Source organism: Coenobita brevimanus, chromosome 4 (genome assembly GCF_032717465.1).
Source record: "Coenobita brevimanus isolate Jiangsu-jjx chromosome 4, ASM3271746v2, whole genome shotgun sequence".
In the NCBI taxonomy this organism is placed as follows: Eukaryota; Metazoa; Arthropoda; class Malacostraca; order Decapoda; family Coenobitidae; genus Coenobita; species Coenobita brevimanus.
In genome coordinates, this window is record NC_136957.1 from 10,265,662 (window position 1) to 10,337,750 (window position 72,089).

General features: G+C 41.2%; 2 pseudogenes; one reads left to right on the plus strand and one right to left on the minus strand.

Moving 5' to 3' along the window:
* Positions 1–25,710: 25,710 nt before the first annotated feature.
* LOC145397037 (5S ribosomal RNA) lies at positions 25,711–25,828 on the minus strand (annotated as a pseudogene).
* A 12,023-nt stretch (positions 25,829–37,851) lies between these two features.
* Positions 37,852–37,970, plus strand: LOC145397112 (5S ribosomal RNA; annotated as a pseudogene).
* The last annotated feature ends 34,119 nt before the right edge of the window (positions 37,971–72,089 follow it).

The following is a 72,089-nucleotide window of genomic DNA, read 5'->3' on the forward strand; positions in this document are numbered from 1 at the left end:
GTGAGAAGTGCATGATTCGAGATTCGGCACCCCTTTTTAACGTGGCATCGTCCAGATTGACTTAATGGGAAAGGAGGTCAGGATAACGATGATATATAAGTATATATATATATATCTATATCTATCTATATATATATATATATATATATATATATATATATCTATATCTATATCTATCTATCTATCTATATACATATGTATATTTATTTATTTATATCTATATCTATATTGTATATATATCTATATATCTATATGTATATATATACAATGCATATCTATATCTATCTATTTATCTATCTATCTAATCTAATCTATCTAATCTACCTATCTATCTATCTATGTATCTATCTCTATCTAGCTATATATCATTATATACTCAATATACTGTATATCACGGAGAGCGGTAGCCACTCCGCAAGTAGGATAGCGCAGGTCCAAAAAGCGTTCTGTACGTAGGGAATAAGAACACTTACGCGAAAATGGTCGCAAAGCCTACAGTATTTCTAAGATTATGAACTAAGAAACTTTCGCTGTTCAAGTGCAAAACTAATCGCGACGCCTTGTTAACCTTCGTAAGAGTCGCAAAATCGAACCAAAAAAATATCGATTTTGTTCTTTCTTTCTTTCTTCTTCATCAGTCATAACTCTAAACCAAAAAGACGTACAGAAGAGTACTATACACCATCATGCTGCTCCTCAAGTGTATCTGTTTCTTTTTATAATTAGAAAAGCATTAAGGTTATTGTTCACGAGTTACGGCCAGTTAATATATATATATATATATATATATATATATATATATATATATATATATATATATATATATATATTAATATTAGCCATACATCCGGATGTATGCAGCATTATGCCTTTTATATTGCTTCTGTATGCTGTACCGGAAAAGTGAAAACTTACAAAAAAAAATTAGTAAGTATACTTTTTCGAAGTGACTGGGCATTAAGTGGGATAATGGCATTTACCCGTTGGCTGCGTAGGTTTTCTCTCAGGTGAGTAAACTCGTTATTGGGAAGCCACACTGAAATACTCAAGCTCCAGCATCGCTGTGAAAAGAACTACAAGTCCTTTGCTGCTTTGGGTTTGTGTCTGCTGAATAAAATCGTCGGAAGTGACAAAAAATAAAATATAGTTCGATAATCGTAGTCAGTGGGTTAAAAATATACTACAGTGATACTGTATGTGGGGGCGCTCACCATCCACTCACTCGATGTAGTGCTGCCCTCGGGTGTCTGCCCTTTCTTCTCCTCCATCCTTCTTTCCTTCCATCCTCTCTTGTTTTTCTTTCCTTCATTCTTTCCTCGTCCTTCTGCCTACGGGTGACTTTACACTCCGTCTTCTGTCTTTCTTTCCTCTACTTCTGCCTATGGGTGACTATACAATGAGTGACAAGCCAAATGGTTTCCTGTACACCAGGAAACCATTTACTAAGCTGGGTGGTAACCATATAACCAGATACTGACGCCTGGTGGTTTAGTGGGTAATTGTTGCGCTCCAATCGGATTGAGCCGGTAAAGGTTTATATCCAAGGGAGGTTGGGGTTTATTGCTCACGTAATGCCACTCAGGGATGAGTAAGGTTGGTCACTCTCATCTTAGGTGTCAGGACTAACATTTCCTAGACCCGGGCTCCAACATTCCTCATGGGGCAACGTAGGATTTTTGGATGAAGATGATGATGAATAATGATGATACTGTGGTGCTTCCTGCCACTTTTGTCGATATCGTTATCTGATCAGGATATTGGTTATTTGGCAGGTTATCGGATTTATAAATCAGTTTCTCCTGCACGTGAGATTCATAATTAGCTTACTGTAGATGTCTACTGCATTTAAGTTCAGAGATCAGTTTACTTTATTCCAATTATTTTTGCTTAAACATCTATTAAGTGAGCATCTTTTCTTATTATCTTCTGATTATTTTATTCACGCTAACTGAGGCCTCTTAATATAAAACAGAGACAGTCTCCTTAAATTCTTTTTGTCTGATGATGTGTATTTAGTTTGGTTTTGCTTACTGTACGTCCATTCATGTAGTTGAATAACCAGCTTCGCACTATATCACTTCATGACAGCGATGTATACACTCAGACGCTCAGAAACACGACCGATACAAAATTTCGACTTTCTTAGGTGTTGTTCTTATTAGATACCCATTTTCTACCTGTACTTTGCCAACACGGATAAGGGTTAATTCTGGCTATCACTTTCCCGGCAAGATGGCCGACTTCTACCTTGAACCTACAGTAATATGAGCTGTATCAGTTACAGGTACTCCCACACGATTTATGGTCTCCGTTATGAGACCATACTAAATATACAGTGGTAAGTTTTCTTCCCCAACCAAACACGTGTCAAACTGGGCGCTATTCCTTCATTTTTTCATCGTTTCATTTTAATAGTGGCACACTTGTTCCTTCAGCAAAGACTCCCAGGCTTCATTATTTTTTTCTTTTTTGTTCTTTAAAGGGTTAATGGGATCAAAGCTCAAACCATACAACACGTTCCTGAAATACATGAAATATGACAACACGAATCCGTAGAATTCACTAGCATTTAAGAGGATTTTTTTTTCAGTGCTTGAGATTTTTTTTTTTTTCATTTTATATGTAGACAATCTTGCATTGCCTTGAGAACGATGGCAATCTTTAAATAATATTTTAGCACAATCATTATGAAAAGTTGTGCTAATCTGTGTAACTTAAAGTATCTCAATCACTAATGCTTTTGCTATTTGTTACCCGTTTTACCACCTTCCTTATGCTAAGTTTACTATTCTTCTCCTTCTTCTTCTTATTATTATTATCATTATCATTATTTTTGCTGTTGTTGTTGTTGTTCTTATTGTCGTTTTTGTTGTTATTGTTCTTGTTGTTATTGTTATTATTGTTCTTGTTATTGTTGCCATTATTGTTATTGTTGTTGTTTTATTGTTGTTGTTATTGTTCTTGTTATTGTTGTACTTGCTATTGTTATTGATATTGTAAGTATTATTGTTTTTAGTGTTATTGTTGCTATTGTTGTTTTTGTTATTGTTATTGCTGTTATTGTTTTGTTGTTACTGTTGCTGTTGTTACTGTATTTAAAATTGTTGTTAATCTTGTTGTTTATTATTGCTATTATTATTATTATTATTATTATTATCATTATTATTATTATTATTATTGTTGTTATTGTCATTGTTATTGTTGTTACTGTTATTTTTATTGTTGTTACTGTTGTTGTTATTGTCAATATTGTTATTGTTGTTGTTACTGTTGTTTTTATTGTTGTTACTGTTGTTATTGTTACTGGTATTATTGTTTTTGTTATTACCTCCCCTGGACGGAGTCTGTGAGGTATTGTTTTTGATCGAGTTTCTTTGTTTCAATGTTTCTTTCTTAGTAACATTACGGAAAAACGGCTGAATGGAATTTCATGGAACTTTCAGAATATGCAGACACTGGTCCCAAAAGAATTTTATTAAATTTTGGAAGAAAAAGGCCAAAATCAAGGTCACGGATTCTCGGAAGGGTATAGCTGGAAACTGGTTGAAGAAAGAGCTGTTTACTATCAACACCATAAAGGAATTCCAATATGGGGTTTAATCTGGCACCAAAACTTTTGACCTTGAATGACCTTGAAAGGTCAGACTCAAGGTCACGGATATTCAAGGAGCTGTAACTCGAAACTGGTTGCAGATAGGTAGATACCATTATCAAAATACAGGAAGCCCCAAATGGGCTTTTAATTGATACCATGACCTTTGACCTCAAGGGACCTTGAAAGTTCAAATTCAAGATCATGATTATTCAGGGGGCTACATCTCGAAACTGGGTGAAGATTGATATTTACTATTATTGACATACTGGAAGCCCCAGATGGGCTTCTGCCTTAAGTGACCTTGAATGGCCAAACTCAGGGTCACGGATAATCAGGAGGCTATAACTCGAAATTGGTTGAAGCTAGAGATATTTACTATTATCAGGCTGTAGGAAGTCTCATATGGGATTTCATTTGGGACCATGACCTTTGATCTTGAGTGATCTTGAAAGGTCAAATGCAAGTGCACAGATTCTCAGAGGGCCATAACTTGAAAACAGCTGAAAATAAAATAACTGCCTTCAGGAGAGGTCTGTTGTGCCTGACACCATTTGTTGTTGTTATTGTTGTTATTGTTGATACTGTTGTTACTGTGACGGTATATTTCAAAAAGTGAATGGCGACTCATTGGCCATGTCAGTGGTGGTAGCACAAGATGACGCCACACTCCCATATACCACCCACTGGCCGATAATATCCACCCGCTATATAGCAGCAAGGTATAATCTGGCTCTATTTAGAGCAGGCCATTGTTTAAGTTTTCTATGGCATAGGAATTCTCGTAGAGTATCTTATGCTCAGTAGAATCGTCTGGAGCATTCTGTTCTACCAACGCACTGGTGGTGGGTGGTGGCGACCATCATCCACTGACGTGATGTAGTGTTGCCTACGTCTTCCACACCTTTATCATTCTTATTCTGTATCTGTCCTCCTCTCTTCTTACATCTCCCTTTCCATCCTGTCTCCTTTTATTATCGTTCTGATCACTTCAGGTGTCTCTACATTGAGTAACATGCCTAATGGTGTCCTACTGTATAACCAAGAAAACAATTCCCAACGTAGGGTGGTAATCATATAACGAAATAACTGGGTGATGAGCCTGTTATGATGCCCCTCCTAACTGGGTGGAGAGATGCAAAAGTTACATCCATGCAGGAACGAAACCTCCAAGCTTTTCCCGGCGCCTCAGTGTGGCGACATGCTGTCAATCGCAAGGGAATATCGGCTCATTGCACCGGACGATCCTGCAGAGGAGGTTGCTTGTCTATGATTGCTGGGTTTGCTCAGTAAGATCAATAATAATCATCGCAGTGAGCGTTTTATATATACTGATTCTCTATTTACCTTTCTAATGAAGAAAATCGTATGAAAATAATGATAAAAATGGCAAATTCTAGTTGCTCAAGCGAAACTACTGCTTTCACAACAATCTCTTCTCCTGGCAGGGGATCTGACTGGCCCGTGTTTGTATTAAATTTACTAATTTGTTTGATGTGTAAAATTTTACAGAAAGCTATGGGATGCTAAATCACATTAGATCCACATTATAAAATTAAATGGCTTTTTAATTCTAAATTGCTACAGCTAACTTTCTGTGAATTAGTTCATGTTCATTAAAAAAGTATCAAGGTTTAGTAATGCAGGACCACGATATGACGATACCTAAAATTTTTTTACATCCTTCTTTACAAGAACAATATTACTAATGATAAAAAAAAGGGGGGGTTAAAAATATTATCTCTTTCTTCGTAATATAAACTAAGTTTTATCTCATTCAAAGAAAAGCTAGCTCAATGCCCGTAGAAGTAGCAAGAAACCATTTTAAAGAATTCACTGACCACACAAATACAGTGTGTGGAATATGGTGAGGTTTAATGGGTCCAGACATACGGTAGGTGAGAATTCTTCCTGAGCGGACCATCTTTTTAAAAGGTGATGCTTTTCTTAATTGCCAATGCTGAGAAATGATGAACTTTATAAGGCAGAGTGCACTGATTTCCCAACATTTAACATGAAAAAGCAACAAATGTTGAAATAGACAGCCATATATACATGAACGGGAAAACACACACACACACACACACACACAAGTAAGTAAGTAAGTAAGTAAATAAATATTTATTGACCACAATATCCAGTTACACATACAAGATTTCAAGCAACAATAAACCTTAACATGATAAACAGTACATCAGATATTAGCAAACAATTATGGTCCACAAAACAAGCGAAGTATTAAAGGGTTCTTCAGTGCATCTATATAGCCTTAATGAAAGATGGAAATTATTACACTTTTGATTATTAACGTAACTACAATTTGACCAATCATGTTTTTTATGAGAAAAAATTTCCCAGTGATATATCATGGTTTGAATAAGAGCATACAAAATGAATTAAACACACTTTAAATAATATGGGTTAACATTGTAGTACACACTAGCCAAAACAGGAAAGGACTTTATACACTATCTCCTCAATAGGAAACTGAGCATCATCACCAATGATTTGACTCCAGGAAGTAAAGTTATATATTTTACGTATGTGCTGAGTCAGTGGACACACCTCCAGTACATGCAATTCTGTTTGCACAGCACCATATGGGCAGAGCCGCTCTGCTACCGGGAGACGTCCCCGTCCACGCCGATTCCAATGGCCCATCTCAATCGCCAGATTATGACTGATTACCCGCAGCCAACTAAATGCCATTCTGTGTACCTCACTAGTTTTACCACGGCATTTATAGATCTCGTGAACTGTTAAGGTAGGATTCAACACATTATAAATCAGCTTTCTAGAAGATGTAGAGTTAGAAATTGATTGCTTTAAAAATTCAATGCCGACTTTAACATCATCAACAGAATTATTAAACAAACTCTTAATGTGTTTACTTGTTGGTGTGTTAGCCGCCATGGTCACCATGGCGGCTTGCACCCACGGGTCATCGGGCATACCGCGCCTCTTCCCCCACAGTTGCTGGAAAAGCTTCCTCTGCCATGCTAGTACTAAAGATTTCAGTGGCGAGCACCCGAGTTCCACGTAACAAACGTCCGTGCACGCCGTCATACGACCTTCCAACAGCTGTTTAATACCCCAGTTATATAATTTTTCCATTAGCCTCAAGTTCCCATTGAACCAGGACTCACAGCCATATAGCCTAGGATGGTTGACATTAACCCCCCCTATCCCGATGTTTTCTGGGCAGTGGTACGCCCCAGTCCCGACATTTTTGGACTTTTTTTCTGGGGGCTCAAACATCCGCTTTTGGTGAGAAACATCGATAATTCATTGAGAAATCGCTCACCTGAGGTTTAAAATACTCGATCCAGGTAGGAGTACCTCCTTACCTTACAGGGTTTTCTATCAGGCTGGCTGCAAAGAAAACGAGTTCTATGGGAGGATAACTATTCCACACCACTCATAAACGGTATTTATTTATTTATTTGGTACGAATTTATATGTAGTACGAGAGTATATTGGTTTTCAAACGGTAATATAGGCATTATAAGCATTGTTTCACTCACTAACTCATCACCATTCCTGACCTTTTTTTGCCACATTACCTGATCATCATTTCTGACTGTTTCTTCCTCTAATGTTTGTCCTGCACATTGTCATCGATTGGGGAATCACTCTGGCCCTGAATTTCGTACTGTGGCATGACATGGCTTTACTGGCCAGGTCACTGATAACAGGTGAATTGCTGAGAAAAGGGCATGCAGGGGGGGGAGGAGGTCATGCTGGGTAAGGCATTGTCCTTGCCTGGCATCTTGTAGAGGAAGGTGTCCCGTGTATACGTGCCAAAAATCACTCGCGAAAATTGAAAATTGTGCAAATTAAATTGAAAATTGTGCAAATTAGGGACCTTGCAATGTTGCCGCGTTAATTTACGTCTCCGGGATACGAGTGCACATTATGTGAGGACGTGAATTCACGTCTCTGGGATGGGCCGGGTTAAGGCTGCTTCAAACATTTTCTTTTTAACATAAAATGGTATGTCTATATTCTTTTCCAAAATTGACACAAATTTCAGAATGCAGCACATTTTTGCTTGTGCGTGGGCGGTAATGGCGGACGATAGGGTCCCCTCGCTTGTGAACAGACTGCCCAGATACACATACCTGTCACACCATTGCATGACCATCTCACCAACGTAAAATGGCTCACGACCGCCCACTGACACATGGACTGCAAAGAACTTGGTCTTAATATTATTCACAACCATGCCATTATTTACACAGAACTGATTAAGAAATTTAAGTTTATGTTCCATCCCACTTCACATTGTCGAGAGAAGAACAGTATCGTCCATAAGGACAAGGAGATGAAGCCACTGTAAAAAACCATCTGGCCCACAATTGGACTTTATCAACTTGATCATGCTGTTTACAAAAATGATAAACAATAAACAAGATGTTGGGGACCCCTGTCTGACGCCGATCCTGGATGTTAAGATGGCAGTCCCAATAATGCTCAAAGTAATAAGCCACCAGCGCCACTAACATTTGCGACCCCCACCCCAGCTCACATAACATGCGAAACAATTTGGCGCGAGGGACCCGGTCGTATGCTATTGAAAAATCGACAAAGCAAACAAATAATTTATGCTTTCTCCTGTGGGCCAAATCAGTTAACAGTCTAAGTGCCACAACATGTTCAATGCAGCCCCGGCCCTCCTGACTCCTTGCCTGTTCCTGATACGGAACAAACCACATACTTAACCTAGTTGATAGCACCATGTCATACAGCTTTGCCAAACAATTTATAATATTTATACCACGGTAATTCTTGGGTAATGATCTGTTACCTTTCTTAAATATCGTAACCATATGGCCAACTGCCAGTATGTGGGATAAAAGCCAGAGGAAAAGACTGCAGTAAACAACACTAATATAAAGTGTATCCACTGGTCTGGTAAAAACTTTATAATTCCTGGGCTTATCCCATCAGGCCCACACCCTTTATCTTGCTTTAACCGCATCAAATTCTATGTCATCATCAAGAACTGGTATGGTTACATTTATATTAAACTCAGCAGGTACCATAGGTTCAGCATCATGTGGGTTATATACCTCCTCAAAAAAGGTTTACATACTGTGTGTGTGTGTGTGTGTGTGTGTGTGTGTGTGTGTGTGTGTCACCCTACCACCACCACAGGAACCACTTTGTTGTGGAAGGGAGCTTACATATCCTATAAATTTGGTGGGGCCTACCGGTGGGTGGGAGGGGGTTGGGAATTCTCCCCAGTGAGGGATCAGATTAAATGTTCCCAGGCCCACTGCCTTGTGTAGTACTATTGAATGAGATAAGGCTATGTAAGTACACCCCGAATGAAAAGTCAGTGAGTGGAGTCCCACAGGCGGAGTTCCATACACACAGCTCCTGGTAGACCCCTCCAATTTTGATCAGAAGGTCGTCATGAATCTTCATGTCATCATCACAAACTGAGAAGGACCATGTCATGTGGTGGTAAGGACTACACACTAGGGTGGATCGTTTTTTGAGGGATTTTAACTTTCTTTTTTTCAGAAAGTGAACATGGGGAGTGTTATTTCTTTGGGAACTGGCTTAAAAAGCACTCCTATGAAATTTCAAAAATATTGTTCAATATTTTGAGGTGCCCCAAAGCATTAGTATTTTCATTTCATACCAAAATGTTGCATTTTCTTCACATTTTTACCTATACGTTCCAAATGGTTTTGTTAACTGCATGTGGGTAGAATACTTGTTTGCTCATTGGTTCATAAACAATGCATATGATATTTCAATGTGTTTGTCATTTTTTTAGGGGCCCCAAAATAGTTATGAGGGGAAATTTCACAAACAAATAACTTTATTTAGTTTTTTTCTGTAATATGGTATATGATATACAACAGCCTTTTGCTTACTCTAATTTCAAGTAATCATAAGACATTAAAGTTTGTTGCTGCTCTGATTCTAGCTCTTATTTGCAATTTAGCTGTCTTAGTAAATTTCAATTAATGAGAAATTAGAGTAACTCAGAACTCACCACGTGGAGGTAGCTGTTATGGAGTTCCACCCTAGCCCAACCCAACCACCCTACCTTATGAAGGCTATTTACTTTGGTATATACTATTTTTTTTTTTTGTCAAAATATGGCATGCGTTTGCGTGAAGTCAGTCGGGACCTGATCCAGCCATCTCTGCTCTCAGGGTCACAAACTGCCAAAGATGCCTCTGTCACAAGTTTAATGACTCATTCAACTGCTTGGGTATGATTTGGGAATTTTTCATGTTCATAGAATTTTCCTGTCCTGATGTCAGTAATGTCAGCATCTGAAAGGTGCATTGTCATGGGAGGTTCTGTTAGTTTGGTACTTTGCCAGTCAATCATTTCTGTATAATCTTGAGAGTGAAATTTGAGTGTTGGAATTATGAACTGCCATACAACACCTTCTCGGACATCCTTTCTGGCTTTTAGGATACGCCGCCATCCAAGCTTACGCAATACCTCCTCATCTTGAATCATTGCAAGCAACAGGTTCTCTGGGTGTGCAAAGTAGGCATTCCGCTATTGATGATAATATACCATTTTTTACAAGTTGTTGGGGCACCTGAAGTATTTTATATTTTAGATAAATTTTCTTTTTAGGGCATATATACACCAAAAGGCACACAGTAAACATTACCAGTAATATGTATAAGGCTTCTAAAAATATATATCATATACATCAAATACTAATTTCTGATTAAGATACTCTTGACTTGGGGCACCTGTTAATATTTTCTGATTGTCATGAGATTTTGCATACTTAATATTGGCATCATTACGCAAAATAATAGCATACCCCACTCTGAAGTTTCACATTTTATCTTTTTTGATCCACCCTACTGCACACCCTCACAGTCATACCAAATCCAGCCATTTCACAAGCCCATTGCTATGCTCAATGCCCAATTCCTCCTTTCACCAAAATCATTAGCCCTGCAGCGACACTACAGGTTGACGGCTACAGGTCATTGATGCGGCTGGAAGTCGCTAGCTTGAGTCCTGCACATAGGCTGCACTGGACCGGTGGTTGCTGGCATGATGGCATAAAAGCAGGTGATTTTCGGCAGCATCCAGTGTGGCAAATCAGCCGGAAACGGACGCCCATCTGCGTATCCCAGATGGGGAGGGGTTTAAAAAAGGCAACCTAAGAATTTGCTGCTCTGCACCATCTGGGTAGATAACCACGTTTGTCAAGGCATCCCACACTATGTTGAAAAACCAAAAGAATTCCTTTGACTCTTTCTACCTGCAATATACGAACCTTGTTTGATGCTGACCGAGACACACGACCACGCCATAGGACTGTCCTTATTGCCCACGAACTGAAAAGATTTAAAACTGACTCTGCTGCCTTCTCTGAGACTCGCCTCCCAAAAGAGGACAACTTAACAGAAGTAGGAAGAATGTACACAGAATTCCTGAGGGGATTCCCAGACAATGTAAGAGGAAACAGTGATACTGCCTGTGCTGTCAGATGCAACCTAATACAGAAGATCCTAGAATCACCTGTGGGTATATAAGAGAGGCTGATGTCCTGGCATTTACCACTCTCCAAAGGCTAATATGTTACACTCATCGTTGCCTATGCCCCAGTGCTTGACTCTGGGGACACTGTCAGAGTTTCTTCTATGACTCTGAATGCTACCATTCTCTCAGAACCACATAATGTCAAACTCATTCTGATTGGAGCCTTTCATGTTAGAGTAGAAAATGATGATAATCTTTGGCACGGCATTATAGACTGCCATGGTGTTGGTAACAATAACATCAATGGCCTTAGAGTGTTTCCCTTATGCTTGAAGCACAGTCTGATCATTACCAGTTCCTTTTTCAATTTAAGAATAAACACAGGACCACATAGATGTGCTCATAATCTAGACACAGGCACTTAACTGTCCATGTCATAGTATGGCGGCGAGACTGAAGAAAAGTCCTTTAACCTGAGCAACTAGTCATATACTCACAAATGTGCCATAAACCATCCTCCAAGAAACTGAACTGTAGGATTTTAAAGGATGCGGCAACTTACGAGTATAATCCCTTCCACATCATTATTACAGACAAGCTCTCTCAATGCCCACCATTGACCCAAACAACAATGCAACAAACCTAGCTGCGGAGTGGCTGAACTTTAAGACACTGATTCAAGGTACTGTAGAAGAAATCCTAGGCCTCTCCACTCGCCGCCATAACGAATGGTGTAACGGATATGCTGACAGCATATGAAGTCTCTTCAGAAAGTATCTGACCTTATGCTCCAAAAAATAAATAGCTAACCTGTTGATCCAAGACATTAACTCCCCTGAAAGAAGGCGCCTTCTGACTTGACGCATGGTTGTCCTGTATTCATTCCACTCCCTGAAACATTTTTCTAAGTCGTTCCTCAACGCATTCGTCACAATATCTTCTCTCGTCTCAAGTCGGGAATCCTGCAGTGGAGTTTTGAACTTGGGGAATAACCAAAAGTTGCACAGAACCATGTCAGGTAAGTAGGGAGCCTGCTGGACCTGCAAGTGTTGTGCTTGGCCAAAACTTCCTGAATCAGTTGAGAAGAATGGGCAGGGGCATTATCATGGTGCAGCTTCCAACTTGTTGCTTCCCAAAGGTCTGGTCTCTACTGCCAAGCTGCATCATGAAGAGGACGGATAATGTTTAGGTAATAATGTTTGCTGACAGTGTGACCTTCTGGTGTATATTCGTGATGCCCATCACCACGGTAGTCAAAAAAGGAGCTGTAAACATGCCACTGCATTTCACCTTGCTGCAGACTTGTGATTCTTTTGGCTGAAGTGACCCTGCATGCATCGACTGGTATGATTGTGCTTTGGTTTCTGGGTCGTACCCGTACACCCAAGTCATATCTCCAGTGATAAGAGTCTTCAGAAAGTCTGGATCGTGATTTGCTTATTCCAACATGTCTTGAACAAAGTTCATCCGAGAAAAGAGATCATGATGAATGGGACGAAGCCCCTGCGGGAGATACCAAAAACCAATTTTGACTGAATAGAAGCTACTGCCTGAAGGCAGTAGAAAGAATGCTGGGTAATGTGTATCAAGTCAGTAGGGGTCTACTCTGATGGGGATTAGTGTTCAAGCTCAACAGGCTAGCTCTTTATTTTTTTAGAGCCCATGGTCGGATACTTTCTGAATAGATCTCGTAAATGACTTTCTTGTAATAAAAAAATGGAGCACATACGAACTACTTGGCCCATCCACGCTCCTTAACCTTAAAAACATAAATTCCAGAATCTATGAAGTGAAACTCCCCCCAAAATTGCTTGACATGGTGAACAAATGGTGGACTGAGCAAGCAAAAGAGTTACAAAGATTGGCTGATATTAATGACCAACATGAGTTCTGAAAATCCATAAAAAACGAACACAACATAGCTTCTATTCAGTCAACCGAAACAGAATTCCTGAGAAAGACAATACAGGCAAGAAGTCTTAGAAAGGTGAGCACAACACTTAAATACCTTAGTGAATCAAAGAAACCCGGTGGAACACAGTGCCCATGTTATCATCTCAAATGCTCCTCGGGCAGCAGATCATGATGTACCACCTATATTTACAGAAACTATTCAGGCCATATGATCCCTTAAAAAAAATTGCATAAGCCCTGATGGCATACCATCCGAACTAATCAAAGAGGGTGGCCAGTTACTCCACCAGTACCTCCAAGATCTCCTACTGGATACCTAGAACAGTAAGCAGATTCTATCTGAATGGCTTTCTTATGATAATGCAACCATCTACAGGAAGAAAGGGGACTACTCAAATTGTGACAGCAGCAGATGTATTTTCTTCCTTAAGAATGTTTGCAAAGTACTACCCAAGATAATTTTATCCAGACTGACAAAACATCTGACTGAGTCAACACTTCTTGAAACACTGTGGATTATAGAAGGACCAAAACGCCAGTGATATGATTTTTCTTGCCCAGGAGGTACAAGAGAAATGTCAAGAGCAGCATCGTGACTTATATAGTACATTCATTAGTCTAGCAAAAGCAATTGACACTGTTAAAATTTAGAGTTACAGACAAATTTCTCTTCATCGTGACGAGCCTGCATGACAGCATGAATGCTCGTGTGTCCATAGGTGGAAGAAAATACGAACCCTTCAATGCGGACGTGGGAGTAAAGCAAGGATGTGTACTGGCTGCTGTCACTTTCAACATCTGTCTCACTGTAGTCACCCTTTTAAGTAACCAACAAATGTTCCCTGATGTTGGAATAAATATCAGTTCTGTCTAGACAGTAACATAGATAAATTATGATGTCTTCAAGCACAATCAAAGACTGAAATGGCTCATTCCCATCATCTCCAACATATACTATACAGTGGGGTTACGAACAGATGTCAGTAAAACAAAAATACTTTAATCAAGAAACAACATCAGGGCCACTTTCATTTCAGATAAATGGCGAATATGTAAATCTAGTGCAAAATTTTTCCTACCTTAGAAGTGTGCTCACAGAAAAACATAACATTGATCCAGAAGCCCTTTTGCGAATCAACCACGCCTCAGCCTCTTATGGACATCTCAGATCCAGACTCTTTGAAAACATCAACTTGAGAATTGAGACGAAGGTATAAGTATTTATGGCTGTATACCTCTTCATCCTCATATACGGAGCTGAATCGTGGACTACCTACCAGCATCACAACAAACGGTTTCAGTCATTTCATATCTAGTGCTTGCAGTGCATCCTAGGACTCATGGGAAGATAAAGTCCCTCACTTCCAATTTCTGCAGAGTGTAAAGCCAACCAGCATGAAAATCACCGTGGCTAAAAGGAAGCTAAAATGAGTTAGACACGTGTTCCACATACCTACAGTAAGCACCGCCTTCCCCACCAGGTTCTCCCTGCAGCACGTCGCAACCCAAGGGACAGAGGGAGAGATATAAAGATCATATTAGGACAACTCAGAAGAAATGCAACCCAAGGGACAGAGGGAGGGATATAAGTACCATATTAGGACAACTCTGAATAAATGCAGCATCATACTACAAGATCCTGAAACAAATGCCTCGGAATAAAAACAATGGGGAGTCCTCTGCAGAGACCGAACCATTCATCTGGAAGAAGCTCAGAACCTGACCAGAGAAGAGCGTGCACAACAGAGGCTCAACCAAAGCAGACTTCTTCCAGCAAACCCGGGCTTCACAAGCCGACTGAGTGACAAGGTTTGTAGATCAAGGATTGGTATGCACAGTGATAAAGTTGGCAACAAAGTGAGAAACACACCATCCTTCTGGGTATAGGAGGTGTCGTCTTTTGTGGCAGGAGAGCTTTAAAAAAGTCACACACACACACACACACACACACACACACACACACACTTAAACCTGTCCTTCTACTAAAGTAGACGACGGCTACTATACTCAATATGTTTCTCAGTTTTAAGTGCCAACATAATATGTGACTGTGCAAACCAATTCTGGATCTGCAAATTTTGTCACACAGTTGGCATGTCAAGTCTGGGTTTGCTGGGAGAACTCTTTTTTGAATGTGCCTCCATTGCCTACGCTCTTCTCTGGCCAGTTTCCAAGCTTCTTCTAGATGGATGGTTCCTTCACTGGAGAAGGATCGTCAATGATTTCTGTCAGAGGCACTGGTTTCAAGATCTTTTGGTATGATTTTGCATTAATTCAGGGTTGTCCTTGTGTGATCTTTATGTCTCTTCCTCTGTCCACCTTGGTTGCGACGTACTGCAAGGAGTCGGCTAGAACCTGGCGGGGAAGGTGGTGCTCAGGCATGCAAAACACGTGTCTGACCCATCTGAGCGGTTTTTTAGCCTGGTTAACTTTGCTCGGTGGTGAATTTGTGAGTGAGGGACTTTATCCTAACATCAGAGTCCTCGGATGCACCGTAAGCATTGGATGTTAAAAGACTCAAGTTGCTTGATGTGACGCTGCTAAGTGGTCAAGGATTCAGCACCGTATAATAGGGTGAAGAGGCGTTCAGCTGCATAAACCGATACCTTTATCTCGGTTCGCAAGTTAGTGTTCAGAAAAAACTTTGGATATGAGATGCCCAAAAGAGGCTGAGGCGTGACTGATTCATGTAAGGACCTCTGCACCATTGTTAAGTTTATCCGTGAGCACACTTCCAAGGTAGGTAAAATTCCCCACCTGTTTTACATTTTCGCTGTTTGACTGAAATGCAAGCGGCTCCGGTGCCTCAATGAACGGAGAAAGGGTAAACGGTAGTCTATAAGACTTGTATTTAGAAGATGATAAGCATTAATAGATACTCACTAATGTGTCATAATTAACATTACGATGTGTAACATTAGTGCAATAAGGTTGTTTCTAGCAAAGATATATATATATATATATATATATATATATATATATATATATATATATATATATATATATATATATATATATATAGTCCATAGGAATGTCGGACCACCAACAACCCGTGGCCTGGACATACACAGCCTCTAGCTAAGAATGGCAGTACACATGATGTATATCAACGCACCTTTTTCAGCTCAGAAAATACAAAAATTTCATGATACTGCAGTATAACCAACGTGAGCTAGTTATTTGACGTCATGGAAACTACCCATGGAAAGATACCACACACAAACACACACACACACACACACACACACACACACACACACACACAGACATCCACTCCGGTCAGTATATACTGGCTGGGAAAATGGAGAAGTAGTCAGAGAAGGGGAGAAGAGGTTGGAGAGAGCGGCGAGAGAAGTCAGAAGTAGGAGTCATAGGGTAGTTAGGAAGGTTGCCGTCACGTTACGTTACTCTCTTTCATCACATCTCGACATAACTGTGTACCATAAAACTCCATAACCCAACAGTGACTATAACTCACCTCACTGACGATAAAAAAATACACAGAGGGGGAAAGTGAGACAGAGAGAGACCTACATTTTTACTCTGCCCAACACCTCACCATTTTACTGGCAACAGCCCACGTTACTCTCCACTGGTGATACAGGGACAGCCGTAAAGCTACAATACATCTACGGTCTCTCTCTAACTTCGAAGGTAACCTTATCAACACCGGTGGCAACGAACTATACATCGCCACACGACTTTATCTACACTGGTTTTCACCTATCAATCTGATTACCTAAATACCTCCCTGCTTAAAATAATACAACAGACACTAGTGGCAGACGATTACTCTACATCTACAGTATCTTTCTCCATCTTATCAAACCCCTAGGCTACGTTTACTGATATTGGTGGCATGCAGTAAAGAAGATTGAAGTGTGGCGGTAAAAAAGAAGGGTAGGGGAGCGCAGTGATAGTTCGGCCAGGAGGATGGTTCGGCCACTGGCCTTCCTGAATAATGTAGGGGACCTAGATCATTGAGATTTCACATGAAGTTGCGTGATCTTGCCGACAAATGGCACATGTGTTTTTGTTTTGGTTGGCCGGGAAACAGCAACATCAGGTTAGATTTTATGATTTTTCATGACCCCTATGTACTTTTTCGGTGACCCAACGTAAGCAGTAGCTCCATTAATACTTCAGAGTTGTTATCCATATATAGTGCAAATATCGTTTATTGTCTATAGGTGACGTGAGAGTAGATAACACTCGAACAGCTTATGAACTCTGGGTTTCGGGACGCCATGTGTACATCTTTACACATGGGGGATGATTCGGCCACTTGAAGTGAGGGATGGTTCGGCAGGGTTGCCAGGTGGCCGAACCATCTCTCATAATTATCTAATGATTTATTTTCTTTATTTAACAATTTTTTTCTATCTATCTATCTATCTATATACCTAGGCTGCTTCCCCCAAGGAAAGGGAGGTAGCCGAGACAGGACGACACATTCCCCATTTACTCATCCATTCAAACACATTCATTCGCATCTTAGCCCCAAAGGGAAGAACGGACTGATCCTCACCGCACCACACCGCACAAGGGTCAACTGCGCAATGCAATCAGTGACATCTGCAGCAGGGCCCGACAGCAGAGCTGGTTTACCCCTGCCACATCATAACAGACTCATCCCCTTACCTTTTTTCTATAAAATTACATATTCTCTCTCTCTCTCTCTCTCTCTCTCTCTCTCTCTCTCTACTTTCCCTCAGAAATTGATGAAGCTTCTGTTTCAAGAAACGCTATAATTGGAGTATTACCTGAACCAGTTTCACAAAGCACTAAGCGAAGGCAAAGGTATTACAACTTTGGATTTTTGTTTCACTGGATTTAAAATGCGTTAAGAGTAAACAGCATGTAAGAGAAGTAGCTTTCATTTGACTCGGATATTTTCTTTCACAAAATTATAGTTTTATTTTATCTGAAATAGTCAAGAGTAGAGCCATTTAATTTCATTATAAGGAGATTGTTTGTTCCTTGTTTCATTAAAAGGAGATTGTTTAGGTAAAAATAAATCCAATAAATCATGTCAGCACAGATGAAAATTTGATTCTTAATTTTCCTACTGTATTTAATTCTTTAATTGAGCCCCAGAGGCAAGTGGCCAAATCATCCCACATGGTGGCCGAACCATCCAACGCCAGTGGCCGAATCATCCACACCAAGAGGGATGGTTCGGCCATTTTGGAGACCTTAAGAGTTTTGATTACTGCCAAGAAATGACGTAAGTTTAAGAACTGACAATAGCACACAAAAGAGCCAAAAGATGTGGCTTCCTCTTGGAATAAGCAGATTTTAAGAATTTCTTAAACTTTATTTATTATGATTTTTTTTCGAAAAAGTGGCCGAATCATCACCGCCCTCCCCTACAAATGCAATGAAGCGGTAAAAGGAAATAGAACAAAGGTAAACAACAGTGGTAAACAACAGCGATGAAAAGAAGAGAAGAAGCATTCTCAGATATGTTCAACTGCTCTATTACCAAGAAACAATGCACATCTACAAGCAACACTCATCAGTCAAACTACTTATCTTTGATGCAACTGTATGATTTAAACTGTACTATTTACACGACTTTAAACAAGTGCAAGTAACCAGTAACAAGTAACAAAGAACAAGCTCTGCAAGACAACTCTGCAAGCCTACAAGTTAATCAGAACAAGAAAGAAGCAATAAAATAGTAAGAAGGAAAAGGTAAGGAAGTGAAGTAAATGAATAAGGAAAGCAAAGGGAAGGAGTAGGAAGCAACATATGTTGACCTGCAGTTTTAACGTGACAAGCTGGCTTAGCACAACACCAGCCGACTGCCGACCTTTCACCGCTGTTCCCCACAACCAACTCCAACACCTACACCACGAAGGGAGGCAGTGTTGACCAAGCGATGCTGACATGAGCTAGGTCGACAATCATGAACATCGTCTCCCTTCAGCCACACCTTACATCACCTCTGTATCTTCACTGCTCTTTACTGAGTTGGAATTTATTCTTTCCAAGGTTGGTACTGCACTACCAAACCCCAAATTATACATACATTATATATATATATATATATATATATATATATATATATTGTGTGTGTGTGTGTGTGTGTGTGTGTGTGGATGTGATAGGATGCGTCAGGAGAAACATTGAGGTGGTTTGGCCATGTGGAGAGATGGAGAGTGAGAGACCAGTGGCGGATTAAGGGGGGGGCTGACTGGGCTGCATCCAGGGGCCCCCAGTATTTGGGGGGTCCCCAATTCCTACAGTTTGTCAACAGAAAATCTGATACAAAAGGTCACCTAAGGGGAATGCATGATTGAGGGCCCTCCAGGGGGGCCCCTTCCCAATCCCCCATAACAAACCTTCCCTCAGGTATTCCCCCACGGCTACATTAACAATATATTTAGGTTTTCATTATATAAAGTATTAAAAATAACAATAGGCCTACATACAACTTAATTGGACTGGTGCATAAAAATAAAATAGTTACCGGTTCAATTACGTTTGGGCTGTGGTTTTCTTTCATGACTTCGTTATTTTATGCAGATATTTTATACAGATATTCAGGATAATTTCTCCTTATTTATTGAGTTATATTATGTTTAGTACATAATAATTACTATAGTATCTGTGAGACCTAGAAGAGAGAATCAGAATATTTTTATTTATAAAGTATAATTTTATACCTACTCAAATGCTGAAGTCTTTGTTGACATGACACTCCGGTGCTCGTGTGTAGTAGAGGGAATCCAAGACCGTCCTAGGCGGCCAAAATAACAACATTTAGACGTAAGTTTCTCTATTTGATATTTTCATTACTTCTTTTATAAAATGGAGGGTATTATTTTACAAGTGGACAATATGCATTTTTGGAATTTTAGCACCATTATCGTATAGTATAGTCCCTAAGGATCACAAATAACCCCCATTACCCCATTCGGAAATTGATTATTACTCCCCTAAGATAGGTTAGGTATGTTGGGTTTGGTTTGGTTAGTTTTATTGTGTTCGGTGAGGGGCATTTCCGACAAAAATGAAGGTCAGAAACACTAGAATCGCATCAAAAACTGCCAGAAAAATATATTGCACTACCTCGGGGGTGTATTGTCCACTTGTAAAAATTTACCAAATGGAGTACCTCAAGCATTATTGTGAACTCTACTAAACGCACATCGGAAAGACAGAACAAAGGTGCAATGCTTCTGCAAGCCTACCTGCCACTTAGCAGCTGTGCAGCATGTTACTGTACAGAGAAAAGAGAAAATTACTCTATCACTATTCTTCACTATGGTGCTATCGATAGGAAGTTCCGGTTTAGGTTTTGTGTTCTATTTACTTAGTTTGTTTTTACTAAAGATAATTATCGAGTAGGCCTAATGCCTGACGATTTTTCCCATCAATTTTTATCGTGTTCTTCGAGCTATGAAACACGGAAAGATAAGGTAATTGTAAAAACATATACCGGTAGTACCTAGTTTGGTATTATTAGGTTCATTTTAATAGGCTAAGTAAACCTAATTACCTCCGCCAACGACATTGGAGGGGTTATGTTTTCACCCGTGTTGGTTTGTTTGTTTGTTTGTCTGTCTGTGAACAAAATTACTCAAAAACGCGTGGGCCGATTCTTACGAAAGTTTGCATATAGACTGGACATGGCCTTCTGAACAAATGATTAGATTTTGGTGAAGATCGGGTCAAAGGTCAAGGTCGTGGACGCGAAAAGGTCATACCCCACAATTTCGTACTCAAAAATACTTGACGGATTTCAATGAAATTTTGCGGTAGGCTTTGATATTGTCCAGGGAAGAGGTGATTTGATTTTTGTGAAGATCGGGTCAAAGGTCAAGGTCACAGAAACGAAAAGATCAAAACATTTTTGGCCATAATTTCCTTTCTAATAATGATAAAGACGTGGGACCAACGAAATTTTGTAGTATTAAGCAAGGCCTTTCGGATGTGTGCTGTCAAATTTGTCAGATGTTTTATTTCTTTGTTTTTCTTTGTAAGATTGTTACCAACATGACTCAAAAAGTACTTGATGGAAGGGCCCCCACCTGAAGTTTAGCCAGGGGCCCCATGCACTCTTAATCCGCTCCTGTGAGAGACTGACGAGGAGAGTGTATGTGAGTGAGGTGGAGGGGGAGAGAGGGAGGGGAAGGCCAAGGATGAGATGGAGGGATTAGAGGTATATGAGAGAGGGGGGTATGAATTGGGAGCAAGGCAGTGAAATGGCGGGGGACAGGGTGACATGGAGGCGATTTGTGTGTGGCCACCCCGTATAAGGGATTAAAGCGTCTGGCAATATATATATATATATATATATATATATATATATATATATATATATATATATATATATATATATATATATATATATATATATATCCACCTATCATCCAATCCTACATTGCCCCATGAAGAGCGTAGGAGCCCGGGGCTAGGCCAGTTACTCCTGACATTTAAGATGAGAGTGATCAGCCTCCCTCTACCCCTGAGTGGCATTGCGTGAACAATAACTCCACCCAACCCTTGAATAACCTTCGCCGGCTTAATCTGATTGGAGCTCCGCAATCACCCGGTAAAGCACCAGGCGCCATCATTTGGTTATATGGTTACCACTCAGCGTAGTAAATGGATTCCTGGTGTAAAGCAAACCATTTGGCTTGTCACTCAATGTACAGTAGAGTCACCCATAGGCAAAAAGAACAAGAAAGAATGAAAGAAAGACAAAAGAGGGAATGTAAAGCCACCCCTAAACAGAAGGACGAGGAAAGAATGAAGTAAAGAAAGACAGGAGAGGAAGGAAGGAAAGGAGGGAGGAAAGGAAAGGGAAGACACTCGAAAGCAGCACTGCATTGAGTAAGTGGATGGTGAGTGCACCCACCTATCTCTCTCTCTCTCTCTCATCTCTCTCTCTCTCACACACACACACACACACACACAAGTATATATATATATATATATATATATATATATATATATATATATATATATATATATATATATATATATATATATATATATATATATATATATATATATATATATATATATATATATATATATATATATATATATATATATATATATATATATATATATATATATATATATATATATATATATATATATATATATATATATATATATATATATATATATATATATATATATATATATATATATATATATATCATCATCATCATCATCAGCCGTTTGAGTATCCATTGCAGGACCGGCCTATCCCGACCGAAGTCTGGACGATACAGCCAATGTATCTCTGCCAAGTGGCTTAGGCTGTCTGGTAGAGATTGTATGTATGGTGAGAAGTGCTTGTAAGTGTAATTGTAGTGTTGTAGTGGCTTTGGATGTGTGCATAGTCTGTGAACCAAGTGTAATCAGCCCGCGCAAGCCGACTCGGTGCAAGCACACTTTATAGTAGGCGACACTGGTTCAGCCACAGCACCCCTTGTGTCCGCCAATTAAGTACGTGGCCGGGTGAACATTCCCAAAGTTTATTATCCTGGCAGGGCGCGAACCCTGGTTCACCCGTGTACAAAACACACACTCTACCACTGTACCACAGAGGCTCATATATATATATATTGACCCATACTACCGGCATTGTATTATATATATATATATAAATATATATATATATATATATATATATATATATATATATATATATATATATATATATATATATGGGCCTTTTGACCCATACTACCGGCATTGTAATAAGAAAGATCAAAACAAGAAATGCAGCCGTACTGCAGTGACAAGGCCAACGTCAGATGAAGGATACCTGAAGAGGATGCAGATTCACAACCAGTGCTAGAGTGGCTGCAGAGGAGTGCAGTACGACCATCTTGGGAGAAGGCTTTCAGGTTCAGCCCTGTGAGCAAGAGCTACTGGAGTCAGTGGGACCTTCATCATTTGAACAACAGACTACTGGAGCATCAATGGGAGATACCCGATGGCCTTAGCAAGTATTGGTAACTGGTAGTTCGAAAGAAAATGAGGTCCGAGAACTTGGATGAGTCCCATAACCAGATGGCCTCAGAAAGTATTGGTAACTGGTAGTTCCAAAGAAAATGAGGTCTGAGAACTTGGATGAGTCCCATAACCAGATCATTAGTGGGCATGTGGGAATAAAGAAAACTCTAAGTCTGCTCCGACAGAGGTTCTACTGGACTAGCATGTAAGATTTTGAAATGTGGTGTCGGGCCTGTGATGTATGCTGTGCCAAAAAGGGACCCAAGATTCATGGTTGCACCTCTCTTCAGCTGTACTAGGTGGGTATACAGATAGAAAGAGTGGCGGTGGACATTGCTGGCCCTCCACCACTCGCTGAATGAGGAAATTGGTATATATAGGTTGCCATGGACTACTTCAGAAAGTGGCCAGAAGTCTACGTCATCTCCGATTAAGAGGCTGCAGCTGTTGCTCAGGTGTAGGTTGACCAGTTCTATTTTCATATTGGGATGCCACAAGAACTATATTCAGATCAGGGTAGAAACTTTAGTCTGCTGTACTCTGTGAGTGCTTCAGGTTACTGGGGATCAAGAAGACCAGGTCGACCCCACTAAGGCCACAGTCAGATGAAATGGTGGAGAAATTCAATTGGACCCTGGGACAAGAATTGGCCAATTACTGCATAAAGGGACAAATGGAATGGGACAAGAGATGTCCAGCATTGCTGATGGTATGTCAGTCAGCATCCCACAAGTCTACTGGCAACACCCCTGCAAAACTGATGTTAGGCAATGAGTTACGTTTGCCTGTTGACTTGTTACTCGAAAGACAATCTGGTGAAGAGCTGCCTACAGACACCTCCAGCTACACGAAGCATCTTCAGGAAAGGCTGGGTGAGGTACAGCATCATGTGCGAGAAGTTCTAAAGTTTTCAGGTGAAGTGATGAAGTGCAAGTTTGATGCCACGGCAAGTGAGGTGAGTTTCAATGATAGTGACAAAGTTTGGTTATACAATCCTCAGCAGAAGAAGGGACAATCACCAAAGCGGACTGGGATGGCCCTTACACTATGTTGAACCGCCTATCAGATGTAACGTACCGGATTTGGGGAGGCAGGAAGTCTCGCCCAAAGATGGTACATGTGAATCATCTGTGGCAGTACCATGGGCCAGGACAGTACAACTGTGACATCTCCAGGAATTGTGCTTTCCTGCAGCTGAGGATGTTGAGGAGGACCAAGGAACTTAAGTACAAGAGGATGGTGACAGTTTTCAAAGATAAGAAGTGGATCAGGAAGAGGATCAATACATTCCAGGAAGAGTGGACTTTAAGAGGGAGCAGGGATGTCGTCGGAAGTGGCATAGGAGGAGACATGATAAGTTGAAGGATTTATTTTGTGTATAAGTAAATGTTTAGTTTGGATTATTATGTCTGTATACATTGTGTAGTTTTGTCAGGACGACAGAGGACTTGGGAAGGGGTAGTGTTGAGAAGTGGGATTTGCAGGTTAGGTAGGATTGGAAGGTTCTCAGTACTTATAGTATTTTTCAGTTACATGTCAGAGTTGCCAGTTACCCTTCTGTTTATGGGCACAGGTATTGTGTAAGTTGTACATTAAATTTTATGCTCTTTTACTCAGTAATGTTCTCATATATGTGATTGTTAAATTATGTAATTTTATTTCAGTTTGAATGCTAAACCATTTACAGAAAACTCTGGCATGTTTTCGATGTCTTCTATTTGGTAAGTGGTGTTGTTACGGGTAGGTACCAGCATGCCCTAGAAGATTGGAGAAGGGAAGGTCATTTAACCTGCCGACTGCCAGAGCTGTACAGGTACGGCCGTGCCTACGTATGTGGACAGTGCCGGAGCCATACCTGTAAGGTCTGCTATTGCGATCAGCGTCAACATGCAAATTTTCAGATCTTGCGGGAGATGACTGGCATGGACATGCATGCACCCTTCTCACATCTGTATCCACTTCCTATATCATCTGTATACCCAAAAAGATTGTCCTTGGCTTGAAGATCATAGTTACCGATGAAAAAAAACAAAATGGGTGTTGGCTGTGGCTAGTAATGTCTATGGGCCTTACTCTGAAGTTTTCAGCTGCCTGCTTATGGAGAATTGACCTCAAAATCGGCCTAAATGGCTTCTGTGAGTACTTTTATGGTTGTTCTCAATGTTTTCTCATCATTTCTAACCAATCTAGCAAAAAAAAAAAAAAAGCTGAAAATTGGCCGGCACCACGACTCCATGAGGGTCCAAAGTCTGTCAGCACACAGCAGGTTAAGAAGGTGGAAAAGCCTAGGATTGTCAGTTTCATTTGAATTGAATTTGAGTTTAGTTCAGTGTCAGTGCAGATTGTATAGCTCAGGTACTTGTGAAAACGGTGAAGTGAACTTGGCAAGCATTAAGTGTAATTATCTGTAAAATATAGACAGCAAACTTAAGAAGCCAGTGTAAATTTAGGATGCCTGAACTGATTTCATTGTTGCACACCGAAAGGCTGACCACAAGAAGAGCAACTCACTGGGAAACGTCCTTCAAACACTGAACTACTGCTGGTGGAGCCTGTGGCAGTGTGGGATGAGGATGTAACATTACATATATATATATATATATATATATATATATATATATATTTCATTTCATTCATTGCCAGACGCCATGTATCCCAAACGGGGTGACCAAGGACTTAGGGTTAATTGTTTTACAGGGAGGGGCACTAATCCTCCACCAACCCCACTTGACACGTAGGGATGCCAACAGCATCTGGTGTTCCCAGGCGGTCACCCATCCAAGTACTAACCAGACCCAACGTTGCTTAACTTCGCTGATCGGACGGGAAGCGGTGTACTCAACGTGGTATTGTATTATATATATATATATATATATATATATATATATATATATATATATATATATATATATATAATATGTGATTGATTAAAAGAATGAGTAGAATACATTATGTTTTCAAATCCACAAAATTTATTGAGAGACGAAACAGGATTATCAGTGCCTAATAGTCAAGCATAAGTGACAGAAAATGATCACTAAAACACAAATAACCAAACACAATCAGAGACACAGGAACAAACCAAAAACCGACCTCAAGAAACAAAAAACACACCAGATGGAGAAGATAACGAACTACAAAGAGATGAAATTTACACTGAAGTAAACATTGATGATAATTGGTCAGTGTTTTCAGATGTAAAATGTGATATTTATAAAATTTGCACACGCTTGTTATAATCTTGACAACTTATATCAAAGAGTATTATTGTCAGCAAAAACATAAAAATTCCTTATAAATGACAACTGTAAGGAAAACTCAGTAAAGATGGCTAACGCAGATAGAGCAAGCAGCAGTGCAGTACCTTCTCCACAAAATTCCTATAATAATACAGTGCCAGTGTATGTATTTCATGAGGATAATACTATAAAAAAAAATTCTGGTACCAATAAAGACAGAATCGAGATATAAATGGTGACAGATGAATGTCAGCAATATTTTTTAGAAGAAACATTTCAGACAAGTAGGAAAAAATAGCTGTGTTTTCAGCTAGAATAAGTCAGGGACATTGCCTAGCTGGCAATTCGCTCAAGTCAGACAAACTGTTGAGAGCTCTAACATCTGAGGAATTTAAGACATAATTTCTCACGAATTCTGAAGGCAGGAATTATCTTGGTGGTATGGCCCCAGAATCACATAAAACTGTTGACCTACTAAGGCAAACACACTTCAGCTCAGATCTAGCTGAAATAACAGTAGATGTTTCCTTTATTAGAACCCTGTTAGCTGGCTTAGAAAACTCATATTAGGTCACAGATAATGGTAGTATAACACCAATGCATGTCATTGACTTCTCTGGGTATTCAGCAGCTCTATGTAAATTTCCAGAAAGAGTTTTCAAAATCACAAAAACAGTACCATATAATCTAGGCATGTGCTTACTTGATTTCATTTATGAGGTGGAATTGAACTGCAGCAAAGCCGGTGTGACTGACATCACAGGCCAATAAGAGAGCGAAGAAAGTACTAGAGTTTGTTGCAAGGATAAATAAATGAAGTCCAGGCAAGGACCAAAGACAATCTCGACGGGTGTACAAACAAACAGACAGTCAAGTTAGCTCAAGGGCTCATTTCCGCACACTGGACAACAGGCTGGCACAAAAGCTAGGCCATAGTCCAAGTAGATATCAGCCAATTGAAAAACTAAAAATGGCAAATCACTTTGTAAGTGAAACTCGAGAGATATACTATGTTATTATTGTGCAAATCCAGGTCACAAAAAACCTGAGTGTGACATCAAGAACAAAGGAAACAAGGAAAAGGCAAAATGATTTCAACCCTTCTGTAGGAAACACAAATGTTCTGGTCACTGGACCACAGACTGTAAAACAGTAGAAAAATTAGTATCCGTCGTATAGTCCGGGGAAAGTCATACCAGCACAGCATACAGTAACACATAACACAACCAAATAAACAAATAGTAAACATAGGACGTGTTTTGGTTTCTGCTGTCTGGGAAGATGAAGAGATTTCGTCATTCTGTTATTCAGGCTCACCAGTGTATTTAATGCAAGATAAGTTAGAAAGAATTTTTAGGAATAGAAGAAAAGTGACATTTATGGAAGATTCTGACTTAGATTATAGACTGTGGATGAAACAGAAATACCAGTAACTGATATTATGAGTTAGACATCAAATTCACAGAGACCACATCGTTCACTGCTACCTGCTACATAGTTAAATAATTATCAATTAGAGCAAATATGCTTCTTGGCTTGAATACAATGAGGACACAAAATATAATACTGCCACATTTCAATGGAATTAGCTTCGATAGTGAGTTCAAAAAGGAAATTTCATCTCCAGATACTACACCCAACAATTGTAGAAAAACTAAAGTTGCAAAAGCAGTTTAATACGACGCAAAAAAGATAGTCTGACTTACCATCTTCCATACAAAACTGGTGCCTAGACCAGCCCTCACCCACTGCCACTCCTCTCTCGTGATCAAGATCACAACTCAATCATGACTCAATCACCCAGCTAGCATTAATTATAATATAACTATACCACGAAAATCTTTTATGAAAGTCGCAATTAAGAGTAAACTGAGAAATTGTACTGTCATTGTATTAGAAGAGACAATTAGAATAAATGGCCTTTTAATAGAAAGCGCTCTATGTCGGATAAATGACAGGGGTGAAACTAAACAATTTTTATCTAACACCATGAATGGAGATGTGAAGATTAACCCGCTGAATCCCGACAAATTTTTCACCAATGACCCCCCCCTCCCCATCACGGGCAGATTTTCGAAAAGTTTTGTTTTGGCTAAAACCTCAGTTTTTTATGAGAAACATCGAAAATTCAAAAAGTGCCCGGTTGAATTTAGAAATACGGTACAGGTAACAGCACCTTCACCTTGGTACTGTGTTCTCTCAGGCCAGGCTCCAGAGAAAACGTTTTCTATGGGAAGGGTAGGGAGGGGTAACTATTCCAAACCATTCAAAGTTGCTTAGATATTTAATTATTTGATACGAATTTATATGTAGTACAAGAGTATATTGGTTTTCCGATAATAATATAGGCAATATAAGCATTGTTCACTCACCAAACACATCAACATATGGCACCTTCTTTTACGACATTACCGCCTCATCATTTCTGCTTCTTTCTTCTTCTAGCTTGTTTCTTCCTGTGTCCTCCACCTCAGGAATCACTTTCGCCTTGAATTTTGTCATTGGAGACACAGTGGTGCCACATGTCTTTACTGCCCAGGTCACTGCTAACAGGCGAGTTGCCGAGATAATGGCTTGCGGGGGAGGAGGGGGTTCAGGTGGGGTCAGACATTATCCCCACCTGGCACTGGGTAGAGGAAGGTCTCCCACATATGCCTACCAAAAATCACCCATGAAACTTGAAAAATGTGCAAATGACGGACTTCGCAATTGCAAAACGTATGGATACATTGTTGGGTGTCACTGCGACAAAACGTGGCAACGTATCCAAACCTCGTCAGGACACCTCAGGTTAACCCTCTCAGGCACCATAAGTTTTCAATAAGTTTTGGTTCCGCGCACAGAACCTAAACCTTGCTCAGGCTGGCTCCGCCCTTTCAGAAAGGAAAAAAATTCTATGGCCCAATTTACCATTGGAAAGTGCTTATATTGTTATAAATTGCCTCCCATCATCTTCGCCGATGTTTATACTATCAAATAAGAAAAAAAACATAAAACATGAATAAATGTAAAGAAATGAAGCCAGAATAAACCTTATTTAGGTAAAAACTAGCTTCTCTTAACTTCCCAACATCACCGTGAAAATTTTTTCCCTTGAAGCGCAGTTGCAGAGGACATGTCTGTATGGAGAATTTCACGATCTTTCAAAAGAGATGGGTTTCGAGTTGATCAATCAAAGTCATTTTCGAGTAAATTGGACAAAAAAACTATGAAAAAAAAACTAAAAATGTGTGATTAGATTATTATTTTGAATGTTATTAGTGACACTGTAACAAACGCATATGTATATTCTATCTAGTTTTGTAGCCCAAAGGTTAAGGAAGCCCACGATATAATTCATAGTGTTATAACCCTTATTATTATTGAGAAAATAATTTTTGAGAAGTTACGATGGGTTGCGCGCGGTAACAGCACCTACGCTCCAGCCCGTATGCTGAGTATGTTCGTCTTTCATAACTTTTCCCCAAATAATTATTTGCACACATAGGTTACTTTGCTTTACAAAAGTATGCATAAGAAAACATCAGCTTGATCATGCTTTCTTCAGATTGTTGATGCGACCTACACTTTATGAGTAAAATGACCGAGAGAATAGCAATGTAATGCACCACATTTTCCCCTATGAGAAATATATAGTTAGCACACAATTTATACCTTACAATACAATAGTATAAAAACTAGACAAATAAGCTGGTTACTCAAGTCCTCTAACAGCGCTGTAGTGTTTCTTGAGAGGAGAAGGAGTTGCAGAGAGGAGGACAGGTACAATCACAGCCTGTGTGTGTGTGTGTGTGTGTGTGTGTGTGTGTGTGTGTGTGTGTGTGTGTGTGTGTGTGTGTTTGTGTGTGTGTGTGTGTGTGTGTGTGTGTGTTTTTGTGTGTGTGTGTGTGTGTGTGTGTGTGTGTGTGTGTGTATGTGTGTGAGTATTTGTGATGTGTGTCTGTGTGTGTGTGTGTGTGTGTGTGTGTCTGTGTGTGTGTGTGTGTGTGTGTGTGTGTGTCTGTGTGTGTGTGTGTCTGTCTGTGTGTGTGTGTGTCTGTGCATGTGTGTGTGTGTGTGTGTGTGTGTGTGTGTGTGTGTGTGTGTGTGTGCGTGTATGTGTGTATGTGTGTGCTTGTCATGTGATTTACTGTTGTATGCAATCATCAGTATGATACTGATGAAAGCACAGTCCTGTGCAGAGTGGCACATCGCAGACAGGACATATATAGCTGGTGTCCCTCCTCCTTTTTCTCACATAGCACAAGACATGCTGCAGCCTTTTCCTGTCGGGGATTCTCTCCAGGGTGTGGTGCAGTGTTGTGTTCAAGTGTGTCCTATCAATGATATAGCGACAGCACTTGGGCGGTGGTGCTCCTCCATCTTCTCGCTTCCGTAATCCTGCTGGAGGTGCAGCGGCAGGAGCAGGCTAACTTCTGACGGGCCAGCTAGTGCAGGAGGTGGAGCGGTTGTGGCAGTAACTGGCCGAGTTACTCGTGATGGACCAGTTACTGCAGGAAGTGGAGCGATGGTTGCAGGAGGTGGAGTGATTGTTGCAGGAGGTGGAGTGATGGTTGCAGGAGGTGGAGTGATGGTTGCAGGAGGTGGAGCGATTGTTGCAGGTCGAGTGGAGCCTGCAGTTGAGGGACTGGTTGCTACAGGTACAGTGTTGCAGGTCGAGCGGCGGCTACAGTTGATGTAGTGGTTGTTGCAGGTACAGGTGGTCGTCGTCACGAGGGAAGGTCAGGGACATGGTGAAGGGCATGACCCGATGCTCTCCACTCCTCCCCCCGGAATGCCAGGAGTTTGTGTCATATGTGCTCCTGGAATTCCAGGAAAGTCATAGGCCTTGTGGTGTTCTTTTTATACAGGGTGTAGGCATTGAACAGGACCATGTGGATAAAATAAAAAGTTAGTTTCTTGGTCCACTTGACTGTCCTCCTTTGGGCAGGGTAGTATTGGATCATCTGATTGAAATGATCCACCCCACCCATGTGCCTGTTATAAACCTCCTCCACGATGGGGTTGTTCACTGTTTTCAGAACGAGGTGGAATCTCCTGTCTGGACCCTTGACCTTCCCATGCACCTGCTTAGGGACGGTGGTGTCGTCGTGGAAAGTGGACACCATACTTACAATACGTTTGCCCTTCCACAGAAACACCATTACATTGCCCTTGTGACTAGCTTCCATTCAATCATCAGGAAGGCATTGAGCACTGCTGATGTCCTGCAGCTACCTTGTTGCTCCCCTTGCCACTCGTACTGTACCACAAACATACACTCCCTCTGTGAAGAGGTGTTCGCACAGTGATACAAAGTTGTAATCATTGTCCATATACAATTTGCATCATTTGCCCTTCAAAGGTTCAGTAAGGCCCCACACTGTGTTCTCTAGAGACTTCTCCCCCGTGTATACTTCAGAGTTCCAAATGTAACCACTCCTTGTCTCAGTCAAGATGTATAGAGTTATGGCATACTTTTGGGGCTACATAGGGTTATATACATGGAAGGAGAGTCACCCCTTCCAAGCCAGAGGTCCCTCACCCAGGTTAAGATGTTTGCCCAGGATGTAAACCTCCTTGAACCTCTGAAGGAGATACTGCATCACTGTGCGAATCCTTATTAGCCGGTCTTGATTTTCCTTGGGTATGGCGAGACTACTGAGAGCATGAACGTGCCTCAGGATGGCCCTGAAGTGCTTCCCACTCATATCCCGTCGAAATATGGGGTATTCTTGAACCTCTGTTGAATGCCAATAGTGTCTTATGGTTGGCAGTTCACAAATCCCCATAAGAAAGTATAATCCAAGGAAGTGGGCTATTTCCTCTTTGTTGCAGAGGTACCAAACATCTAATGCAGTCCCCAGGAACCTGGCATAGTTGTTGTTTTTGACTGTCAGGTAGAGCAACAACTCCCTGGTAAAATAAAGAAAGTATTGGAGTGGTGGTGTTTGTGCTGTCACTCTCAAACCTTGGGTTTCAGTGATGGGGCCAGCATTAGGTGTGAATGACCCAGAACTCCAAGCTTCCTCCTGTCGGTCTTCTCCCGGGGAAATGCTTGGCTGTGCACGTGCGTGGAGCACAGGAACCCGAGACAGACGTCTACCTCTCAGCCGCCCACCACTACCTCTTCTAAGCCCACGCCGCCCTCGTCTTTGTGGTGGGGAGGGAGATGGTGATGATGATTGTGTTGATGATAGCAGGGTGGATGAAGGTTCAGGTGATTGTGGTGATGGAGATGGTTGTGGTGATGGTTGTGATGAAGTTGGTTGTGGTGGTGATGGTTCTGGTGATGGTGGTGGTGGTGCTGATGATGATGATGATGCTTGCTTATATTCCGGGGGAATGAAGTCTGAAGGGGACAGTGACTTTGCTGATTTTGCAGGGGAAGATGATATGGAAATATCCTGGATGGGTGGTAAGATGCAGGCAAATTGGAGTGATGTGAGGGCGTAGGGTGACTGTGGGGGCAATGAGGTCAATGTTTGTGGTGGAGGGGGGTGGAAGAGAGGTGGCAATAATACGGCTCAGTCTCCAAGGGCCGGGTGGTCCCAGTGGTGGCAGGCGTGACACCAGTGGTGGCAGGACTGGTGGCAGTGATGGTAGTGGTCATAGGAGTGATGGTAGTGGCCATAGGAGAGATGGCAGTGGCGACAGTTGTCATAAGAGTGATGGCAGTGGTGACAGGAGTAGTTACACCAGTGGTGGTAGTGGTGAAAGGAGTGGTGGTAGTGATGGTGCTACTACTGTCTGTGCTAATTGCCATGGCCTTGACTGTGGCTTTGCGCTTATCTCCCTTGGTGTCAGATTTAGCCCTTGCTTTCCTCCTCCTCAGTCTCTCCTCCTCACAAGAATCACTTTCTGAGTCACTTTCACTGTTTTCTTCACTCTCACTTCCACTAAACAAGTATTTCATGCACTCTTTCTCTGATGAGCCCTTGTGAGGCATTGTTGATTTAGTGTAAAATAGGAGGGGAATGGTAAAACTCGGTTAAGGATTTTTCACATCTGGCTTTCTCTGAAAATATATAAAAAACACTTATAAACCTTCTTCACAAGCACACTGCACTATATATAACACATTATCACTATAATACACGTAAGGTACGGACAGTGTGGTAATAGGTATTGCGGGTTTAAATGGCCGGCCACATGCTGAGACACCCTACAAGGCTGACTGCTGGGAGAACAATGAGCTAAAAGTAGGCCACTTGCCCCTCCAATAAGCTCCCAGGTGTTGCCATATATTTCCCCTAGACCTGGCTACCCTGACCTTTGACCCAGCAAAATCTGACGCAAATTCATCCACAGGAAAAGTTTCTACGATCATTTATAGTGAGTTTGTGTCATGTTGCATCATTGGTTACTCTTCAGATTGCAAGGAGTATGACTCACATTCAGTCATTGTGCACGAAAGGGTTAAGAAAGGAATTTGAATATGCAACTTAGAAAAATGCCCTGCTCCTATACATGAAGTGACAGTAGCTCAAGTTCAAGCAAAGTAAACTCGTCAGACTGAGAGTGCGTGAAAGAGCACTTGATTTGCTCAGAGAATTCTAATGTTGAAAATGTTCTACAAGGTTTACTACAGAAACATCAACAGACTGTCACATTACCTCATGAAAAATTAGGCTGTACTAATCTAAAAATAACTCCATATTAACCCGTACCCACTAGCGATGTAGATCTATGTCCCCTTCAAAAATGCCAGTGACGTAGGTCTACATCCTGTAACACTGAGAAGTCACTGCAACCAACCAAAGTAAAATGGAATGTAATATCGTATCTCGCTCACTTCAGACATTTCTCCACTATGCTTACTTCACTGATTTAGGAGCACAGGAAGTGAGTGAGCATTCACAGGCTCATAGCTGCCCTGATCTCTCTGTAACCTTGAAGATTTCAGAGGTCGAATGGAGTAGACTGTAGCACCAGTCGAGCAGGGCAGTACTCCCGAGGTGGATGGAAAGCTGATGACAGGGAGTGCTGGAGCTCCCGTTTCATCAGCCCTCAGGACTAGTTCCTGACCATCCCCCTTTGCTGAACTTTTTCAGTGTCTCAGTTACACAGAGAGTAGGCCAGCATGCTCTCCAGTACAAATTTCTCTAACTATCTACACCAAACTAAATGCACAGTACACACTACACTTCCTTTTCCAAAAGTCAAAAATTATGGTGTCTCTTCACCAAGCCTCGGAGTCCCCAGGGGGGGGGGAACATAAATGCCCCTGTCATCTGCCCCTCTCCTGGTGACGACTCGAGGTGCCTGGAACCACTGTCTGACTCTCTTCTTCTTCATTTCTGCAACATTCGCGGCCTTTCCTCTAACTTTCGCTCTGTTGAGCACCACCTCTCCTCCTCTAAACCTCACCTTCTTTTTCTAACTGAGACTCAGCTGTCTGAGGTAACTGACAGCAAACCCTTTTCTGTATCCTCCTACTTTCTCTATACTCATTTCAAAGCCAAAGGTGGCTGTTGTGTATATATACGCGATGACTTATCTTGCTCTCGTGTTCCTGAACTCGATTCTTCTGAATTCTCTACACTCTGGCTTCGGCTTTCCTGTCATTCTCTGACTAAATATATCTGTGCTGTTTACTTATCCCCTAATTCTACTGACTATCAAAAATTCTTCGACTATCTTACTTCTACGATGGAACACATTCTATCCATTTCTCCTTTCTCTGAAATCTCCATTCTAGGAGATTTCAATGTTCACCACCACCTTTGGCTCTCCTCTCCTTTCACTGATCCACCTGGTGAACAAGCCTACATCTTTTCTATCCTTAATGACCTAGAGCAGCTTGTACAGCACCCTACCCGTATCCCTGACTGCCTTGGAGAGAGCTCCAACATACTTGACCTCTTCCTTACAACTAATCCTTCTGCTTACTCTGTTAATCTTTTCTCTCCGTTGGGCTCCTCCAATCACAACCTTAATACCTTAACCTGTCCAATCACTCCAGTACGGCCTGTGGGCCCTCCAGGGAAACGTCTGTGGCATTTTGGAGCCACGGACTGGGAGGCCCTCAGGCAGTACTTCTTTGATTTTCCCGGGAATGATTATTGCTTCCATGGCCGTGAGCCATCTGAGTGTGTCTTGCACATTACGGAGGTTATTCTCTCGGGCATGGAAGCATACATTCCTTTCTCATATCCTTTGACTAACACAAGAAAGCCTTGGTTTAATCACGCTTGTTCTAATGCTGTCCACAACAAGGAGAGGGCCTACAAAAGGTACCGGAGCCAACCCACCCCTGAATCACATTATCTTTACATTTCTGCCCAGAATCGTGCTAAGTCTGTTCTTCGCTCTACTAAAAATAATTTCATCCATACTAAATGCTCTCAACTCTCCAACTCGAATTCTTCACGCTCCTTCTGGCACCTTGCCAAAAATCTTTCTAACAACTTTACCTCATCATCCTTCCCTCCTCTTTTCTACTCTGATGGTTCTGTAGCTATTTCTTCTACTGATAAAGCAGATCTTTTCGCACAAACTTTCTCCTCCAATTCCACCTTACACGATTCCGGTGCTGTTCCTCCATCACTTCCCCCCTCTGACTTCCTCATGGCTGATATTAAAATTTCTTCAGCTAATGTATTTTCTGCCATCACTGGCCTCAGTACTAACAAGGCATATGGGCCTGATGGGGTCCCTCCTGTTGTTCTCAAGAACTGCACTTCTGTGCTTACACCCTGCCTAGGCAAACTCTTTTGCCTTTGTCTGTCAACTTGTACCTTTCCTTCTTGCTGGAAATTTGCTCTCATTCAGCCAGTCCCAAAGAAGGGTGACCACTCCCAACCCTCCAACTATCGTCCAATTGCTTTAATGTCCTGTATCTCAAAAGTTTTCAAGTCAATTCTCAATAGAAAAATTTTAAGGCATCTTTCCTATCACAACCTTCTTTCCGATCGTCAATACGGGTTCCGTCAGGGACGCTCCACTGGCGATCTTCTCACCTACCTTTCAGACTCCTGGTCATCCTCCTTTCGGGACTTTGGCGAAAGCTTTGCCATTGCATTTGACATCTCAAAGGCTTTCGATCGAGTCTGGCATAAATCTTTAATTTCCAAATTGCCCTCCTACGGTTTCTATCCTTCTATCTGTGCCTTCATCACTAGCTTCCTTTCTGGTCGTTCTATAGCCGCTTTTGTAGACGGCCATCGTTCTTCTCCTAGATCTATCAACAGTGGTGTTCCTCAGGGCTCTGTCCTATCACCAACTCTCTTCCTTTTATTCATCAACGATCTTTTAAGCTGTACATCTAACCCTATCCACTCATACGCTGATGACTCCACCCTTCACCTTTCCATTCGGTTCCCGCAATGCCCATCTCAACAGTTACTTCAACAAACAAGGGATGAGGCTATGGCACACCTAATGTCTGACTTGGCTCGTATCTCTGACTGGGGTAATAATAATATGGTTGTTTTTAATGCATCTAAGACTCAGTTCTTACACCTATCAACCCAACAAAATCTTCCGCAGGTATACCCACTAATGTTTAATAATATTCAGCTTAATCCTGCATCATCCTTGAACATGCTTGGGGTTTCATTTACTCGGGACTTATCTTGGAAAGATCATATTACATCTCTTGTAAAATCTGCTTCCGAGATTGGGTGTGCTAAGCCGACTCTGCTCTTTCTTTACCCCTGCACAATTGTTGACTCTATACGGGGGTTTTATCCGCCCCTGTGTGGAGTACAACTCTCATGTGTGGGGAGGCTCCCCACATACAGCTCTTCTCAATAGGGTGGAGTCAAAGGCTTTTCGTCTCATTAACTCTCCTCTTACTGACTCCCTTCAACTTCTGTCTCTTCTCCGGACTGTTGCATCTTTATCTCTTTTCTATGGTTACTTTAATGGTCACTGCTCCTCTGAACTGTCTGCTTGCATTCCTCCACCACTATGATGGGTGCGTAGCACCTGTCTGGCAGCAAACTCTCATCCCTTTTCTGTCCAACTCTCTAATGCAAGAGTTAACCGTTACTCCCAGTCTTTCATTTATGCAACAGGTCAACTCTGGAACTGTCTCCCTCTGTCTGTATTTCCTGCTGCCTTCGATATCCAGTCTTTCAAACGCAGTGTGTCCAGGCATCTCAAAATGATCGGATCTTGAATTTGTCTTTCTATTGTATTTTGTTTTTCTCTTGGAGGGAACTGTTACTGCGGGCTCGTGGCCTTTGGTTCCTTCTTCCTTGCATAAAAAAAAAAAACCTGACTCAAGTGATCCTACTTTCTGGCTTCAGTGACTCCTTTTATCAGTGCCAGGGATCCTATGTTGATGTATTAAGCCCATTTAGCCAGAAAAAAAATCCAAATTCGGTTCACATGCTCACAGACGCTCTGTTCTCTCAGTAACCTTGAAGATTTCAGAGGTAGAGTGGCACCAACCTGACTCAATTCATCCAACTTTCTAGCTTTGACGATTACTTTTATTAGTATCAGGGATCTTATATTGATGTATTGTGCCCATTAACCCAGAGAAAAAAAAAACAAAAGTGGCTGGCATGGAGGGGTATCAGTCTTTTTTTTTTTTTTTCTAGCACGTTTTTGGGTTAATGTAAAACATCATACACAACCTATCTACATGCCAGCATACAGAGCTGCACATTCACTGTGTACATTAGCAAAGCAGTATTTGGATGAAATGTTAACTCTGGGTATCGTACCACGTTGAGTACACCACTTCCCGTCTGATCAGCGAAGTTAAGTAACGTCGGGTCTGGTTAGTACTTGGATGGGTGACTGCCTGGGAACACCAGATGCTGTTGGCATACCGATCTCCCTATGTGTTAAGTGGGGTTGGTGGAGGATTAGTGCCCCTCCTTGTAAAACAATTCACTCTAAGCCCTTGGCCACCCCGTTTGGGATACATGGCGTCTGGCAATGAATGAATGAATGAAAAAATCGTTGGAACGTCAGTATCCCTCTGAAATGCACCAATCTTCACTGTACCAAAACAAAACTGGGAAATGTGGTTTCAGCTTTCCTGTCATTCTCTGACTAAGTATATCTGTGCTGTTTACTTATCCCCTAATTCTACTGACTATGAAAAATTCTTCGACTATCTTACTTCTACGATGGAACACATTCTATCCATTTCTCCTTTCTCTGAAATTTCCATTCTATGAGATTTCAATGTTCTCCACCACCTTGGGCTCTCCTCTCCTTGCAATGATCCACTTGGTGAACAAGCTTACATCTTTCCTATCCTTAATGACCTAGAGCAGCTTGTACAGCACCCTACCTGTATCCCTGATTGCCTTGGAGAGAGCTCCAATATACTCTACCTATTCCTTACAACTAATCCTTCTGCCTATAATGTTAATCTTTCCTCTCCATTGGGCTCCCCCGATCACAATCTTATTACCTTGACCTGTCCTATTGCTCCGATAGGGCATGTGGACCCTCCAAAGAAACGTCGACTGTGGCACTTTGGAACTGCAGATTGCGAGGCCTTCAGGTACTACTTCTTTGATATTCCCTGGAATGATTATTGCCTCCATGGCCGAGATCCATCTGGGCGTGCTTTGCGCATCATGGAGGTTATTCTCTCAGGCATGGAAGCATACAATCCCTTCTCATATCCTTTGACTAATGCAAGAAAGCCTTGGTTTAATCACGCTTGTTCTAATGCTGTCCGCAACAAGGGAAGGGCCTATAAAAGGTACCTGAGTCAACCCACCCTTGAATCACATCTTTTTTACATTTCTGCCCGGAATCGTGCCAAGTCTGTTCTTCGCTTTGCTAAAAATTACTTCATCCCTACTAAATGCTCTCAACTCTCCAACTTGAATTATTCCCACTCCTGCCACCTTGCCAAAAACCTTTCTAACAACTTTCCCTCATACTCTTCCCTCCTCTTTTCTACTCTGATGGTTCTGTAGCTATTTCTTCTACTGATAAAACAGATCTCTTCGCTCAGACTTTCTCCTCCAATTCCACCTTAGACAATTCCAGGGTTGTTCCTCCATCACTTCCCCCCTCTGACTTCCTCATGGCTGACATTAAAATTGCTTCAGCTGATGTATTTTCTGCCATCACTGGCCTCATTACTAACAAACTGTGGTTCTGTGCTTACACCCTACCCAGGTAAACTCTCTTGTCTTTGTCTTTCAACTTGTTCCTTTCTTTCTTGGTGGAAGTTTGCTCTCTTTCAGCCAGTACCAAAGGAGGATGACCATTCCCAACCCTCTAACTATCGTCCAATTGCTTTAACATCCTGTGTCTCAAAAGTTTTCGAGCCAATTCTTAACAGAAACATTTTAAAGCATCTTTCCTATAAAACTTTCTTTCTGATCATCAGTATGGGTTCCGTCAGGGATGCTCCACTGGGGATCTTCTCACCTTCCTTTCAGATTCCTGGTCATCCTCCTTTCAGGACTTTACCATTGCACTTGACATCTCAAAGGCTTTCGATTGAGTCTGGCATAAATATTTAATTTCCAAACTTCCCTGTCATGGTTTCTATCCATCTGTCTGTGCCTTCATCTATAGCTTCCTTTCTGGTCATTCTATAGCTGCTGTTGTAGACGGCCACCGTTCTTCTCCTAGATCTATCAACACTGATGTTCCTCAGGGCTCTGTCCTATCACCGACTCTCTTCCTTTTATTCATCAATGACCTAAGCTGTACACCTGACCCTATCCACTCGTATGCTGATGTCCTCTACACAGGAGCTAGCCATTGCCACACTGCTTTATCGACACTGGTTTTCACCTGTCAGTTTGATTACCTATTCATACTACCAACACTAGTTGCAGACGATTGATCTATGATACATCTACAATGTGTCTCTCCATCTTTTTTTTTTTTTTTTTTTTTTTTTTATGTATGCGACTCTGGGCATAGGCTTCACAGCCTGCTATCAAGGCCCAACAGTCCTCCTACATACCATATACCTCTACATGTCACCACTTCGGCGCTAACACCCACCGTCCATATTGAATACATGCTAGGGCTGTCTCATACAGAACTGGTGTATTGGTATAAGCGGGGGTATTTTTACGACATGTCGGCGGGTCTTCTGGTAGATCAGTAAAGCCTGATTTAATGAAATTCAAATCCTTAAACTGTTCCCTGCCCCAGCCGGGATTCGAACCTGGGTCCGGTGGGACTGCAGGCCACCTCTCTACCGATTGAGCCACCGCCTCCCCTCTGTTAGGGCTGGGCGAGACCCGGATCTGGAACCGGTTCCGTTGGATCCTAACTGATTTCTTTGGAACCAAGCACCTCGACAGGAACCGGTTCCTCTAAAGTCTAAACGGATCCTCAGACTCGGATTCAGAGCCATTAATGTTGTGTGGGAAAGGGATTAAGCTACTTTTTAAAAGTTCCATGACCAAACTCCATAGTCATTAGCAAGCTTTCATGATTCAGATATATAATGAATTATAACATAAAAGCAACATTGAAATAAATTTCCAATGTGATACCAGCAATATTACATCATTCTCTGAGTCTAACCGACTGACCGTGGACAGTGCACTCGGTGGAGGTGTAGACGCCAGCAAGTCTACTCTTCCACCTCTACCAATCGTCGTCCTGACAGTCAGTCTCACAGTTTGCCAGAGACTTCGGCAGTGTCTGAGACTCAGCCAGTCACGGTAGTAATTTTTTTTTTTTAATTATCTCAAATAAGTATCACATTACACTTAATCCCTCATAACATTTTGCAATTTCTTCATAATTTTATCATCCAAAAATTAATTATATTTTCCCTACTACTGTGGTGCTGTCATGTATATGATTTCACTTTAATGTTCTAACAAATTTGCTCACCTACTTCTTTTACGTGCAGTACTGTTTACTTAACTTTCAGGCATCGTTATTTACCGAGATGATGGCACCTAAACAATGCAAAAGAGGTTCAGCATGGACTCACATTGAACTAACGCAGTCAGATACTGTCGTCTGTCTACTGTGTAAAGCTTCAATGAAGTACAGTGGAAGTACTTCAGATTTAATGAAACATATATGAACAAAACACCCAGCAGAATATGCAGAAATGATTGATGAAACTACCACACAGTGAGTGTTTGAAAAATCAAGAAAGAAGGAGACATTAGTGCAGCCCACCCTTGCTGATAAACTCAGCAAGAAAAAAGCCTATCCTTATGAGTCCTCCAAGAAACAAGAATTAGACTACCTTCTCATAAGAATGATAACTGAAGATTTCCAACCATTGTCTGTTTTGGAAGGCAAAGGTTTTAGAAGATTTGTCAGTGTCTTAGATTCACGTTATCACGTTTTTGTTCTGTTCTTGCTGTCACCAGACGACTTTATTCATAACTGCCGGACACTCCCATGGACTGACCTGTAAACATCTTTGTCTCTTAAATCAAATAAAATTAAACAGGAGTGTGTCACTCACTTTACCTTGTGCGTGCCAGCTCCATGGCTCACCATCAATATAGTCTACACCTATCGTACTGTACTAGATCTGTCATGTGAATATCGTGTTTAGAGCCAAGAAATATATAAAATGTATAAGTATACTCTTTACATGTCACAAAAATACGGCGAGAAAGACAAGTAAATGAACATAAATAAATGGAGATATTTTTTTAGTTTGTCCGTCACTCCTTACGCCAATCTTACCAGGGGGCCTTTTTTGCCCCTTCACTACTTGGGGTTAAACCAAGTTCATTTTTCGTTTTCTCTGGTAATGAAAACAGGAAACTACAGAGATACATCATCGTACCTAAACTGTTTTGAACAATGTAATAGCTTAACATATAGCTACAACAATATTGATAAAAAGGTGAATAATAAACCGAGCCAAGTATATTGAAAAAATAAATCGATAAATATATACTTAAGAATTATATATACAAAAACAGAGAACAAAGTAAAAGGTAGATCGATGGATGAAAAAGATGAAGAATCCATCCAGAATTGCCCTGGTACCATTATTATGACTGCGTTAATATTTCACAAGCTTCATAATGAGTGTGGAAGGCAGATAGAATGGAGGGGATGCGATTAATGGACTAAGAGAGAGAGAGAGAGAGAGAATCTACCTGTGTCGCACAACGATTTGTAGAGAAAATTTAAGAGATGATGAGAGAGAAGGTTCAGAGAGGGGGACTTTATGACGAAATTAGCTTGGCAATTCTCATCCACGTTCCACTCATCAACTCAGAATGAACCCGGTGTCCCATTGTTCGTTCTATATATATCCTTCCGCCTCGACTCGGTTCCCAGTCAGTCGCTGCTCCCCACATCTACTGTAATTTCCATTCGCAATTTATGGCATTAATACATTGGCTTTACGCTTCGTTATGTCGTAAATTCGGCGTTGCTTTCACTGTAAATTTTTTAGATTGGCTTCACGGGTTGAATTTCGGTATTATATAAATTTTGGCACTTTTGTGGAGAATCTGGGGCCTGGATTTGGGCGTTTGCATTGAGAATATAATTGGATAATAATTGTCCTTTTTTTATTAGGTGCCTTTTTTAATATTTTACGATTAATGGACGCAAGGTATTATTAGATTATTATAGTTACGTGAGGGATGGTGAAAGTCTTAATTTACTTTTGTACCATACCTGTTATGTGAGGGAGGGGAAAAGTATTGGTCAGTTATTGTACCATATCTATTAAATGACTGTTTTACTCAAGATCAAATATGCGATGCTGCAAATTGCTAGAGACTGTTTGAACATCTAGTGAAAAATGACAGTGAAAAGTCAATAGAGTTTTAGTAATGGTATGGTGAGACAAGAGCAGAAACGAAGTCTTTGGTTTGTACCTGTTGACAGTATGAGGGTCAATAAGGCAATTATTCATTTCTGTGTCCCAGCCTTCTCGCAGACTGCAACACGCAACTGTCGAATGTATTATCCAGGCCTCTACATCAGTAACAGGTAAGCCCAGGCGGGGATATGGAAGGCTGTCCAAAGGTTTCATGGCCACTGACAATGAGACTTCTCGTTTGCGAGCCAAGTTTGCTCCTGATGACACCACTGCCATCTTTTTTTATGGGAAAGAACGCCTAAAGTAATGCCTATCGGCTGGACGAGCGTTTTTTTAAGGCAGAAATCAAATTTTGATACGTCCCACTCAAACACAGAATTACCAGTCTAAGTCCCTTTTTCATTTTAACCAGTCATGTCCCGACCACTTTCGCGCCTCTGACACCTCCCAGTCCCGACCACTTTTGGAAAAAAAAATTTTTGGCTAAAACTTCCACTTATGTTGAGAAACAAAGGAAAATCACAAAAAAAGTGCTTACCGTGGTCTGCAACCGGTCAGAACAGGTGAGGTCCCCTGCGCTAGGTATCGTATTCTATCATAGAGGTGTGAGGTGCTCACGTTTTCTATGGTAGGTAATTTTGGTAGAAACAACAAATAACACCTCTACATTTATTGAATTTGAACTAATAAACAATAAGAATAACAATACTATGAATTTCAATGACATATATTTGAAAAATAAGCATTGTACCTTCGTGCGAGCATAGCGAGTTTGGTCCGATTGGTAAAACGCTATGTGCTAAGTTTCTTGCTTCAGTCAACATACCATTTTTTCTACTTGTATACTACTGTTTCACAGCCATTTTACCATTCTGTACTGTATGTAAACGTTTTCAGCTGTTTTCATTCATTACGATGACATGTAGTATAAGTATAGCGCACATATGCATACTCAGCGCACTCGCTACGACTCGTATTTCAACATACAACATTGTTTTATCACTTTCATAATATTTTCTTCTTTACATTGAACCTTTTCTCCACCACTATAAATGTTTTCAATTATTTATATTCATTACGAGGGGATTTAGCAAAATGCTAATGCATAATATTGTAGCAAGCACACTCTCTAACACTCGTGTTTCCACTTTTACTTTATTTCTTCAATCACAATATATTTTACCACTTACATTACACCCATATACACCCTATTCTGCACTATACATATTTACTGACATTATTTATTCTAGTGAGCGTCAGAATATCGCATGAAAATACCATCACAATGAATGTTTCGACCAACATAATACTCATACACTTACATACTAATATTCCACTTATATTACACCCGTGTTCACTTGTAGACTCCTATTTACATATTTACGGGCCTTATTTATTCCACTGAGCGTCTGAATATCGCATCAAAATACCCTCGCAAGGTATGTTTCCACTTAGAAATTACTCATACACTTACATACTAATATTCCACTTATATTACACCCGTGTTCACTTGTAGACTCTTATTTACATATTTACGGGCCTTATTTATTCCACTGAGCGTCTGAATATCGCATCAAAATACCCTCGCAAGGTATGTTTCCACTTAGATAATATTCATACACTTACATAATAATTTTCCACTTATATTACACCCGTTTTCACTTCCATACTACTATTTACAGATCTACGGGCCTTATAATTACACTGAGCGTTTATTTATCACATTTATTTCAGAGTATCAGCGTCCTATCGCATTCACACCTTATCAGAAGTGCAGGAGCGTGTGAAACTCACTGAAACATGGGTGAATACACAGACCCATGTCACACTGAACGCACTCATAGCGGGTGTCCTTTCTCTGAGTGGATGGTCTCACGCGGGAATTGCTACACACGTGACACCTGCGCTGGGGCCTAGGTCTGTTTGCCTGGGGAAGTATGGGAGTGGGGAAATGGCGGGCAGATAATCTCAGGGGAGGGTGGGCACCTGGGGCTGTGCGGGTGCGGTGTTGGGGCCTTTCAACCGCATATCTTGCAACAATCTCTCGTGTCAGCTCCCCCACAAACCCTTCAAAGGTTTCCTGAACTCCTGTTGTCATGGCGTGAAGGTGGTGGCAATTCAGGGCAGTATTGTCAAGCAGGCGAAAGAATAGTTTTTTGTACCACTTCATCGTGGTCCTGGCACACTCGACAGTGGATATCATGAAGTCTGGCTGATCCATCAGGCGCATGCTGATATTATATAATCAAGCACACACTCAGGTTTCCATACATGGCGCCTGTTCTCGCTCCGATAATCTACCAACTCTGTACGGTGCATCAAGGGGCGGTGAACCGTGGACAAGAGGCGGACTTCTCTATTGTGGTTCCACACAGTTGCAAGGATATTGTTTGCCTGGAAGAAGACAACCTCATTCCTGTCAAGTTTCCGCCCCACCTTGACTATGTGACGCCAGTTCACCTTGACGGTCCCACATATCCCCGTGTCATGCCTGTGTAGATATTGAGCGAGAAGAGGGCTAGTGTACCAATTGTCAAGGTAATGGATGTGACCACGATGAAGATAGTCTTCTATCATTGTCTTAACCACTGCTCCCGACAGACCAATACTCTGATCTTCTATTATATCTGTCTGTGCACCGGTGTACCAGACTATGTCTTGCACATACCCAGTCCTGCAGTCACACATAACAAAGATCTTGAACCCAAAACGGTGCCTTTTGCTGGGTATGTACTGCTGAAATGAAATATTGCCTCTCCACAACACGAGACTCGTCTATGACGAGGTCTCTATAGGGATAATATGAGGAACAGAATGTCTGCCTTAGGTGATCAAAAACCAATCTAATTAGCCTCATCTTATCTGTGTCATTAGCATTTGCAGGATCATCAGCATCATAGAAATGGAGGCGGCTTAGAATTTGCTGAAACCGATTACGGCTCATTACTTGGCCAAATATTGGTGTAAGCATAATAGGGTCCCTTGTCCAGTATGCAGGAATTCGGTTCTTTCGTACAATACCCATCAAAAGTCTATCTATCTATCTATTGCCAGACGCCTCAATCCCGTTTGGGGTGGCCACAAACAAATCGCCTCCAAGTCGCCCTGTCCCCCGCCATTTCACTCCCCTGCTCTCAACTCACACCCCCCTCTCTCATATACCTCTCCACCCCATCTCTCCATCTCATCCTCGGCCTCCCCCTCTCTCTTTCCCCCTCCACCTCACTCACATACACTCTCTTCGTCAGTCTTTGGCCCTCCATCCTCTCCACATGGCCAAACCACCTCAGTGTGTTCCTCATAACGCTTCCTATCACATCCACATCAACACCACAACGCTCCTTTATATCCTCATTCGTCAGCCTGTCTCTCCATGTGACTCCACAGGCTCCTCTTAAATAACTCATTTCCACGGCTCTCACTCTTGACTTGTGTCCTTCCAACAACGTCCAAGCTTCACTTCCGTACGTTAGAGTTGGTATCACAATACTGTCATGTAGTAACTTTTTCACTTCCATGCTCACTTCCCTGTTTCTTATCACTGCTTTCAAAGAACCAGCAACCTTTCTTCCCTGCAGTACCCTTTCAAGCACTTCACCCTCCAAACCTCCATCCTTACTCATCACACTACCCAAGTACTTAAACGTACTCACATCAAAAGTACCAAGGCCAAAAACAAAAACATTTCTGAAGGGAGACTGGGTAATCATAGAGGATAGAATGCCTGCTCCTTGTGCCCTGTCTTTCACTCTCACTCCATTGGCTGTTAGCGAACCGGTTTGTTTGGTCCACTATTTCCTCCACAAAAGCCTCACTGAAGAAAAGGTGGAAAAAATCCAGCCTGGTTGAATTAGGGTGAATACCGGGAGCAATGCATCCAGCACGCCCCTGCTCAGTGAATGGGTGAATAAGGGGAGTAAAATTACTCCCATCCTCCCAATTCCAAGACACAAAATCCTCGTCCCGATCGTCCCCATCCTCTCCTTCATCAGGGTGGGGAGGAGATGATGGTGGGGGAGGTTGGGGAGGAGGAATGCGTAGGGCTTCCCGACTTGCACTCCTCTTCCCTCTGCCTTTACCCTTCCCCTTTCCCTTACCCTTACGGCCTTGGGGAACATCAGGGGGCTGTGGGGAGGAAGGCCGAGAATATTGGGGAGCATAAGATGTGGGGAGTGGCTCCTCCTCACCTCCCTGCTCCATCACCACACCACGTGACTCACCACCCACCCTCACTGCCCCAAGTGATAAGCCCCGCCGCCTCACACCACCACGTGACTCACTCCCGCCACTCTCACTTTCCACACTCCTCCCAACACTTTCCCTTTCACTCCCCACTCCCTCAACGCCACTTCCACCATCCCCAAACAAAACACTAGGCCCATACCTGTTAGAACGATGTGGTGTGCGCTCTGGGCCGCGATGAGTAATAACCTCACGGCCGTACCACGTGGCAGCACGTCCGACGGCTATGTCCTTGTCCTCGTCCTCGTCCTTGTCCTCGAAATTGGGCTCCACGTCACGTAGGGGCTGGCTAGAGGATCTTGCATGTTGTTTTTGTGCAGCCTGACCCTCTCCTGCAGCACGATAAGTCACGTAGCGACACTTCCTGGGGGACGGGACTTCCTCATCACTGCTGCTGCTTTCCACATCCTCTGGTTGGACATAATCTTTATCCATCTCCTCATCATCGAGTGATGAATCACTATCGCCAGTAAAGGCATCCAGGGCGGCTTGAACTTCCTCCTCTGAGAGACCTCTATGCGCCATGTCTGAGCGGGACCATTGCTAACAGGTGAGTGACCAAGCCGCAAGTGAGCGCAGGTCGCGCGGGGTCGCCGAGTGTCCCCGCCTGGTGGCAGGTAGGGGAAGGTCGTGCAATGCTACGTACCAAAAATCTCGCGCGAATTTTGAAAATTGTGGAAATTATGCAACTTGCAATTGCAAAACGTACCAGTACGTCGACGGGACTGGCAAATGCAAAATGTTGCAACGTATCCATACGTTGATGGGACGTCTCGGGTTAAGGAACAGAGTTAATGGGAGCCTGAGGAAAAAAGATACCAAGAATGACGAAGAAACACCAAGAATCAGGAAGGAAAGTTTGGAAGCATCAGAAGGGAATGGCGATGACATGCAATAGCAAGGTAAACAGGCATTTTTATAGCATTCTTCTTTTGATTATTGTGGAAAGAGGTGTTTCAGAAGCGCATGCACAGGAAGTCATGATGTCTTGGTAGTAACATGATTGTATCATGATTTGCATGTGTACTGATTCATGGGTTCCAAACCCAAACCTTGTTGAACAGTGTCGTCTATAACGAAGACTTACTGTATATAAACTCTTAACCCCTAAACCGCAGGGTTGTTTTGGCGCTCCTTGCATGTCCCGCGGGGATATTCGCGCTCCAACAGACTTTGTAAAAATATTTGCCAAAAATCAGTTATTAGTCCTAGAATATTATAATTATATATGCATATGGCAATTATGTTCAGCTTTCTCCTGGGATGTTTGTTGAGCCTTCGTCGAGTACAGTAGGACTTGTGGAGATTTCTGAAGTTGTGTAACGAAGTCTCCACTTTACACTTCCCGACACCCCATAATATGATTACCACAGCCTGATATTATCACTAGAAACACTATTCTATGATTTTTAAATAGTTTGGAATCCATACTCCAAAAAAAAAAAAAAAATGTGAATGCAATAAAAATTACGAGCGCATACCAGCTTCCCACTTGCACTCGTTCGCTGCTGGTATTCTGTCATTTATTATTCATAAAAACACTCACACTTTGTATATCTATTACTAATTAACACTTACATATATCTGCAGTCTTTATCCATAAGTTTCCTTCAATAATAGAAGTCTATTGTCACTGTAGGCATTCAATTTCTCTTTCAGTAAAATACATAGCATTCATTTTCTCGTCCAGTATACTAGCATTGAGAGCGAATCTGTCACTTTCACTTTCACTTTCATAACTCATAGTATTCATACATGCTAGAGTGAAACTTTCACTTTCATTACTCCTAGTATATATACTTGTATTCTTATATTACTACTCATTTACATTTCTATTTACATTCTCTATTTTATTTACATTATATACATTTCTATTTTATTTACACTATGTTATGCACTGTCACTTGCAGTAACTTATAAAACTATTTTCCACTATTCAGTTATATTTACATTCATTGCTTTCACTTGCTGTTTACACATTATTTACATTTCCACTTGCACTGCTTTAGAGTCACCAGAAAGATCGTAGTCATTGTCCATCATCATCATTGATAAATTAGCCAGTTCACGTTCCACAGCAGTCACTTAGCCCTTTACTCCTTTCCACACGAGGTTTAGTAGGAGTAGAGGTCACAGGGCCCTTTGCATGGAGGTAAAAAGTGGCAGAATTGGACATGCGCGAATCCGACATGGTTTCACCTTGAAAGATGACAGTAAACTGAATGGTGCTGCCTAGGGGCAGTGAAGAGCTGCCAATGTCAGCGTGGTGACAGCTGCTAATATATACGCTATGAAATGATTGGCAGGAAATCTAGACAGTACATAATAAATTAGGTAGTTGCAGGTGAATGTAAATATCAGTTAGGCTTCTCCTTTCCTCTCATATATATATTTTTATTACGAGAGTAGATTATACGGCATATTTCAAGGGGAAATTACCGGGGGAAATTAGCGAACGAGTGCACTTGAGGTGTTGTCAGGTGATAATTAGCCAATTCCAGGTGCACAGGACTATCACTTACCTTATTTCTTTTTTGTATATATTATATTGTATAAGAATAGGGCATAGGACTTATTTCAATGGATGAAATCATTGGAAAATTCCGGGGAAGAGCACGGTCGGGCAGGCAAGAGGAGAGGGTAATTTTTTTTTTTTATGCGAGGAAGAAGGAACCAAAGGCCATGAGCCCGCAGTAACAGTTCCCTCCAAGAAAAAAACGAAATACAATAGAGAGCCAAATTCAAGATCCGATCATTTTGAGATGCCTGGACACACTGCGTTTGAAAGACTGGAGATCATAGGTAGCAGGAAATACAGACAGAGGGAGACAGTTCCAGAGTTGACCTGTTGCATAAATGAAAGACTGGGAGTAACGGTTAACTCTTGCATTAGAGAGTTGGACAGAAAAGGGATGAGAGTTTGCTGCCAGACAGGTGCTAAGCGCCCGTCGTAGAGGTGGAGGAATGCAAGCAGACAGTTCAGAGGAGCAGTGACCATTAAAGTAGCGATAGAAAAGAGATAAAGATGCAACAGTGCGGCGAAGACACAGAGGTTGAAGGGAGTCAGTAAGTGGAGGAGAGTTAATGAGACAAAAACCCTTTGACTCCACCCTATTGAGAAGAGCTGTATGTGGGGAGCCTCCCCACACATGAGAGTTGTACTCCACACAGGGGCGGATAAAACCCCTGTATAGAGTCAACAATTGTGTAGGGGTAAAGAAAGAGCAGAGTCAGCTTAGCACACCCAATCTCTAGGAAGCAGATTTTACAAGAGATGTCATATGATCTTTCCAAGATAAGTCCTGAGTAAATGAAATCCCAAGCATGTTCAAGGATGATGCAGGATTAAGCTGAATATTATTAACCTGCCCCGTCCCATCGACGTATGGGTACGTTGCAACGATTTGCATTTGCCAATCCCGGTGACGTACCAGTACGTCGTGCAATTGCAAGGTCCCTAATTTGCACAATTTTCAATTTTCGTGCGTGATTTTTCGTATGTATACATGGGACACCTTCCTGTATTCCTCTACAAGATGCCAAGCAGGGACAATACCTTACACCGCATAACCTCCCCCCTCCCCCCCTCACGCCATTGTCTCGGCAATGGACCTGTTACCGGTGACCTGGCTAGTAAAGATATTCAGGGCCAGAGTGATTCCCCAATCGATGACAATGTGAAGGACAATGTTTACATAGCATTAGAAGAAGAAACAGCCAGAAATAATGATCAGGTAATGTGGCAAAAAAAGGTTAGGTATGGTGATTAGTTAGTGAGTGAAACAATGCTTATAATGCCTTTATTACTGCTTGAAAACCAATATACTCTCATACTACATATACATTCGTACCAAGTAAATAAATAAATACCGTTTATGAGTGGATAAAATGGTTACCCTCCCATAGAACTCGTTTTCTTTGGTGCCAGCATGTTAGAAAACCCAGTCAGGTAAGGAGGAACTCCTACCTGGATTGGGTATTTTAAACCTCAGGTGAGCGATTTCTCTATGAATTTTCGATGTTTCTCACCAAATGCGAAGGTTTTAGCCAAAAAAAAAAAAAATCGAAAATACCTCGGGACTGGAGGATGTCGGAGGTGCGGAAAACCTTGGGACATGACGGGTTAAACATTAGTGGGTATATCTATGGAAGATTTTGTCGGGTTGATAGGTGTAAGAACTGAGTCTTAGATGCATTAAAAACAACCATATTATTTTTACCCCAGTCAGAGATACGAGCCAAGTCAGACATTAGGTGTGCCATAGCCTCAACCCTTGTTTCTTGAAGTAACTGTTGAGATGGGCGTTGCGAGAACCGAATGGAAAGGTGAAGGGTGGAGTCATCAGCGTATGAGTGGATAGGGTTAGATGTACAGCTTAGAAGATTATTGATGAATAAAAGGAAGAGAGTTGGTGATAGGACAGAGCCCTGAGGAACACCACTGTTGATAGATCTAGGAGAAGAACGATGGCCGTCTACAACAGCGGCTATAGAACGACCAGAAAGGAAGCTAGCGATGAAGGCACAGATAGAAGGATAGAAACCGTAGGAGGGCAGTTTGGAAATTAAAGATTCATGCCAGACTCGATCGAAAGCCTTTGAGATGTCAAGTGCAATGGCAAAGCTTTCGCCAAAGTCCCGAAAGGAGGATGACCAGGAGTCTGAAAGGTAGGTGAGAAGATTGCCAGTGAAGCGTCCCTGATGGAACCCGTACTGACGATCGGAAAGAAGGTTGTAATAGGAAAGATGCCTTAAAATTTTTCTATTGAGAATTGCCTCGAAAACTTTTGAAATACAGGATGTTAAAGCAATTGGACGATAGTTGGAGGATTGGGAGTGGTCACCCTTCTTTGGGACTGGCTGAATGAGAGTAAACTTCCAGCAATAAGGAAAGGTACAAGTTGACAGACAAAGGCGAAAGAGTTTGCCTAGGCAGGGTGTAAGCACAGAAGCACAGTTCTTGAGAACAACAGGAGGGACCCCATCAGGCCCATATGCCTTGTTAGTACTGAGGCCAGTGATGGCAGAAAATACATCAGCTGAAGAAATTTTAATGTCAGCCATGAGGAAGTCAGAGGGGGGAAGTGATGGAGGAACAGCACTGGAATCGTCTAAGATGGAATTGGAGGAGAAAGTCTGTGTGAAGGGAAGGATGACGAGGTATAGTTGTTAGAAAGATTTTTGGCAAGGTGCCAGAAGGAGCGGGAAGAATTCGAGTTGGAGAGTTGAGAGCATTTAGTATGGATGAAATTATTTTTAGTAGAGCGAAGAACAGACTTAGCACGATTCCGGGCAGAAACGTAAAGATGATGTGATTCAGGGGTGGGTTGGCTCCGGTACCTTTTGTAGGCCCTCTCCTTGTTGCGGACAGCATTAGAACAAGCATGATTAAACCAAGGCTTTCTTGCGTTAGTTAAAGGATATGAGAAAGGAATGTATGCTTCCATGCCCGAGAGAATAACCTCCGTAATGTGCAAGGCACACTCAGATGGCTCACGGCCATGGAAGCAATAATCATTCCAGGGAAAATCAAAGAAGTACTAGCTGAGGGCCTCCCAGTCCGCGGCTCCAAAATGCCACAGACGACGTTTCTTTGGAGGGTCCACAGGCCGTACCGGAGTGATAGGACAGGTTAAGGTAATAAGGTTGTGATCGGAGGAGCCCAACGGAGAGAAAAGATTAATGGAGTAGGCAGAAGGATTAGTTGTGAGGAAGAGGCCAAGTATGTTGGAGCTCTCTCCAAGGTGGTCAGGAATATGGGTAGGGTGCTGTACAAGCTGCTCTAGGTCATTAAGGATAGAAAAGATGTAGGCTTGTTCACCAGGTGGATCAGTGAAAGGAGAGGAGAGCCAAAGGTGGTGGTGAACATTGAAATCTAGAATGGAGATTTCAGAGAAAGGAGAAATGGATAGAATGTGTTCCATCGTAGAAGTAAGATAGTCGAAGAATTTTTGATAGTAGAATTAGGGGATAAGTAAACAGCACAGATATATTTAGTCAGAGAATGACAGGAAAGCTGAAGCCAGAGTGTAGAGAATTCAGAAGAATCGAGTTCAGGAACACGAGAGCAAGATAAGTCGTTGTGTATATATACACAACAGCCACCTTTGTCTTTGAAATGAGTATAGAGAAAGTAGGAGGATACAGAAAAGGGTTTGCTGTCAGTTGCCTCAGACAGCTGAGTCTCAGTTAGAAAAAGAAGGTGAGGTTTAGAGAAGAGGTGGTGCTCAACAGAGCGAAAGTTAGAGGAAAGGCCGCAAATGTTGCAGAAATGAAGAAGAAGAGAGTCAGACAGTGGTTCCAAGCACCTCGAGTCGTCACCGGGAGAGGGGCGGATGGTGGGGGCATTTATGGTCCCCCCCCGGGGACTCCGAGGCTTGGTGATGAGATGCCATTTTGGTTGAATTTTGAATAGGAAGATGGATGGGAGTACAGATGAGATCAGGAGTGCTGACTAGTGTTGGACATTGGCAGTACTGATAGATGATACAAGCCACCACTCGTAAGCCCGCGAGAATTCAAAATAACACAGAGTCACAAAAGTGACGCCCCGCTGTATGATCCATTGCGCCCGAGCATCACGAAAGTGACGCCGCGGTTAAGGGGTTAAACAAATAGAGCCAGTAAAACACTTTGAGTTTCACATGCATATTTGACTACTGATACCTCCTTTCCCCCAGTCGTCCTTCTTGAGAACGTGGAAGAGATTATTTAGGCTGTCAGTCTTGTATCCACTCTGCCATGTAGTTTCTCTGCCAGGTCAGTGTAGTTGGAGTTGAACGATGACAGACACACTGCCAGGAATTCAGGTTGTTGTAAAACACCCTCAGTGATGTCTTGATGGTCTATTGAAATCAAGTACATCCTACTCCCTTGGTATCAATTTCTTTCTAACCATTATTTAGTAGCTGGGAGAGTCAAGGGGTGATCTTGTGTAGCAGGTGTCAGGCAGGTGATGTTGAGTTGATAAATACTCTGATCTGTACAAAACATGAACTTTCTCAGCACTACGCAGCACATTGGCGATAAGAAATCTCTCAGCACTACGCTGCACTTTCAGTACAGGAACTATCAACACTATCCAGGACATTGACAATAGGAACTGTCCCAGCACCTGTATCATACAATAGCTTTACATCTAGGCATATACATCACCATACATATTAGAGTTTTCTTTCGAGGAGAACGTCTGTTCATGAAGAGAATCGACCTCATTTACAGATATAGCTATGAAGTGCCATTCAGAGAATGCAATATCAGCGTGGCCACTAACTGGTCAAGGGTCGAACACTTGAATTTGCCATAAGACATTGATTTTCGACCAGTTGTTCTCAAAATTGAATCCCTTCACCATTGCTTTACTCTGAATCCTTCCAATGTGTTTGATGTAAATCAGATCGAAAATTTTTAAGCTGACCTTACCAGGTAACCTCGATTTTACTCCTTTTCTTATGACCTTGACATTTAATTGAATGCACTGAAAATCGAATTCCCTTATTCTTGCCTTAGCCTGAACCTTTCCACAAACTTTGATCTAAATTGCATAAAAATGTTTAAATTGACCTTGTCACAGTTTTCAAAAACTATAGGTCAACCTCCTGTTTGACCCTCAGCATTTCCACTTCGTCTGGTCAAAATCAGATTTTATCCATTTATCTATTGCCAGATGCCTCAATCCCGTAAGGGGTGCCCACAAGCAAATCGCCTTCATGTCGCCCTGTCCAATGCCATTTCACTGCCCTGCTCCCAGCTCACACTCACCTCTCTCATATATCTCTCCAAACCATCCTGCAATCTCATCCTCAGTTTCCCTCTCCCCTATCTCATCCTCGGCCTTCCCCTCCCACTCCTGCCCTCCACCTCACTCCCATACACTCTCCTCGTTACTCTCTCTCTCTATCCTCTCCATATGGCCAAAACACCTCAATGTATTTCTCCTAACGCCTTCTATCACATCCAGTTCCACATCACAACACTCCTTCAAGTCATCATTTGTCAGTCTGTCTCTCCACGTATCTTTACATGCTCCTCTCAAATAACTAATTTCCACTGCACTCACTCTGGACTTGTGTCCTTCACTTCCATATGTTAGGGTTAGTATCACAATATTTTCATGCAGCAACTTTTTTACTTCCATGTTCACTTCCCTGTTCCTTATCACTGCTTTCAAAGATCCAACAACTTTCTTCCTTGTTGTACCATTTCAAGAACTTCACCTCTAAAGTTCCATCCTTACTCATCACATTACCGAAGTACTAAAACGCACTTGCATTTTCCCTTTTCTCCTCATCCAGCCTCACTGTATATTTAGTGGCTTCATTTCTCTCAGTAACCATAACCTTACTCTTCCTTACATTCACCTTTAGATTCCATTTCTTACACACTCTCCCAGACTCATTCATCAAGCCTTGCAGCTCCCCTTCGTCTTCACTTAACCCTTCCGCACATGATGACGCATTTGCCATCATTAGGGTGTGGCTGCACCCACACACATTGATATTTTTTTTGTCATTAAAGCATAAAAACTTTCATCAGAGGAAAAGTTTTCAGCCAATCAACATCATTTTTGGAGGCGTCATTTCTTCCCTGCTCCTCATCAAAAGTAATGCGCTGGCAATTGTGGGTCCCAATACCAGCAAGAGAGCAGACAGGTTATTCAGCACCAGATGAGTTGTGAGTGGGGAAGGTACTGTGTGGTTCTGTCCCTTTAAATTTCCACTCTTATCCCCGTCCCAACCATGCAACATATTTCACTATACCAGTAGTGCTTGTGCATAGTGTTTGGGGGCTGTTGTGATTAGATTTGGTGTCTGCAATAGGAAATATGGTGTTTGTGAAGTACTCCTGGTTGTTATCAGCCATTGGACCAATGAAGATTGTGCTACTGTTTCTAATCAACTACACTGCCTCTGCCCTGCACCAAATGTGAGTATTCAGCTATAAAAAATAGTGACAGTGAATCATGTAGATATAGTGTGCACATCTAGTGTACAAAGAATTGGTGAAATACGTGCAGTAGCTTAGAGGAAGGCAGGAAACTACCCTACAGTCATGACATGACGTGGGTACACCATATTTTTTTGCATTTTTCTCAAAAACTATGAGGCCTTGGATCACCATTTTGGCTCAAATGAAAGCCAATGAAATTCTGCATAGGATGATAAAATAAAAATATAACAATGGCAAGAAAAGTTCTTCGGTAGAGCTCCCTGAATAAAAAAATCTGTTGTCCGTCGGAAATGGGTTTTACTTTTTTGCTTAATACGTGAACACAATAACTTGTATCGAACTGGGACCTCCGGCATTCGAAAGAGAATAAAATTCTCTTTCGAATAATGGGAGTTTGATTAGTAAATATTCGACTTATGATGTTGGGAAGTGAAATCTATGATCCCAAATGTTTATTCCGAGGGCCCTAACGTATGTATAGTGTTTTTTTTGTGTATGTGTTTTTCTTTGCTTATTGTGTAGAACAGTGGTTCCCAAACTGGGGGCCATATATCAGAATGTAGGGGGCCATAACCTGAACCGAAGGAGTTTAGCGAGTAGGTAGTCAGTGGAGAGAACTTACACTGAGTGGAATGGGGATTCAAATGAAGGAAAAATGAACCTGGCATGAATGTTCAGAAGCAAATGGTCTGGGAGGAGGTGGGTGTGTCGCAATTGTGAAGGCCATGGTTGTGGCAGATAATTATGACTCACTATGATAGCATATCATTTCAGAATTATAAAGTTATCAGATTTGTAAGATTCAAAGATCAGATCAAATTGGGTGGGATTAATACACTTTTTCAATCCAGTGAATTTTTTTTATTGCTGAATCAGCTTTTCGCAATAATGCAATTTTTAATTACTCTAAGTATGGATTTTTTAAATGTGCATTTTATTATTCCTTTAGTACCATTTCAATAATTATATATATATATATATATATATATATATATATATATATATGATTCAGCTAAGACAAAATACACATTTCTTTATTAATACGTAACAAAAGAGAAAATAACAAATGGAATCAATAAAATTACAGGATTTGCTAGAGTGATTTTTATATGGACATCATGAGTGTAGGACCGTAGTGTAGACGGTCACTGTAGTCATGGGTTATGATTGGGGAAGGGGGGGCCATGGACAAGGATCATGTATGAAAAGTGGGTAATGACTAGAAAAAGTTTGGGAACCACTGGTGTAGAACAAACATAGACGAAGAGGAATATGTGAGTTTTGTTGCACAATAAATATGTTTGGGTGGTGAAAATAAGCTGAGAATACACATATTTGGAGCATGTGGCAGCTGGAGGGGAGGGGAGAAAAGCCAGCACATCACGGCACAGAAAACTTGTTAACTTATCCACGCGGGAAGGGGTTAACAACACAATATCATCTGCAAACAACAGTGCAAGGAGTTTCCAAACACTGCCCTCTCTCATTAGGGTCACATCCAACATCCACTGCCCTACCTTGTACCTCTTTTATAACCCCATTCATATACAGATTGAACAACCATGGGGACATGACCCATCCCTGTTTCAATCCAACATATAACAGAAAATGTCACTCAGTTCACCGTTGACATGCACTGCAGCCTTAGTCCCCTCTTACATACTCTTCACTGCATTCAACAGCTTCCCATTTAGTCCATTTATTCTTAAGACTTTCAATAATTCCTTGTCTATCCATTCTGTCATGTGCTTTCTCCAAATCCTTGAAGACCACATGCAACTTCTTTCCCTTCTTTTGAAACTTTTCCACTAAAGATCTAACAATGAATATCTGTTCTACATAACCTCTTCCCTTCCTAAAACCTCCCTGTTCTTTTCCAACAAATTCCTCTGTTATTTCCCTAACTCTGTCAATAAGTATCCTACCATATACTTTTCATATTACACTAAGAAGACGAATGACCCTATGATTACCACGCACTTATTTTTCCCTTTTTCTTTGTACATGGAAATAATTATACCTGACTTGCAATCCTCTGGGACTCTACCTTCCTCCAAAGCCAATCTGCACATCTTCCACATCCATTCTACTACTATGTCTCCCCCATGCTTCAGCATTTGATCTCACTTCATCAATTTCTGAGGCTTTCCCCCTTTTCACCCTACTCATTACTTCCACTGCTTCCATCCTACTGATTTCATCTTCTCTTCTCACATCCCTCCTTCTCCCAGCCATTCCCCAGCCACTTATTCTCTCATCACTCATTCTCTATGTTCAACAATTCCTTAGGTGTTCCCTCCATCTGATCACTTTTTCTCACGTTTGCACTTGCAAGCTACCATTTCTATCTTCCACTCCCTGATTGACTTCTTTATCACCCTGTCTAACTGTCTTTGCCTCGTTTCAGAACATTTTCTTACATTCCTTCCACTTTACACTCTAATTCCTTCCAAATTCCTCATCCACTCTCTTCTTACTCTCTTACTAATCTTTTCACCTCTCTCTTCCTCTCTAAATGTAAATCTCACTTCCGTCTCTCAATTTCCTCCACGCCCCTGTTTCCCATTCACGCACTATAAGCTTTCTTCTTTTGCACCACAACCTGTCTCACCTCTTCATTCCACCATGCTGTTCCTTGCACCCCCTTTCGTCTTCTTTTCACCCCACACACCACCTCACATGTTGCACAGATTTCTTACGTGAATATTTTGCAAACGCCTTCCACTTCCCCCATCTGCTCCAATTCATATTTACCCAGTTGCTCTTCCACTCCTCTCTTACATTCTGCCTTTTTCCACCCTCTTGCAACCTTTGTACCCTCTTTGTATAGACTACTTCCTCCTGTCCTTCCCTTATCCTAATCCTCCATTTCATTTGAACCTTGACTTTAACCACCACAATGCGGTGGTCAGACGGTCCACTCCCCCAGCCACTTTGTGCTCTTGCATCCATTACACACCCTCTCATTCTATCATACACACACACATAATAAATCACTGTTTCTGTTCATCCAGTTCGCCACCCACCCTTCTCATCACTCGCCATGTACGCCTGTGGGTTATTTTGTGTTTAACCCCTAAACTGTGGGATTGTTTTTGCCTGACTTGCGTGTCTTGCGGGCATATTCGCTCTCCGACAGACGCTTTAAAAGTATTTGCCAAAAATCAGTTATTAGTCCTAGAATATTATAACATATGCATATGGCTCATACCTTCAGCTTTCTCCTGGGATGTTTGTTGAGACTTCATCGAGTACCGTAGGACTTGTGGGGACCTCTGAAGTTGGGTAACGAAGTCTCCACTTTACACTTCCCGACAACCCGTAATATGATTACCACAGCCTGATATTATCACTAGAAACAGTACTCAATGATTCTCAGATAGTTTGGAAGCCATACTCCAAAAAAAAAAAAAAAACACTGTGAAAGCAATGAAAATTACGAGCGCGTATGACCTTCCCAATTGCACTCGTTCACTGCTGGTGTTCTGTCATTTATTATTCATAAAAACACTTAAAAACACTCACACTTTATATTTCTATTAATATGTAACACTTATATATATCTACAGTCTTTATCCATAAGTTTCCTTCAGTAATAGTAGTTTATTGTCACTGTAGGCATTCAATTTCTCTTTCAGTAAAATATGTAGCATTCACTTTCTCGTCCTCTTTATTAGCGTTGAGAGTGAATCTGTCACTTTCATTTTCACTTTCATAACTCATAATATTCCTACATGCTAGAGTGGAACTTTCACTTTCATTACTCCTAGTATATATACCGTACTCGTATTCTTATATTACTACTCATTTACATTTCTATTTACTTTATATTATTTACATTATTTACATTTCTATTTACATTCTCTATATTACTTACATTATTTACATTTCTATTTTATTTACACTGTGTTATGCAGTCCCTTGCAGTAACTGTTCACTTATATTTACATTCACTGCTTTCACTTGCTGTTTACACATTTTTTACATTTCCACTTGCACTGTTTTACTCGCGGATAGATCGTAGTCACTATCTATCATTTTCATTGACAAATTAGCCAGTTCACTTTCCACAGCAGTTACTTAGCCCTTTACCTCTTTCCACACGAGGTTTAGAAGGGGGTAGAGGTCAGAGGGCCCTTTGCATGGGGCTAAAAAGCAGCGGAATTGGACAGGCGCAAATCCGATGTGCTTTCACCTTGAAAGACAACAGAAAACTGAATACAGTGTGGTGGCCTGCCTAGGCGGAGTGCAATGCTGCCAATGTCAGCGGGGTGACAGCTGCTAATAAATACACTATGAAATGATTGGCAGGAAATCTAGACAATACATAATAAATTAGGTAGTTCCAGGTGAATATAAATATCACTTAGGTTTCTCCCTTCCTTTCTTATATATATTTTTATTACGAGAATAGATTATACGGCATATTTCAAGGGGAAATAAACAGCGAAAATTAGCGAACGAGTGCACGTGAGGTGTTGATAATAATAGCCAATTCCAGGTGTATGGCACTATCACTTTCCTTATTTCTTTCTTGTATATATTATTTGGTATAAGAATAGGGCATAGGGCTTATTTCAATGGATGAAATCAGTGGAAAATTCCAGGGAAGATTTACTTAGTGTAGCAAGTTGGGCAGGCAAGAGGAGAGGGTAATGGAGGGGAGGTAGGGAGGGGAGTCAAGAACGGGGAGAAATGGCTAAATTGTCAACAATGGATGGGAGTGCAGATGAGATTAGGAGTGCTGACTAGTGTTGGACATTGGCAGTACTGATAATTGATACAAGCCACCACTTGAAAGCCTGGGCGAATTCAAAATAACACAGAATCACTAAAGTGAAGCCCTGCGGTATGATCCCTTGCTCCCAAGCATCACGGAAGTGATGCACCGTGGTTAAGGGGTTAAAGAGGGTACTGACTATCATCAACCCCTTCCCTACACAAATGGCCAGTAGAGCAGTGTCATTCTTATCCACTTCAGCAAGCAAATCCCACTCTCAAACTACTCCATCCACCTTCACATTCCATACTGTACCATTCATATCGCCAATCAAAAACACTCTCTCATTCCTTTCAAACATTTCCATGCACACTTCCACATTTGTCCAGAGCTCTTCTTTCACTCTACTTGCACTATCTTGCTTTGGCATATACACGCACACAATCACTCACATTCGTAGATCATCCCAGCTCACTTATATCCTCCTTCCATTTCTTGGGCACAACAATACAAACTTCTTGTTTTGCCCTCTCATTCTCACATACCCCCACACATATACCCCATCCACGCTTCCATTCTCGGAAAGTCTCTCTTCACCATTTTGTCTCAGTTATTCCACATGCATCCACTTTTGCATTTTCAAGCACCTGGACAAGGTCTCTCTCACCTCATCATTTGCATCCCATACATTCGATGTCACAATCCGCACCATGTCCTTTGTTCGGTCCTTAGTCATCACCTTTTGGTCAGTCGTGGTGCGAGGCTTCTTGTTTGTATTTTTAGTTAGTTGCTTTCCGGGGAGGGGCACTAACTCTCCGCCAACCCATTTGTTGTCACGTAGGGAACATGTATTGGTTGGTTTTATAGTTACCATCCAGCACAGTAAACGATTTCCTGGTTTACAGGAAATCATTTGGTTTGGCACTCTGTGCAGAGCTACCATAAACTAGAGTGTTCCTACGCTGCATGGGTGGATAATGGGCGCCCTCACCTACCACTAACTGGTCAAGGGTCGAATATTTGAATTTGCCATGAGACTTTGACTTTCGACCAGTTGCTGTCATAATCGAATCCCTTCAGCACTGCTTTACCCTGAAACAGACACAAGGATCGAAATTTAATGTTGCCCTTTGACTGTGGCCTTTTACTGATTGTTCTCAAAGTCAGTGAATTCGGTTTTGCTCTCATCAGCTTATTTGTGTGAGGCATTGGGATGACAGGAATATGAAAATTTTGAAAGATAACGGTGGAAATAGAAATGCTGGGAAACGTAAGTGGCTGTGTCAACTAGTTTAAATTAAAAAAAACACGAATGTGGGGTGCATAAATTGGACTAGTTACAAGATGATGAAGTCCGTGAAAGGCTATAAAAGGCATTTAATTAGTGTGTAACACTGTGAATGTTATAACGGTAAAGCCAGACGGAGAATTTGACATGCAAGCGATGATGAAAAGGGATTATATAAATGAACCTGAGTGTAGGAGGAGGAATGGAGAGACAAGAAATAGATGACGTGATATGGCAAGTGATCGTGTGAGAAAGCCGGTATAAAGGACAAGGAAGCAAAAGCGCTCACTAGTCGACGATTACAGTGTGTTTGTCGATGAATAAACAAGACTTACTACACCTTTATGAATCCTGTCATTCCGAGGGCATCATATTATTTATATTTAGCAAACATAAGAGGGAGTTCTTGTATTGGGGAGATGAGATGTGACCTTTATTATGCAATTCAGGACAAAAGGAAGAATAAACCAGAATACAATGATAGCTTAGCAATGCTTTTAAATTTTTAAGTCAGTGGAATGGGTTACGTCACAGGGAACGTAATCAGACGATTCACAGCAGTGTGGAGGGTTGTGCCTGTGGGGCTGAACAGTTAGAAATTAGTGACGAGCGAACTGGAGTGTGGGCATTTTCCCTTGGCACTTTGAAGATAATTGTATAACCTGCTTTTGTGTGTTCTTATTTCTTGTTTCAGGATCCAACTACATTGTTTATGAACGTGAAAATAACGTTACCATGGCAATTAATAACACTGGCCAACAACAATTTTGTCCCAAGGGTATTGATGGGTGCTGTCAGTATACTTTTTCATGCTGGATCCGAATATGAAGTCACATTTCTCTTACCAGGCTTAGTTTCCTTGTGACGCCATGCTCATACGTTCGTCATTTAGCATAATCACGGGATAAATATATAAATATATATATATTGTTACGGAACAGCGAAAGAAAATGTACACTTTAAGTGAGAATACTAAAAATCACTACTGTCCCGTAAAGTTCCAGGTTCAAAACAAAAGAGTTAGGTAAAATTACAAGTTAAAGTTTAATGCTCAAACTAACAAAACATTCAGGACTCATAAGGATAATGTAATGGCAAAAAACAGGTTAAATATATGGTTAACTGCAATAGCCTCTATTAACACGAAATTAGCAAGAGTAAATTTATCTAAGTCAGCCCTGATAAAATGAAAATACACTGGGTAATGCTCAGTTAATGCAAGATAAATTATTACAGATACAAACTATTATTAATGATGGCTGACAATAAGAACCTTTACATAAATTACAAAAACCTCACTAGGCCTACAGATTAACAACTTACGCTATACAGTACAAGAACAAAATGCAATAACACTTATACTCAAATTACACACAGCTGCTAGATGGTTGGAGACTTCCTGAGCACTCACAATAATAATAATAACTGTACAGGGGAGGACAGAGATGTGAGCAAAATGAGGAGTAGATATAAGTGGCAATAATGCAGAGACTGAGCTCATTATATAGGGGCCAGCAGAGCTTGATACAACTTGTAAGAAGGACGAGCAAATGAAGCCATGGGGACAAAGAGTTGACAATCCCGCTCTGAACAACAGAAAGAACGACTTACTCTACTATAACGGTAGAAGGGGGGGACTGAGGCAGAACACGCTCGTGATCAAACATGCAGCATACTGTGCATTAAAATTACACAAAGGATGATGAAATCATAGGCTATGTAACACCTCCCCACAAAGAAAAAGAAATTTACAAAGGAAATTTCTTATTACTCTAAAACAATCTGTCTAAAGTCTAGATAAGCAATCTGCAATAACATTTTCTTTCCCCTTGACATGTTGTATGTCTAATGAATACTCCTGAAGAAGTAGACTCCATCTTGTCAATCTCTGATTTTTATCTTTAAACTTACTAAGGAATTTCAGTGGGTTATGATCGGTATAAATGACTATGGGGTCAAAACCAGAACACAAATAAAATGAAAAATGCTGTAAACCCAAAATCAAGGCCAAAAGCTCTTCCTCAATAGTTGAGTAGTTCTTTTGAGGTGGAGTGAACTTCTTACTGTAATAAGATACAGGGTGTTCAATACCCTGATCATCCTCTTGCAGCAAAACAGCCCCAGCTCCTGTATCACTTGCATCAACAGCCATCTTAAAAGGCTTAGCAAAATTTGGAGTAGCGAGCACTGGCTGACTTAATAGGATAGCTTTAAATTTCTTGAAAGAGGATTCACACATATCGGTCCAGACAAATTTAACTCCCTTTTTCAGTAGGTCTGTAAGTGGTGATACAAGAATAGAAAAGTTAAGAACAAATCTCCTGTAATAACCTACCATTCCCAAAAATCTTTGTAGCTCTTTCCTACTTTTAGGTCTGGGAAGATCACTTATAACCTGAACCTTAGCTGCTGGTGGTACAACATGTCCATCACCAATTATGTACCCAAGGTACTGAACTTTAGCTTGACCAAACTCACACTTTGATAAATTAGCTACAAGATTAGCCTGAACTAAACGCTCAAGAAATTTACTGACATGGCATAGGTGATCTTTCCAGTTGTCACTGAAGATTAATACATCATCAATATAAACAACACACCCTGCCAAACCCTCTGTTACAACATTCATGAGCTTCTGAAATGTGGCTGGTGCATTCTTCATACCATATGGCATTACAGAACATGCAAAAGTCTTTCCTAGTGTTACAAAACATGAGATCTCCCTAGCACGTTCAGTCATAGGTACTTGCCAGTATCCCTTTAACAAATCAAACTTACTTATGTACCTAGCCTTTCCGATCTTGTCTATGCAATCTTCCACGCGAAGGAGAGGGTAAGTGTCTGTTTTGGTTATCTGATTAACACGTCTGTAGTCGATGCAAAGCCGCTGTGACCCACCTGGCTTAGGGACTAGAGTGACAGGAGAACTCCACTCGCTCTGACAGGGCTCAATCATCTTGTGGTCCAACAGGTAGCCAAGCTCCTTCTGGATGAGAGGAACTTTCACTGGGTTCACACGGTAAGGAGGCAGTTTAATTGGCTTTGCGTCTCCAACATCGACATCATGCATCAACACAGTGGTTCTTCCTGGAGTAGCACGGAACACTTGCAGGTACTCTTGCAGTAATGCCGAAAACTCTTGCCTTTCCTTGGGAGGTAGATGAGAAAGCTTAGTCTGGAGATCATTCATGATATCAGGATTCTTCCCCAAACTATCACTCAGGCTCATACTGCATGGGAGAGCTTCACTTGCAGACTCGGGTGGAACAGCTACAGTGCAGACTGGGTTATTTTCGTCCCGCCTGTGATATAACTTTAGCATGTTGATGTGACAAAGTTGCTTGTTCTTTCTACGATCTGGTGTGGCGATGACATAGTTGACATCACTGAGTTTCTTCTCCACGAAATAAGGACCACTAAACTTGGCTTGAAGAGGTTGCCCATGCACCGGTAGCAGAATCAAAACCTGATCTCCTGGCTGAAAGTGGCGTAACCTGGACTTCTTATCATACCAAGTCTTCATCTTCTCCTGAGCAGCTCCTAAATTCTCTCTCGCCAGCTGTAAAGCGGTGGACAGCCGTTCTTTGAACTTCATCACATACTCCAGCAGGTTGACGTCATCTTCCTCCGACAGCCAGCATTCCTTGAGTAGCTTAAGGGGTCCTCTTACTTCATGGCCAAACAGTAGTTCAAAAGGTGAGAAGCCCAGTGATTCATTTGGAGATTCCCTTGCGGCAAACACAACGAATGGAAGACCTTTATCCCAGTCTTTCTGATGTTCCAAACAGTATTTCTTGAGCATCGATTTGAGTGTTTGATGATATCTCTCCAACGCTCCTTGGGTCTGGGGATGGTAAGCTGAAGACGTGATCTGGGTGATGCCCAACTCTTTCAGAGACTGCTTGAAAACATTTGACATGAAATTACTTCCCCGGTCTGACTGTACCTCCTTGGGCAGACCAAACTTGGTGAAGAACCCTAGCATTTCCTTAACCACGATCTTTGCTGAGATATTTCTAAGTGGAATGGCTTCAGGATAACGAGTAGCCATATCAATCAGGGTCAACACATAAGAAAATCCTGAAGAAGTCTTAGGAAGAGGGCCCACAATATCCACCAACACACAGGTGAAAGGCGCCTCAAAAGGAGGAATGGGAACTAGAGGTGCAACCTTTTCGGTCTGATTACACTTCCCCACAACTTGACAGGTGTGACAAGACTTACAATACCAGGAAACATCCCTGAAGATACCTGGCCAGTAGAAGTGTTTCAAAATGCGTGCCACAGTCTTCCTCACTCCAAGGTGTCCTGCCAAACTGGAATCATGAGCCACTCTAATGATATCCTGCCTACAAACACGAGGGATGACAACTTGATGTACAACCTCCCATTCACAGTCGGCTGATACTGTTGGGGGTCTCCACTTCCTCATAAGTACTCCTGACTTTATATAATAACAAGTAGAAGCACCGGCTGACTCTTCCTCACTGCAAGCAGAGTTAGCTAGACCTTTCAACTCAGGGTCAGCAACCTGCAACTCAACCAACTCTTGACGAGACAAATTATCAACACTACGGGGTACTGCCTCATCTGGTGAGTGGTCCAAATTATCAAGAAAAGTGTCAGCTAGGATAACATCATCATCATCATTATCCTCTAAATCACCAGTAACTTTAGATTTAGCCCTAGTGACAGCACATGCAGGGAACACATCAGGGACATCACAATCCTGGGACGCAGCCACTGGCTTACTAGACAACTGAGGAGCTGGACACACTTGACTTCCACCAATATCATTTCCAAGTAAGAAAGTTACACCTATCATTGGGAGTGTCTCAACCAACCCAACCATAACGGAACCATTAGCAAAACCAGACTCTAAATTCACTCTGCACAGAGGGACAGAGAAGTAATTATTCCCTGCACCTTGTAAGATTACAGTTTCATCAGAGGAATTAACATTAGAGCCTAGAACACTGGTCAGCATAAGGGATTGGCAAGCACCTGTATCACGATATATTTTAACTGATTTCCTGTCATTACTGTCCAGAGGAATGACAAAACCATCAGACAGGAAATTAGCACATGAACTCTTGAGAGTGTCACCCACGTTACTGCTCAAAAGAGGAGCTCCATCATGAGAATTTAAGTTACCCCTCAAAGCAGGTTCAGTTAACTCAGTTAAAGAATTCTGGGAACTCTCAAGAGTGGACACTAGACCAATTGACTGAATATTTAAAGACTCCTTTTTGTTCACATCACGCTGTCTCCTGAAACATTTCTCCGTAGTATGACCAAGCTTACTACCATAAGTACATTTACGTTTCTGAAATCTAGAGGTGAAGCTGGTATTTACTTCCTGAGAAACATCATCTTTATTCTCTTTCCTGTTACCTGTACTCTGAGTAGAGGCAACGTACTTACTCTCAGCTTTCCCTTTTTCTTTAGAATATCTCTTGTGAGTGAGAACATATTCATCAGCTAAAACTGCAGCATCAGACAAATTATCTATTCTTTTCTCATCAAGATATAGGTTTACATCTTTATAAATACACCTCTTGAGTTCTCCAGCAAAATCATCTGCTTAAATTTACCAAAATCAGAATCCACATTCTTAGAATTTAACCACTGCTCTAACAGATCTTCTTTGATTTTTGCATACTCAACATGGGATTGTTATCTTGCTTATAAGTTGTCCTAAATTTTACTCTATAAGCTTCAGGAACAAGCTCATAGGCCTTAAGAATCAAGCTCTTAACTACATCATAATTATCAGATTGATCCTGAGGCAAAGATGCATAAGTTACTTGAGCTTTACCGGTGAGAACAGTTTGAAGTAGTACTGGCCAATACTTTTTGGGCCAATTAAAACCTGTAGCTACCCTCTCAAACAACTGAAAATACTCGGTTAAATCAGATTCATTAAAAGGAGGGACAAGTTTAACATTTTTAGCCACATCAAAATCGTCAGAGCTAGATGATCCAGTTCCACCTTGTTTCATGCGATACTCATGGTCTGCCTGAATCCTGGCAAGTTCAATTTGTGCCTGAGCCTGTATCTGTGCCTCCTGAATCCGAGCCTGAGATTCAGCCTCCTTAGCATTTGCTTGAAATTCAGCCTCCTTAACACAAGCCTCCTTAGCCTGAGACTCAGCCTCCTTAGCACGTACTTGAAATTCAGCTTCCTTCACACGAGCCTCCTGCAGGGCTAGCTGTAACTTAGCAATTTCAATCTGCGTTTGCTCATTTGAAGGAGTTACATTAAACAAGCTTTCATTAATCATGTCAACAATTTGATCTTTAGAATGCTGAGAACGAACAACAATTCCCAATTGTTGAGCAACAAGCTTAAGTTCATTCTTTGTTCTGTTTTCTACATCACACACTGTTTGCACATTTGACAAAAAATCTTTGGCTTCATCAAGTGTAGAAATAGTAGACATCATGAATAAATCACAGTCACAAAATATCAAACAATATCCTTATGATAATATCCTGAATATCCTGATAAGAGGTCGCCAAATTTATGTTATGGAACAGCGAAAAATAATGTACACTTTAAGTGAGAATACTAAAAATCACTACTGTCCTGTAAAGTTCCAGGTTCAAAACAAAAGAGTTAGGTAAAATTACAAGTTAAAGTTTAATGCTCAAACTAACAACAAAACATTCAGGACTCATAAGGATAATGTAATGGCAAAAAACAGGTTAAATATATGGTTAACTGCAATAGCCTCTATTAACACGAAATTAGCAAGAGTAAATTTATCTAAGTCAGCCCTGATAAAATGAAAATACACTGGGTAATGCTCAGTTAATGCAAGATAAATTATTACAGATACAAACCATTATTAATGATGGCTGACAATAAGAACCTTTACATAAATTACAAAAACCTCACTAGGCCTACAAATTACCAACTTACGCTACACAGTACAAGAACAAAATGCAATAACACTTATACTCAAATTACACACAGCTGCTAGATGGTTGGAGACTTCCTGAGCACTCACAATAATAATAACGGTATAGGGGAGGGCAGAGATGTGAGCAAAATGAGGAGTAGATCTAAGTGGCAATAAGGCAGAGACTGAGCTCATTATATAGGGGCCAGCAGAGCTTGATGCAACTTGTAAGAAGGACGCGCAAATGAAGCCATGGGGACAAAGAGTTGACAATCCCGCTCTGAACAACAGAAAGAACGACTTACTTTACTATAACGGTAGAAGGGGGGGACTGAGGCAGAACACGCTCGTGATCAAACATGCAGCATACTGTGCGTTAAAATTACACAAAGGATGATGAAATCATAGGCTATGTAACAATATATATATATATATATATTAAGCATATTTTTTCTGTATAATGTAGAGTTTACTCCTTTTGAAAGAAAGATGGACAATGCTGGCAGGATAAACTTTGTCAGAGCAGCCAACTGTGAAGCTTGGAACATATTATGACCTGTTTAGACAAGAGCCCAATGTCTACGTAGGGCAACTCCAAATCAGTCAGCTTGTGGATGCCATGGGGTTAACAGCTAGCGTGTGTTGCTCCTTTCTTAAGTATTTTTTACCTCCACCAACGAAGTTGGAGGAGGTTATGTTTTCACCTATGTTTGTCTGTTTGTTTGTCCACACGATGTCATTAAAAGTTCCCAATGAATTTCAATAAAATTTTGTGGTAGGGTGGGCCATGGGCCAAGAAAGAATTGTTTAAATTTGGGGGCGGATCAGGATCCTATCTACCCCGCACAATATCTTCAAAAGTTCTCAAATGAATTTCATTGAAATTTTGTCGAAAGGTTGGCCATGGGCCAAGAAAAATTTGATTAAATTTTGGGGCAGATCCGGATCCTATGTATCCCGCACAATATCTCGAAAAAAGTTCTCAATTAATTTCAATAAAATTTTGTGGAAGAGTGGGCCATGGGCCAAGGAACAATAGGTTAAATTTGGGGGCAGATCCGGACCCTATGTATTCCACACAATATCTCCACGGATCCAGATCCAGATCCTCATAAATGGCAATGGCATTAGCGGAGGCATGTGCTCTCTGAGTGCTTTCTAGTTTTACACGTGTGTTGTATTCATTTAGCATTCTAGATGTTTTGCCATGCTGCGGAAGTGTCTTAATCATCCCAATTCCTTCTGCTATGTATGTATCTGTTAAATACCAGAAACGCAACTTTACACCATGTAGAGGTGTATGGTAAGTAGGAGGACTACTGGGCCTTGGGAGTAGGGTGTGAAGCCTATGCTCAGAGTCGGACACATAAAGTTAAAAAATGCTATTTGTACTTTATTTCGGATGTGAAGTGGGTGATCAAGACATGAGCAGGGCCCCTTACAATTGTTGTGTGACATGTGCAAGACTACCCGCAGGATAGCTAAATAGTTCACGTCATATGCCATTCACTGTTCCAGTGATTTGGAAGGAACCCATAGACCATACAACAGACTCCTATTTCTCTCTTGAAAATACAAACAGGATCAATTCAACAACAAAGTGCTTAGTGAAATACCCTAAATCTACCGTCTGCAATTAGATCAGTTCCATACAGTGCTGAACTTCCAGTACTAAATCCTCTAGATCATGTAACTTTAAGTGATGAGGAATCAAACGAAGCCGGAGCATATCACAAGGAAGAAGATGAAGAAATTTCTGACCCAGTACTCCAGGCTACCTGCTCTTCCAGTGAATCACATTTACTGTCACAAGGAGATCTGAATGTCCTTGTTCGTGACTTGAAGTTATCCAAGAAGCAGGTTGAACGTTTAGGTTCAAGATGAAAGGGTTGTAAAATGCTGCAGTATGATACTAAACTTTGTTTTTTCCGTAGCTGCCATGAATACTTCAAGAATGCTTCTCTAAAGAGGATGGACTTGTGTTTTCTAACGATGTTAATTCAGTCATGGGAGCTCTTGGTCAGGAATGAACACAATGTTGACGACTGACGTGTGTTCACTGATGCCTCAAAAGTCAGCTTGAAAGCGTTTCTTCTTCATAACAGAAATAAATTTCCTTCTGTACCCATTGCACAAGCTGCAAACATGAAAGACATGAAGCTGCTTCAGGGAAAAAATCAGTAACAGAAATAAAAGTGCAATATATGTGGAGATCTAAAAGTCATTGCACTTTTGCCAGGGATGCAGATAGATTACGCAAAGTACTGTGTTTTTTCCTTTTTTTTTTTTTTTTTTTTTTAGTTGAACAGTAGGGACATGCAAAAATACTACATTCAGAAGGATTGGTCAAAACGTACTTCACTTGTTGCAGACAAGAAAAATGTTGTGAACAGTCCATTTGTGGACCCTGGGAAAATGTACCTTCCTCCTTTGCACATGAAGCTTGGATTTATGGAAAAAAAAAAAAGTTAAAGCGATAGATAAAATGCAAACTGAATTTAGAATTTCCCCGGATCACTGATTATCGAAGGTATTATTGTAGGACCTCAGATCAGTGAATTGTTAAGAGATGAGAGATTTGAAGGAGAGATGAATGAAGCTGAGAAAGCTGGGTGGCAGTTTCAATGGATCGGCACAAAATTTTTGGGAAATTAGAATGCCAAAAACTATCCCGAAATATTGGATGGCCTTCTAAAGTCTTATCAAGCAATGGGGTGCAATCAGTCATTCAAGATTCAATTACTGGACTTTCACTTGGACTTTTTTCAGAAAAACCTGGATGTAGTGAGTGATAACATGGTGAGGATTTTCATCAACATATCTGCAAAATGGAAATGCGTCACCAAGGCAAGTGGAGCCCTAATATGCTAGCTGACTACTGATGGACTTCTAAGAGAGACATTCCTGAGGCAAAGTACCACAGAAAATTAAACAAAGCTGTTTTTTATACTACAAGTTTGTCTTTTTTATCAGATTTGAATACGTATGTATGTATATATATATATATATATATATATATATATATATATATATATATATATATATATATATATATATATATATATATATATATATATATATATATATATA